This window comes from Pinus tabuliformis, chromosome 6, assembly GCF_031772625.1.
Source record: "Pinus tabuliformis cultivar Carrire ecotype Pingquan chromosome 6, CPIR1, whole genome shotgun sequence".
Classification (NCBI taxonomy): domain Eukaryota; kingdom Viridiplantae; phylum Streptophyta; class Pinopsida; order Pinales; family Pinaceae; genus Pinus; species Pinus tabuliformis.
In genome coordinates, this window is record NC_142292.1 from 1,700,159,963 (window position 1) to 1,700,232,051 (window position 72,089).

Below are 72,089 nucleotides of genomic sequence, written 5' to 3' on the forward strand. Positions count from 1 at the left end.
TTGCTTTTAAATATAATAATTCTTACCAAAATCGAGATTCTTTAATAGAAATATAACCTAGAAAAAACAAAATTACATATGCATATATAAATTTAATTCGTTAATGATTTATATAAATATTTCGATTAAAAACAAAATCATAATTCATTGTTACAAAAATTTTCAAACAAACATTTCATTGTTTGTACCATAGGATGAGAGGTCAATAGGGAGATGTTTCTATAAGAATGTTACCGGTTTAATGAAAAACGCTAGTTGTTCGATGAAAAGCCAAAAAGCTTAAAGCCCATTTAAGCCGTGAGAAGAAAAAAACCTGAAAAGCAAGATGGACCGTTCTGTACGTGGTGGGTGAGTAAGGAGAGAAAAATTTGAGTTTAAATGCACAGCAATATATTGTCGTGTCTCATTTTATCTTTCAGGACGCGGGCAAGTAATTGTGGTGGTTCTGGATGGAGCGCTGCATCTGTCCATTTATACATTCCATGAATTCCATTCCACCGACCGTCTGAATCAATATTTATCTGTGCATATTATTACATTCTGTTGACTTACTTTGTTGTTATGAATTTCTCTTTGCACAGGTTTTCTCTCCATAATGGTCGATGGTTTTTGGCACTGTTTTGTACCTGGCCATGCATATATCTCGGGTTCCTCCTCGATGCGCAATATCAGATGGGATTTATCCTCCCGGCTTCAGGATTCCCCTCCCTTTTCTCTGCATACGGTTCAGCAATTAATTGTCTGGCCTATGCTTATATTCTGTCTATTTCTGCATGCTGTATCGTCTTGTGGATTTCTTTTTGGTCTTAATCGGCTCCTCTGCCTCTTCATGGCCTGTCGATTCCTCTGGAATGTTATTGGACTGACAGCTTTCGCCTGCTATATTGGCTCATATGTATATGCCTTATATTTCCTCAATATATAAATATGCTGATTTTCACTCTGAAAAAAATGAATTTCTCTTTTATCTTAGAGGTTGAAGGAAAATTCATTCGTTCCTAATCGTATGATGAACCTAATTGTTATTCACTAATTTTTTCCTGCCTCAGTTTACAATTTTTTGCAGAGATTAGAACGAAGATGAAATGATCTCGGAGCTGCTCAAGGCATCGACAAATTATTTGCAGAGTATGAGGTTCCAACATATCAATAAGCTATATCTGAATTAATTACAGAAATTGCCTCAATTTCAAGTACAATTTAACTTAATAGAGTTATGGCCAGCGTTTTAAATTAGGGGTTTAGAGAACGTGGGATAATGGCAGAATTTGATTTGCATTCCATACATGCTATAAGCAAGGAAAATTTTGAGGAGTTTGATTTTTCAGTTTGTTGCAGTTCAATCTGGGGCCATTTATTTACCGACATTGTTCCCGAGGTCATTTTTTTTGTGAATTGTTCTGGAGGTCATTTCCATTACGACGTCTATCACTTAAGACACCAGGGTAAGCATGACTTTGTAATTCCGGCCGCTTATTAGAAGGAAATTGTGGGAGCTGTGCTTATGTTTTCTTGACTGAAATTGATAATTCTGTCAAGTGATCTCCGTTTACTGCAGGCTATGCTATCGTTAATTATCGGACTTCTCTGTTTTAATTATCGGACTTCAGTCTCGGTTGGCCATGATGTTAAGTACTTTTAGTCTCAGGCCGATGAGGGTTAAAGATCAATGTGCTGGATTACTAATTGGGTCGTTCAGGACACTTTTGACACATGGAGGTCATGTACATTACGACGTCTATCATTTAAGACACAAGGGTAAGCATGACTCTGTAATTCCGGCCGCTTATTAGAAGGGAATTGTTGGAGCTGTGCTTATGTTTTCTTGACTGAAATTGATAATTCTGGCAATTGATCTCCGTTTACTGCAGCTCACGCTATCGTTAATTATCGGACTTCTCTGCCAATTATCGAACTTTCCGTCTCGGTTGGCCATTATGTTTTAGTCTCAGGCCGATGAGGGTTAAAGATCAATGGGCTGGGTCACTAATTGGGCCATTCTGGACATTTTTGACACATGGACGCCATCTTCAGTAAGCTGCTTCTCTCTATTTTAAATGCTGTGTTTCTGGCCATGGTGGAATCTGTGTGGTGTAGGCAATTATGTGCTAAACGTTACTTTTCACTGGGTATTGCATGAGTTCTTGGTTCGAGTCCTGCTGAGTGTTTTTTCCAAATTAATTCACTAATTTCATCTGGTTTGCCTTGCCGTATGGGTTTGTTTATTTGTGTGGAGTGTTTTTCTTTTCGAAAGAAATTCACTAATTTCACCCCAGTTTGCATCGGCATGTGGGTTTATTGATTATTTTGATTATTAATCCACTATACTCATCCTCAGTTTGCCGGCAGATTATGATGGCTCCTCCTGTGGTTTCTTGATTGTTTAGTGTGCAGATGTCCATGAAGACCATGGAATGGAATGGATGCTACTTTTGAGGGGTGTTGCAATTCGTCGTGCCTTCGAGTAAGATAATTGTTAATTGCATATTGTGCTTCTGCTTGTTAATCTTTTTCGGTGGGCAGGTCTCTGTTCGGTAGTCTGGCGACTGGCTTGCACAATTTTTCGATACTATCTGTTATGGCTATTCTGTAATTGGTGTGGGGTATGGTACTTTGGTTTGCTAGCCTTCACACCATTTATTATCGCCTTGTTTTCGTTCTTCTATGATTATGACCAGCTTGGAAGTTACTATGTCTTTTTAATACAACTTTTAAAACCCACCTCCTTTCTTTTACACAGGAACATAATGAAACAGGAAGCGGACGGCTGCATATGTGCAGATCCTTGCATCCCATGAATTGCCGTTGTAACTAATCAGAACCCTAAGCTCTGGTCAGATCGGGTTCTGATTTAATTTGTTTTTAATTTAATTTACATTTAATATACAAATTCCTTTTTCATACACAAACAGATTCGTCCTCGTTGTGGTCCAACGCGCAAGATGGATTAATTAATGGGATGAACGACGAATTATTTTCCATATCCTTCAGCCTCCACCTCCGAATTGAGGTAGGTAGTTCATATTCTCACATTTGCTCCTCTTCTTTAAACAAGAACAATGACATAAAAGCATTCTGTCGTTTTTGTAGAAGTGTGGACACAAAAGTATGAGATTTCTTGAAACAGTTACTTTGGTCGTTGTTGTTTTGGGAGCTTTATGTCAAAGTCAAAATATACTCTCCATAAAGTAGTTAATGGTCAATCTTACATAGTGACAATTAATGTTACAAAATCGTGAATACTGTATATTGTTAACATAGTGACATGTTACAAAGTCAGAAATACTGCAGATTGTTGGGTCAATCTTTATCCCATTCTCACTCATTTCTTTTTTTGGGAGAAGAGTTAAGAGGTAAAGTATTTAGTTTATTTAAACTAGTTAAATAGTTAATATGGATCACTTCTATTTCAAAATATAAAGTATATTTGGTATTTTTAGATTATTAAGATATTAAGTGTAGAATTGGTTAATATTGTTAATATTGCATTATTGCAAATATATATTTAGGTTTTTTTCTCTAATATTTACTGCCACTTTGTTTTACAGTTTGCTATTTGTTTTTAGGGGAAACAATACCCCAATTTAGATCCCTCATGTCTGAACCTGTTTAGATATATTTTTGGTTTGGATCATTGAAAAGATAAGGAGACGGACTAGTTCCAATGAAGCATATAATACATGTCAAGGGAAACAATACCCTCAATGTAGATCACTATATTTGAACTTGTTCAAGTATATTTGTGGTTTAGATTATAGCAAAGATAAGGAAATGGACTAGTTCCATTGAAGATCAAAAGATGAAATCAATTGATCAGTTTAAGTGAAAATACTTTCCATAAACTCATATATAGTTGCTAGCTAGTGTACATTCTCCCATTTTCTTTCCTTCTTCCAAAAAGAGCTAGGACATTAAAGCTTTCACTTTTTAAAATGAGTTGACATCAAATCTTTTGTTCTTTAAATGAGTCAAACAGTTACTATGGTCATCATCGTTGTTTTGAGAGTTTTATATCCTTTAGTCTACACTCACCATATCATTATAAAAAAACATATATCATCCTTTAGTTTCCATAACTAAGTAATGATTGATGTTACAAAGTCTGATGTTTAGGTCAATCATTTTTCCATTCTCCCTCATTTTCTTTTCCTTTTAGGATAAGGGTTTAGACTTAAAAGCATTTAGTTTCTTTAAACAAGTTAAATAGTTAATACATGTGGTTTTTATGTCAATAAATAAAGGCATTTGTTGTCTCTAAACTAATTACATAGGCAATATACATATGGTTAATGCTTTAAGACATAGCTAATATTGTTAATGATTCTAAGTGTGGGGGTTTTCGCAGTTTGTCATAATGTTTGAGCTTTTTTCTAGAGTTGGATTGTGTTGTGTTTTTGAAACATCCTATATTTCGAGTGGACACTCCATCCACTGTTAGGGACAAAAAGATATAAGAATGATTGTTACATAGTTAATATTGTTAGTGATTCTAAGTGTGAGGATTTTCACATTTTGTCATAATGCGTGAGATTTTTTCTAGAGTTGAACGTGTTGTATTTTTAAATGTCCTACATTTTGAGTGGACACTCCATCCATCATTAGGGACCAAAAATCTATAAGAATGATTTCATCTTTTGATCTTCAATGAAAGTAGTCCATTTCCCTATCTTTTCTATAATATGAACCACAAATATACTTGAATAAGTTGAGATTTTGTGGTCTACAACATTGAGGGTTTTGTTTCCCTTGACATATATTGTACACTTCAATGGAACTATTCCATATCTTTATCTCTGGAATTGTCCAAACCACAAATATAACTAAACAAGTACATATATAAGGGGTCTAAATTGGGGATATTGTTTCCCCTAACACAAATTACAACGGTAACGCATAGTTACAATAGATATTTGAAAAGAAAACCTAAATATATACTTGCAATAACGCAATCTTAACAATATTTTTTTTAACAACAATGATTACATTCCATTAGGCATAATCGGTAACCATTAGTAGAACTATTTCATAAATGCCACACGGGCCAACATGTCTCCAGAGACTTGAACCCAAGCTACTTGGGACACAAATTGTGAACCATACCACTTGAGATAAGTTCCTTTGACAACCTTAACAATATTACCACGTAATATTGTTCTGTTGTATACTAAATATGTAATTGGTTTAAATCAACATTGAAATTTGTAAATATATGTTTTGAAGTGCAACTAGTAAGGTTAATGGATTGTTGTTTAACATAGCTTTTAGAGGAACAATTCATTTGAACATATATTCATAAGCTACTACTATTTTATTTTGGGGTTAATAAAGAGGAAAATTATATTTCTATTTCTATTGCAATTAACTTGAATTTGAGTATCTTTTAATCAAGTTCTTGGATTCCATGTATCTTATAGAAAACTCATAAACAAATTACCATGAAACCCCTAGAACAAAAGGATCAGAATTAAACCTAGCTAAACAAAATTTCCTATGGAGAAAACCTTACTTTATAAATGTAAATATTTACTTTTAAGTTTTGATAGTTCTTGGATTCAAACCACTATTTCCTGTCTAGCTACCTTTCGTTATGTTGGTTGTCATTAAACCTATTGACATATCTGCGAATGCAATTGCTTTTCTCCATATTTCGAGGTTTGCTTTGTTGGGTTGTGACTTGATTGCTAATTGGAAAAGTATGATCATATCAAAAGATGGATTTATATGTATCTTTCTTTTGTTTTGATTGAGTACCATCATTGTTTAAACAAGTGCATTTTGTGTTATGCTTACATCTAGTCCTTGCACCTCCCTTGTCTAATGTTCATCTCTATATCACCATCACCAATTTAGATTATGCTATTTTTAACATGATATGTTCGAATTGTTGAGCCTTCCTCCTAAATTAGGATTGTCTTGATATGCTTCTACTCATGACCTTCATACAACATGAAAATAGGTTGATTAAGGCATTTGTTTCCAAGATGGGGCTCACATCTAGATGAATATGAGAGTATATTAATGAACTTGTTCAATTCCCAATTGAAGGTACAACAGAGTGCTTGTTGGATCCCCGTGCTCTATTGGGCCCAAACCTCTTTCCATGTTATGAATCTTGAGTGGTTCAACTCTTTGCATATCAACCAAACTGTTGAGTAACATACTTGAGCCTACCATTATAAGGTAATGACCCCAACCTTGAGACACCTTAACTATAATATTTTGTAGATATTTCCTCTTCCAGCAAAGCAAAGTCAGTCATGATGAGATAATTTCCTTTTGTCTAGAGGAGTCTCCACTCCAATATTTGTAAGAATATTGACTTCCTTGTTTCCACATCTGGTGAAAGCTTATGAGGTTCAACATTATAAACCCAAAAGATTTTCCTAGATATGTTTTATGATTCACTTTTAAATTTTCCTTTGGGGCATCTTCTAATCATCTCATTGCTTCTTTGGAAATTTCCACTACTTCTCCTCAAATCACCATCAATCCACTCCTTGTATCAGTTAGCTAATGGAAGGTGAGAAAGATTTAAATAATAGATTCTTCCACCCGGTTACTTAACATATATAGATAGGGGTCCTAGAATCTCCTTTTAATAAGATTGTCCTAATTAACAATTCCTCATTAGTATAATAGCCAATGAAAAGCGAGTATTTTTGGCCATGCTTGTAAGTTTTGTATCTTATTCCAAACTGGGTTTTTATTGTTTAGTGCTACTTCATTAAGGATGTTTGTATATGCTTGTATTAAATAGTATTCCCCCCTCTAGTTAATCCCCATATTAGGTGATTCATGCCTACTTTCCAAGGGATAAATCTCATTTGCATTTCATTCCATAGCCTATGTTTGTATTCATCTAAAATGGTTTCCACCCGGGAGCTAAAGGGTGGGTTGGTTATGATGAAATGATCCTCAACATGTTGTTGATTTTTAATGTCGATATCAACATATATAATACCCACCCAACTTCTTTGAACTATTGTCGAATAAACCTAAAATCCTTTCATCTTGTGAGAGTTTCATGTTGATTCCACAATTCTTTCCAAAATAAAATTGCACTACCCATTTTGAGCTTTTGAATTACTAATATTTCGAGCCACTACCTAAAATTTCCTCACACTATTAAAATGTATAACCTTGGTTGTTGAACTCCATAGGCATCAAATTCTATATCTCCACTCTTGTGGTATACTTTACTCTCCAAATTTTTCCCAAAAGCACTTTCATTCTAGTGCCCATCTCCAAATAAGTTTTCCATTGAAAGTTGTGATCATTAACTTTAGGTTGTGCATACCAAGCTTGACCCTTTCTTTGAGTCGACATATCATTTTCCAACATACAAGTATCCATTTATTTTCCATCACAACATAAGAAAATCTTCTTAAGTCCCTCAATGGCATTAATTACCCTTTGTAGAGCCATTGATGTTGAAAAATGGTACACTATAATTGCTTGATGGGAAGATTTAATGAGACTGATTCTTCCCACTAGAGATAGAGCTTGAAAGCCTAGTTTCTAACTTTTACTGGATTTAGTTTAGAACTTTCTCCCAAGATAATTTCTTCCTTGATTTCCCAAATAGTTTGTGGGAAGAGAACTTCTTTGGAAGTTTAGAATCCTACACTCTTGTTGTTAAACATCCATTCCAGTGTTGAAGTTATATATATATATATATATATATATATATATATATATATATAATCTGGTTTGAGTCTAAAATCACAATCACAAACATGCAAATGCCACAACACTTCTACTTTGCATAATAGAAAATACACAACAGTGAATCAACTAGTTCACAAGGCAAGATTTTTATCTAAACACTTGTTATATTACAGAACTATAATACAACAATCTTAGGGATCTTGTACCAGGGATCATGACCCTTACAATTAACCCCGATACAAGACAACAACTAGGGCTTGGTATCAACAACTATGATGACCAATCTACCTTGAAGAAAGTACAATTGACATACTTATGTTGGTGCGCATCCAAAGTCCTCTCAGTCCACGTACCTTGGACACATATAACAAGTCCTTTGCCTTCCGTTCTGTAGCTCAACAATATGCCACTATCAGTGATCACTGCGCCTTTAGGTCACTAAAATTTGGCCTAACATAATCTAGTTTCTCGAGCAAAGCGCGCATTGAATACTAACTGTGCGACCATTATTCTGTACCCTGTCAAATTGATATCGCATGCCATGGGATTAAGTGATCTGCGTCCGCGAGCCAGGTGCAGGGACAGCTGCCTGCGAGGAGTAAATCCTCATAAATGCGCAGCAGTAACACCCGCATCCGGGTGTGTTTCATCCTCCTGATTCATATCATTCTTCACGATGTTATGGAAATCTGAGAGTTGATCCTCTGAGGCTATGTTGGAGATTGAACCTATAAAGAAATCTACCCCACTTTCCACTCCTATATTAGCAAGAAAATCAGCCAGCTTATTTCCTTCCCGCTTAGTGTGTTTGAAAGAAATTGCTTGGTGTTGAGAAAGCCATTTGTCTATTAGCTTGAGCCTTTGAGCCATTCTCCAAATGCTACTGACCTTATGTATGGGGGAACCCTGCATTAGTTTTGTAACCATGTTTATGATGATTTGCGAATCCCCTTCGATGATAAGCGGAAAAAAACTTTTGTCCTGAGCAAGGGTGAGACCTCGCCATAATCCTTCCAGTTCCGCTGAGTTGTTGGAGTCCCAACCTTTTGAGCCAAGAAAGATTAGTAAAGGAATGCCATGATGATCCCTGAAGACTCCCCCATACCCTGCTTTTCCTGGATTACCCTTTGAAGCTCCGTCGAAGTTGAGTTGAAACATGTTGCTGGGCGGCGGAGTCCATTTTGTTGGGCTTTGGTTACTCTTAGTAGGATTGTCTTTAAGAGTAGGCTTTTGATTTAAATGTATTTTCCAGTTGGCCCAGACAGATTGTTCCTGCGGTAGTGATGGAAAATCTTCTTGGGACCAGGCCTTAATAGATAGAGTTTCTTTAATGTTCTGGTGTAATCTAGTCCATATCTGCTCTATAGACATTGATTGATCCTTGAAAACTCTTCGATTTCGCTCCTTCCAGATGTTCCACATCATTAGACCGGGAATAAGCTACCAAAGTGTGTTTAGGAGTTTGCTTTGATATGGATCTTGACTCCAATTATGAATAGTAGCTTTAATATCCCCATGCACTCTGCCTTCCTTTTGGCATCAGAAGGTAACCTTTTCCCACAGCTTCTGTCCTATTTGACAAGTTTGCATTAGATGTAAAGCTGATTCCTCTGCTTGCTTGCAGTTAAGACATATAGATGGGCCAGAGAAGCTCCTTTTTCTGAGGTTATCCCATGTGAGAATTTTATTGTGACAGAGGAGCCACAGAAATGTAGACACCTTCGGCCAGTTAGAGGAATTCCATATTTTATCCCATAAGGTATCTTTGATTATCCTTTCCTTGATAATTACCTTATACGCTTCCCTTGTGGTGAAAGTGCCTTTCTCTTCATATCCCCATCTGAGAATGTCCGTTCCTTCTGAGGAGAGGATTTTCCGCTTTTGTAATTCTGAGGAGAGAGAGAGCTGAGTTTGCTCAGAGCCATGCAACAGAATTTGTTTGGCCTCCATCCATCGTCTGTATCCTTGTGTGGAAGAAGGGTCCCAGAACTTATTAACCTTATCTAGCTGATTCATATCTTGCTCTGGTAGGGGGAGGTTAGAGAGAATGTCCTTGATCTTTGGTAGCTGCTTCCAGGAGTCTTCCCAGAACCTTGCTTTGTTGCCATTCTTAACTTCCCAGAAGCTATGATGTTGTATTAGATCCCTATGTTGAATGGCCGAATTCCAAATTACAGAGTCCGTGCTTACTTTTGACATTCGAATTCTTTCTTCAATAGGGCTATTGTTCGCATATTTTGCTGTCCATAGGGAGGCCCAGGGGGTGTTAGGATTTGAGAGCCATCTCCACCAAATTTTAGCTCCCATTACCTTATTACTGTGCCCTGGATCTCTTAGCCCAATACCACCAGCCTTCTTCGGAAGACAAACATTGTCCCATTTGACTAGAGCCCACTTTCGATTAGGGCCTGAACTGCCCCATAAGAAGTTGCGTTGAAGATTCTTTATATCCTTGAGAACCCATTTAGGAGCTGCTAGAATTGAGAAAAGATACAGGGGCATGGAGTGAAGAACAACTTTAATGAGAACAAGTCTGCTGGCCATGTTAAGAGCTCTGTGAGTCCAGAGGAAGAGCCTCGCTTCTAGCTTTTCTAACAGGTCTTTCCAAGAGGAATGCTTGAGGGCCGAGGCTATTAAGGGAGCTCCCAGGTATTTAGAGGGAAGAGACGCTATGGTAAAACCAAGAATACGGGCTATGGCTCTTTGGGTGGGGGCAGGGGTATTAAAGAAAAAAATTTGAGATTTGACTCGATTAATAAGGGCTCCTGAAGCTTCAGAGAAGTTCGTTAGGAGGGCTTTGAGAAGGCGAGCTTCTTGAACAGAGGGGTGACCAAAAAGCATGTTATCGTCCACGAATTGCTGGTGGGAATAGGTAGGAGAATTGCAAAAAGATAGGCCTTTGAGACGCTGGGAGAGCAGAGCAGATTTAATGCTTCGACCTAGTCCTTTTGCCATAATAACAAAAAGAAAAGGTGAAAGGGGATCTCCCTGCCTGATACCCCTGGAAGGACGGAACGTGGGCAAAGGGATACCATTGATAAGCACAGAAAAGAACGAGGAAGACAAAAGATTTACAATCCATCTAACCCAGGAAGGGGCAAAGCCAAAGGCAGTTAAGATTTTTTGAATGTAAACCCAGCTTAAGCTATCAAAAGCTTTAGACAAATCAATTTTAAGCAACATACCTGGTTTTTTTGATTGCTTCAAAGAGTGGATTATTTCATGAGTTAAAATAATACCATCCGTTATCTGTCGACCTTCTACATAACCAGATTGCTCGAGCGAAATAATGAGAGGGAGCAGAGGTTTCAGTCTGGTAGCTATAACTTTTGAGACAATCTTGTAAATGATGTTGCAGAGAGCAATCGGTCTGTACTTGTCTGGAGTATTGGATTCCTCTGCCTTGGGGATTAAAGCAATGAAGGTTGCATTCAGCCCTGGGTACATCCATCGTAAAGTGTGTGATTCTTCAACAACTTGCCATACTTCCAATTTGATTAGATCCCAAAAGTGATGAAAAAAGTTGGAGGTGAATCCATCCGGACCCGGTGCTTTCCCTACTTTCAACTAATGCACAGCATTTTCGACTTCCTGCAGGCTTGTGGGCTTAAGGAGAAGAAGATTATGCTCTTCTGTAATTAGTTTGGGAATGTTCCTTAGAACTTTGTTAATAGCAGACGTTCTATCTATGCTGGGTTCTTGATGAGCTTGTTTGAAGTATCTGAGAAACTCATCTTCAATGCCTTCGTGCGTCTCAATTTTGTCTCCCTGCTCGTTTTTGATGTGGGAAATGTAATTATTCATTCTGCGCTGCACTGTGGTCTTGTGAAAGAATTTTGTATTCTTTTCCCCATCCTTTAGCCATTTGACCCTCGATTTCTGCCTCCAAAGAGTTTCCTCCTGTTGTGCTCTATCTAGGATTTGGGATTCGAGAGTTTGTTCCTGCTTTACTAGTTCCTCGGAGCGTCCTTCTATAATGATCCTTTGCTGAACATTCTTCATTTCTTGATTGAGGGCTGCCTGTGCTTTGAAAATATTGCCAAAAGTGGTATGATTCCAGTGTTTAATTTCTCCTTTAAGGTGCTTTAGTTTCCGTTGGAATATAGACATCTTAGTACCATTAGAGGGATTAAACTTGAGCCAGGTTGATCTAACAAATTCATTGAAATCCGGATGAGTTAACCAAAAAGCCTCAAACCGGAAGGGACGCCTGATACTGTTGCCTGGACGGTTCCATTGGAGAGCTATTGGCCAGTGATCAGAGCCTGATACTGGAAGGATGGAAGCAATGAATTCCCCACCCAGGTGAGTTGCATTGTCTGATATTAGAAATCTATCGAGACGTGAAGCTATTTGTTGCGGTCCATCTCTTTTGTTGTTCCATGTGAACATGCCATTATTTGAAGGTAGATCTACCAGCCAGTTGTTTTGAATAAAGTCCTTTAGTATGTTCCCATCTCTGTTGCTCCTGCTTCTGCCTCCCTGCTTTTCCTCCATTCTTGCTATCATATTAAAATCACCTCCAGATATCCAAAGCGGGTATAGCCTGTTTGAGTTAAGCTTCGATAAGGTATCCAAGATTTCAGCTTTGTGTATGGTTTCCTGAGGGAAATACACATTAGTCATATGGCCGTGGGTATTGGTGCCAATTATATGAAATATTGCTTGGATGAAGTTCTTGTTTGCATGTATATTGTCAAGTTGAATTACTCGTGCATCCCAGAGAACTGCCAGTCCTCCCGACGCCCCTTGAGCATCAACAACTGTTACTAGCCCTCCTGGCCAGGCTTTCGCTGCTATTTTTTCCAAGACTGTCGAGTTACATTTTGTTTCTTGCAAAAAGAGTATATTTGGTTTTTCCTGCATGAGCATGTTTTTTAGAAGTCTGCCTTTCCTTGGGCTATTGAGCCCCCTAATATTCCATGATATCAGCTTCATTGAGAAGGGTTGGGATTAACATTGAAGTACTTGGTCAGCTTGGCATATCTACCTGACTCAACTAGCACTTCGCCTATCTTGATAGTTCTTTCGAGGGTGGTTTTTCTTCCTCGTTTCTTGTTGTCTTTGGTGATGAACTTTCCATCCCATTGACTGCCGATCTGGACTCCTAGAGAGTACTTCTTTTGTGCGCGATTGAGGACCTCCACCAGGTTGTCCACTTGCCGATCTGGTATTTTGTCAAAGTTTCCTGTCTTGCATGCTTGCTCGAGTCCTAGAATATCCAGTTCACCAATATCAATATTTTCAGGGTCTTCCTCCATGATCTGGGGTTCTTGATAGTCTTCCTCTCTTTCCTTCACTGCCTTTGTACTGGGTTCAGGATTATCGACTTCCATTCCTTGAAAGCTCCAGGCCTGGGTTTTGGTTTGGGAGTGATGGGTTGATTTGTTGAATAAGTTTTCCCCTGGCTGCGGTGAAATCCCATCCGGCTGCTCTTTGCTAGTTTCCTTGTCATTTAGAGGTATGTTATCAGAATCTTGCACATCATCACTGGCCAGAGCAGCAAAGCTGTTGCTCGTTGAAGGTTTTGACAAGTTAGCTTGATTGGTCTTGGTGTTGGCTGTCGATTTCTTATGCCCTCTTCTGCGGTTTACCACTTTGGTAAATTCGTCAGACGCCGGATTGTCTGAGTCCATTTGAGGAGGGGGTTTCCTGTTCAGAGGACAATCTCTGTAGAGGTGTCCTAGGTCATGGCATTTCCTGCATCTAAACGGTACATGCTCATAATCTATCAGCTGTATCCATTCAACATCTTCATGGAAGAGACTTACCGTATCTGGCAGGGCTTGCTTGAGGTCCATGTAGACGCAGATCCGGGCATATGATGTGTATCTGCATAATTTTGTTTCCTCTGCTACCTTGATGAATTCGCCCAGAGCATTTCCAATCTCCTGGAGGGAGTTCTCTTCCCAGTATTCCCAAGGGAGCGAATATAGCCTTATCCAGACAGGAGCATAGCTAAGGTCTTCCTTATCTAGATTGAAGCGTTCAACCCACCCTTTGAGATATAGACCTGCGAAATTGAAGAAGTAAGGACCCCCATCCAGAATCCTGTTGCGATCTTCCAAGCAGTTAAAAACAACCGTAAAAAACCCCTTCGGCCCTAGATGCAGAGTGATGTGGCCCTTTGGATTCCATTTGGCATTTATCCAGCTCCTTAGCGCTTTCTCAGTTGGCCATATTCCAATAAACTTGCCAATCAACGCATGATCCCTCATAAACTGTATTCTGGCATTGATTCGGTGACTGGGAAATTCCACTTTTGGCCTGTGAGTGGCCACTGGTCTACATGTGGATGAACTTGCTTTGGTTTTGTCTTTCTGAGTTTGTTCACTGTCCTGTTGCTTACTGTTGTTCGTATTGTCCTCATTCTGCCTGTCCTCCTTGTCAGTGTCTTCAATCCGCTGCTTTTGGCTATCGTTTTTTGGGGGAGGCGCATCGCCCTCCCCCTGAGGGGGCTGCATGTTCCTTCGCACTATGGCAGGACACCGAGACCTCAGATCCGCCCAGGTTCTGTCAAGGCTGAGCTATGTCAGTGGAGCCTACCGTAGCAGGGGCTGCAGAAACCCTAGGACGAGTTGCAGAAACCCTAGTTGCTCCGTTCCCGTTCTCCTCAATTCCCTTCCATATTATGATTTTAATTATCAAAGAAAAAATATTTATATGGTTTTTCATATTAGATTAAGATGTTTGTTTTATTGGTCTTGGTAATTATTTCAAACAACTACATTTTTTGGAAATAAATATAACAAAAACTAACTTACATATTAATTAACTAACCATTTATTTATATAATTATAATTAGGAAAAATGCCTATTAATAACTAATTGTTTCATACTCTTGATTATTAAATACAAACTTTACCTTTATTTAAACTTTGGTAATAAATATAACAAAATTTTGGTATAAAATAAATAAAAAAATTATTATTTTCCTGTTCCTTTCCCTCAGCCCAATTAGATTGGCCAGTCAAATTTAACCGTTGTTCAGTCAAATTACCCAGTGCAATGTAGCCGTTTCCTAGTCAAATAAGATCTGCTCTCCCTATTTAACATACAACCATGATCTGATTCTTCAACTTGTCCTGACCATGAACCATTCTTACAAAAATATTATAATGTGATCTCCCCGAAAAAATCTTCTCAAAAACTTGATATGGATCGCAAAAACTTAAATTCAACAAATAAATTTAACATCTTAAAAAACCCAAAAAACATTTTATCCATGAGACAATATAAATATTTAATTATTAATGATTTACATAAATATTATAAATAAGTTAATATGAGAACATATAAATATTTAATTCATTAATGATTTGCATAAATATTATAAATAAGTTATGACCTAATAAACTCTAACGGAAAACTTTTCAAATAAAAATTTGACTCATATTACCATAGGGTAAGAGGTCATCGGTGAGATGTTTCCATGAGAGTGGAAGCGGTTCAGCGAAAATCTTCAGCCGTTGGATAAAAAGCCAAAAAGCAATAAGCCTCTGGAAGTCATTCAGTGAAAATCCTCATCCGTTGGATTAAAAAGCCAAAAAGCAATAAGTCACTGCATTAAAAAGCTGAAACCCAATTTAAGCGGTGAGGGGAAAGGCTAAAACACAATATGGACCGTTGGCTGGACGTGGTAGGTAAGTAGTGGAAATTTGAGTTTAAATGCACTGCCATGTAAACTTTATTATCTCATCTTATTTTATTAGTCCCTGCCGGGGACTATAAGCGATCGATAGATCGCTGACTTTGGGTTGACCGCGGCGATATTTGGAAATATTTGGCGTTTTTCCTAAGTCGAATTAAGGTTTACGGTGCGGAAAGGGTTGGGGGTCTTATTACGCGCTTCGCATGGTTCGAGGCGAATGGCACGTGGCGTGTGTGAGGGGCACGTGGTTGCATGCGGTCTGGTGGTGTGATCGGCGGCCAGGTGTCCGTCCTCGAGATGCTGGAACGTTCGGGGTGTGTTTTACTGTCTTCGCGGCATTTGGGTTGGTATTGTTACTTGCTTGTGTAGCTCTGCAGTCTGTGCGATGTTTGGTCTGCGGTAGAGTTCCTGCCTGCCCGGGTATTGTTGCTTGCAGTCTGTGCGATTTTTCGTCTGCAGTGGAGTTCCTGCCTGCTCGGTGTGGCTTTGGTGAGTTCGGCTACTGTGTGGCCTACATGCAAGAGTCGATGGCATTCTGGTTGAATACTGAGGGTTTGTCTTCTGGTTAGATACTGAGGGTTTCTCTTACGTGCATGCAAGAGTCCATGGTTAGTTGAACATTATAAGTTAATGGCATTCTGGTTGAATATTGAGGGTTTGTCTTAGCTGTGGTCGGCATGCGCTATGGTGGTCTGATCGGCGGCCAGCTGTTCCTGCTCGACATGCTGGAAAGTTCGGCTTGGGTTTTACTGTCTTCGCGGCCTTTGGTTTTTACTGTCTTTGTGGCCTTTGGGTTGGTATTGTTACTTGCTTGTTTAGCTCTGCAGTCTGTGCGATTTTTCGTCTGCGGTGAAGTTCCTGCCTGCTTGGGTATTATTAGTTGCTTGTTTAGCTCTGCAGTCTGTGTGATTTTTCGTCTGCGGTGGGGTTCCTGTCTGCTCGGTGTGACTTTGGTAAGTTCGGCTACTGTATGGCATTCTGGTTAAATACTCAGGGTTTCTGTTACCTGCATGCAAGAGTCCATTGCTATTTGGGTTTTACCCTGTTCGCGGCCTTTGGGTTATTATGATTACTTGGTTGTTTAGCTGCGCGGTCTGTGCGATTTTTCCTTTCTATTTGTTCTATTGTCTGCGGTGAAAACACAATGCGGTTCCTGCCTGTTGTGTTAGCTGCATGCAAGAGTCCATGGTTATTTGAGCATTATAAGTTAATGGAATTCTGGTTGAATACTGAGGGTTTGTCTTAGCTGCATGGGTTTTATGCAAATTTGGGTAAATGTCTGCGTGAAGCTATGATTCTTAGTTGTATTGTTTAGAGGTTAAGTTCGGCTACTGCATTATAAGTTAATGGCATTTCGATTATTATTGTGAATACTGAGGATTTGTCTTCTGGTTGAATACTGAGGTTTTGTCTTACGTGCATGCAAGTGTCCATGGTTATTTGAGCATTATAAGTTAATGGCATTCTGGTTGAATACTGAGGGTTTGTCCATGGGTTGATGGACGCGATTTTTGCAAATATTTGGCATATTTCCTAAGTCGAACTAAGGTTTACGGGGCGGAAAGGGTTGGGGGTCTTATTACGCGCTTCGCATGGTTCGAGCCGAATGGCACGTGGTTGCATGCGGTCTGGTGGTCTGATCGGCGGCCAGGTGTCCGTCCTCGAGATGCTGGAATGTCCGGCTTGTGTTTTACTGTCTTCGCAGCAATCAGGTTGGTATTGTTACTTGCTTGTTTAGCTCTGCAGTCTGTGCGATGTTTGGTCTGCGGTAGAGTTCCTGCGGTAAATGTCTGCATGAAGCTATGATTCTTAGTTGTATTGTTTAGAGGTTAAGTTCGGCTACTGCATTATAAGTTAATGGCATTTGGATTATTATTGTGAATACTGAGGGTTTGTCTTCTGGTTGAATACTAAGGTTTTGTCTTACGTGCATGCAAGTGTCCATGGTTATTTGAGCATTATAAGTTAATGGCATTCTGGTTGAATACTGAGGGTTTGTCTTAGCTGTGGTTGGCATGCGCTATGGTGGTCTCGTCGGCGGCCAGCTGTTGCTCCTCGACATGCTGGAAAGTTCGGCTTGGGTTTTAGTGTCTTCGCAACCTTTGGGTTTTATTGTCTTCGCGGCCTTTGGATTGGTATTGTTAGTTGCTTGTTTAGCTTTGCACTTTGTGCGATTTTTCGTCTGCGGTGGAGTTCCTGCCTGCTCGGGTATTGTTCCTTGGTTGTTTAGCTCTGCAGTCTGTGCGATTTTTCGTCTGCGCTGGGGTTCCTGCCTGCTGGGTGTGGCTTTCGTAAGTTCGGCTACTGTATGGCATTCTGGTTAAATACTGAGGATTTCTGTTACGTGCATGCAAGAGTTCATGGTTATTTGGCTTTTACCCTGTTCGCGGCCTTTGGGTTGTTATTGTTACTTGGTTCTTTAGCTCTGCGGTCTGTGCGATTTTTGTTTTCTATTTGTTGTATTGTCTGCGCTGAAAAGACAATGCGGTTCTTGCCTGCTCTGAGGGTTGCTGTTACCTGCATGCAAGAGTCCATGGTTATTTGAGCATTATAAGTTAATGGCATTTTGGTTGAATACTGAGGGCTTGTCTTAGCTGCATGGGTTTTATGGAAATTTCGGTAAATGTCTGCGTGAAGCTGTGATTCTTAGTTGTATTGCTTACAGGTTAAGTTCGGCTACTGCATTATAAGTTAATGGCATTTGGATTATTATTGTTGCTTGGTTGTTTAGCTCTGCAGTCTCTGCGATTTTTCCTTTGTATTTGTTGTATTGTCTGCGGTGAAAACACAATGCGGTTCCTCGTTGCTCGGTTAACTCTATCGCAAACGTTTGGTTGCGGTTGTGTTGTTCCAGGTGCAGCTTCTATCGCTCGACTGTGTGCTGTCGCTTTGGTAAGTTCAGCTACTGCATTATAAGTTAATGGCATTCTGGTTAAATACTGAGGGTTTCTGTTACTTGGATGCAAGAGTCCATGGTTATTTCAGCATTATAAGTTAATGGCATTCTGGTTGAATACTGAGGGTTTGTCTTAGTTGCATGGGTTTTATGGAAATTTGGCTAAATGTCTGCGTGAAGCTGTGATTCTTGGTTGTATTGTTTAGAGGTTAAGTTCGGCTACTGCATTATAAGTTAATGGCATTCTGGTTAAATACTGAGGGTTTCTGTTACCTGCATGCAACAGTCCATGGTTATTTGAGCATTATAAGTTAATGGCATTCTGGTTGAATACTAAGGGTTTTGTGTGCAGACTTCGTTAACCAATTTCGTCATTTGCACATTTTCTCATGGTACTGGCATAGGCTGCGTTGTGCATGCATATGGTCTAGATGAGAAGGAATTCAAACGCTCGGCTTCGTTGCAGGTACGGTGTTATTCTACTCATTGCTTTTTGTCAATTTTTGTATTACTTGCTTTTTGTCAATTTGTTAGTGTTTTAATTTTTGCATTGTGTAGGTTTATGGTCCAGTTACTCTAGGTTTATAGTCCAGTTACTCTGTGATCCCTGCTGGGGACTATATGTGATTGATAGATCGCTGACTTTGGGTTGACCGATGCGGTTGCTGGCTGCCGTGATACTCTGGGTTTCTGTTAGCTGCATAGGTTTTATGGAAAATTCTGTAAATGTGGGTTTCAGCCACGATGTGACTTCGTTATCATTTGAGCCGAGTGGACCTGGGCGAAGCTATGGTTCTTGGTACAGATTGAGTCGCAGTCTTTTGTAGTTTGAACTGTTTTTGCACATGAAGATCTAAATAAATTAGGGATTTTGAACTGTTTGAAATGTTAAAATATTGAAGATTGCAGTCTGTTTTGTAACTGCACGGGTTCCTATCTTAGGCGTGTATTCAACGTTTTTCGCTCGTATAATTTATGTATATGTTTACTTTGGTCCATAATGTTTGTTCAAGTTTGTAATTCTGTTATGGATGTATGAATATTCGACTCTGATATTACTCCTAGAACGGAAGGTTGCTTTGTTAACGACTTTGTTAAGTTCATTTAGTTAGTGTTAAGTTCATTTGCTTTGTTAAGAAGTGCTGAATTGAAGGTTTGCTATATTGGTACTAGATGTTGTTCATTTGTTGTTGCTTATATATTGGATGAAATGTTTCGTTTGCGAAAATTATAAGCTTTTCTGTGATACTGATGGTTTCTCTTACCTGCATGGGTTTTATGGAAATTCCCGTAAATGTCAGCTTCGAGCACCATGTGACTTCCTTGTCATTTGGGCCGAGATGGCCTAGGTGAAGCTGTGGTTCTTGGTACAGGCTCTGTTGTGCATGAATATGGTCTAGACGAGAAGCAATTTGAATAGTCAGCTTTGTTCCAGGTACGCTGTTATTCGACTAATTGCTTTTTGTCAATTTTTCTATTAATTGCTTTTTGTAAATTTGTTAGGCTTTTAATTTTTGCATTGTGTAGGTTTATGGTTCAGTTACTCTAGATTTATAGTCGAGTTACTCTGTGATTGTTTTAAAAAACATAGATATTTAAGCTGTATTCAGTCATTTATATCTTTTCTGTCATTCAATTATATTGGAATTCAAATCTGAAATTGTCATTGTTTATTCTGTGTTTACATTAATATTAATATTAATATTATCAATTGTTATAATCATAACAACAATATTATTTGAGATGATCCCAACAAGTAGAAGTTGAGTAATGCATGCAACTAGCTCCGTATAATGATGAATCAAGACATTTTGTCTATTTAAACCTTAGATTAAAATGTCATGTTAGCTAGTTATAACCAGATTGGTTCTCATATGATGTTCAACTACCTTATTCTGCTCAGACAGAAAAAATTATTTTATTATGAAAACAAAATTACATTTATTATATATGTTCCTGCATTTCACAGATATGCTTAAGCATAGGAAGTGATAAAATTATTGCTGGGAACATAACTTGTTTCATAAACAGTTTCCAAAAATGTCAATATGACAGCCCTATCATAGTCATTCTAACATATATCGGAGCTTTGAAGCGAGTTTTATCTCATAAGAAATTAGCTGCTAGATATGTCCATAAACAGTCCCATAAAAAAATATAGATATAGAGATATGCTTAAGCATAGGAAGTGATAAAAGTATGGCTGAGAAGATATGTTGCTTCATAACCAGTTTTCAAAAATGTCAATATGACAACCCTGTCATGGTCATTCTGACATACATCAGAGATTTGAAACCAGTTTTGTCTCATGAAGAATCAGGTCCTAGATATGTTCATAAATAGTGGCATAAAAAATTATACATAGATATTGGCATTTAAAAGACATTCCATCAGCTCTCCTTCCACTCTCTATTGAATGAGCCAAGCTCATACTACCAAGTGTAATCTTGCTTTTGACAATCCATCAGTTTCCATGTTCCTGTCTTTGTAAACATGTTCAAACATAATGTGTTAAATACTATGTTTAACGAAGTCGAATCTCCTGAAATATAGGTTGAAGTTTATAATTATCCAATCAATTTGTTCCATTCATCGAATTCACCACAATTTGTGAATCATCAAAGATCTGTAATTTTTGGGCATCTTCTTTCACATGCGACAATTGCCAATAGTCTTGGGACAATTTGCTTAGGCAGATTGTTGCTGTGTTTGCCAAACCTGCGCTTTGAATATATTACATGTTCATCATTTATATGGATCATACCTGCAGTGTCCCATAATGATGGATCTTCTTGAGAAGAGTTATGGAATTATGCTTATGCACTACTCGTATCTGGTTCTCAATGCCTTGTTTGGGTTCCTTGATCCTTGAATTCTGTTTAGATCCATATAGTATAACCATATCCAAATGCCATTAACTTATAATGCAGTAGCCTAACTTAACCTCTAAACAATACAACTAAGAATCATAGCTTCACGCAGACATTTACCACAGGAACTCTACCGCAGACCAAACATCGCACAGACTGCAGAGCTAAATAAGCAAGTAACAATACCAACCCAAATGCTGCGAAGACAGTAAAACACAAGCTGAACATTCCAGCATCTCGAGGACGGACACCTGGCCGCCGATCAGACCACCAGACCGCATGCAACCACGTGCCCCTCATGTGCGCCACGTGCCATTCGCCTCGAACCATGCAAAGCGCGTAATAAGACCCCCAACCCTTTCTGCCCCGTAAACCTTAGTTCGACTTAAATGAAGACTTCAAAAATTTCAATTGCATCTCAAGTTGCATTAAGCATGAAGTAATGATATTGATAAAGGAAAATATCATTATCCTTGAACATACCCATTTTGAAGACTGCTTTGTAGAAGCATTGTTTGCAAAAATAAAAGTTGACACATTAGAAATTGCAATACTCAATATATATGCATTGCCACATGCAAACCTAAACAATATCCTCAACGTCATTGCAAAATCCTTATACCAGTTAGATCTAAACAATATCATAGTTATACTAGGGGACTTGAATATTGATATGGTGCATTGCAATAAAAAAACAAAGCAGCTAGAAACCTACATGCAAAACTACAATCTTCATTTCCTAGTTGACAAAACTAATAGCATGCACAAATCATTGATTGACCATGTTTGGGCAAATCTAGGCAATATAAAATATAGAATTTTCGTATTGGATGCATATTGGTCTGACCATGATATAATATCTCTTGTCCTTGACCTATGATATACACATGAAACAGTTTACAAAATTCCAAATTTTGACATTTTTGCAATATCTCATTGCTTTTACCATATCTATTTTACTAAAGCATACTACAATATCTTTTTGTGGTAAACGAAGTGATAACAGCATACATACTATGCATTCTATTCTACATTTACATATATGGCGTTCTATATTGATCAATGCAACTTATGCCAGAGACAGCTTTTTCAATTAATCAATAGAACTATCCTATCATAAATTTGCAGATATGACCCCATCTATTTATGCATGCAGATTCTGCTAGTAAAACCCTTTTCAATTGAACAGAACAACCAAGAAAAAAGAACAACAACATGCAACATAAACAAACACAGTATATTCTTTTTGCCTTTCCTTTTCTATGGATCTTGTCTTCTTGTTCAAGTTTTACTTTCATATGTTCTTTTGACTTGTACTAAATATGTCTTGGTATTATATAACATAGCATAAAACTTGAAAAAGGAAATGAAACAATTGAAGAAATAGAATGCATAAGCCAATTAGAAAGCGCAAACAAACCACTTGTTTTGCAAAGGTATGTCTATGAGAACTACACAAAAATGGTAATTTGTATTTAGAATATTAATGTCTACTATATATGCATTCTATTTTTATTTTTACATATGTATGGTTCTATGGTTTTAATGTTCTTGTTCAGTTTTTACTTCTAGTTTGCACTAAATATATGTTACTATTCTATAACATAGCCTAAATCTTCAAAGACAAAACGAAACAATTGAAGAAATAGAATCCATAACGCAATTAGAAAGGGCAAGCCAACCACTTGTTTTGCAAAGGTATGTCTATGACAACTATAAAAATATGCTGATTTGTATTTAGAATAATAATGTTCAGCAAGGTATGTCTATGACAACTATACAAATATGCCAATTTGTATTTAGAATGTTAATGTTTAGTATATATCCATTCTATCTTTACATATGTATGGTTCTATGGTTTTAATGTTCCTTGTTAACTGTTTACTTCTATATGCTCTTTGAAATTGAACTAAATATATGTTCCTATTCTATAACATAGCATAAATCCTGAAAAAGGAAAACAAACAACTGAAGAAATAGACCACATAACTCAATTAGGAAAGGCAAACCAACCACTTGCTTTGAAAAGATATGTATGGCAACTATACAAATATGCTATTTGCTATTTAAAATATTAATGTTTACTATATATATCTCCTCTTTTTACATATCTATATTTAAATGTATATATGTTAGATCAGGCCACCAAACCCCCCTGAAGCTTCTCAACGCCAAAGTCTTTCCCAAAGAACGATCTCCCTTTTTCAACGAAACTGCGAATGTTTGCATTGGTAGTTTTGTTGAAAAAGGGACATCGTTCTTTGGGAAACACTTTGGCGTTGAGAAGCTTCAGGGGGGTTTGGTGGCCTATCGATGACAGTCATGTTCAGTTTTTGCTAACTTCATTAATATTTTTTGCAAAGCTGTACAAGACAATTGCAAAAGCCAACTCTGGTAAGCAATTGCAAATAATGGAAGAAATAATAGATGTTGACAATTACAAATTCAGATTGCAATTCATTTTGCCTGAGAACATTGATATTGTATTAAAAAGAAATGGTCTTTTTAGACTAAATGCATTTTCATATACTGTAGGAGATTGTCTATTTGACTCGTTCGAAATGCTTCTACATTTTCGTTATACTTCAAATGAATTGCGAAATGCGTTAATAGACCACTTTCTTTTTTGCTTAAAGAACAATGACGTTGAAGCAATACAGTCATATCAATATGAACTAGCACCTGAGTTCCTATACGAGTTACATCGTGTTAATGATATTGGTACATATCTTCATAAAATGCGTTATTCTGCATCTACAAATATAAAGGAGTCTGAATGAGGTTTATGGGGTGATACCTTTTGCATACGTTGGTTAGCTAAATGGCTAGATATATCAATTGCATTAATGTTGGAAACCACTTTTATATCAGTTTGAATCTTCTGCTGCATTGTTGACGTTCTGTTTTACTTGGTGGTGCATCAGAAGAAAAACAGCTTCAATCAGGGTAAAAGGAGGCTCAAGTTAGCGTGAATCTAAAGTTTGATTGCAGATACAATTCTGTAACCAGCAATAGCATTGCATACGATAAAACACCTTTCAGCAACTTGATCTTATATTGAAATTGTGTTCTTCCCTGCTCACATAAGGCAAGTGCAATCTGCAACTATTTGATGCTTCTTTCTGTTTGCAAGTATTTCAGGTTTTTTTGCAAATACCTTATCCAGACATCTTTGTTTTATTTATGGCTCAACATATTATTAGATGCAAAATTGAGTTGAGATGTTTTAGGTTACACTTCCATGTTATTTCAGTCTTGCATAATTTGACTACTGTTTTGACTCAACTAATTTATTTGCATGAGCAAGTGCACTTGATGATACAAAGTGCAACTCGTCACAGAGCATCATGATGATGTTACATGTGTTTATTCTTTCCCAAATATTTCTGTTAGCTTACCTAAGTTGTCAAATTTTTCCATCGCATGGAGCACCGCATCAAATTCTGTTGCATTCAGATATAGATAGAAATGACTTTTTTGCAATTCTTTATCTTCTAAAACAGAACCGCTCAGAGTTCAACGTGAAAGTACGTTTATTTTCTGCTTCACTTGCTTTTACATATATGTCTCTAAAACTTTGCTACGTGTTAGTCTGGATTCTGTGTGCATTCTGTTTTAGTTTAATTGCATTCATTTGACTCGAGAATAAAAAAACAAAGATCATGACACATAGTTATTAGTCCCTGCCGGGGACTATAAGCGATCGATAGATCGCTGACTTTGGGTTGACCGCGGCGATATTTGGAAATATTTGGCGTTTTTCCTAAGTCGAATTAAGGTTTACGGGGCGGAGAATAAGGTTTATTTGGCGTTTTAAAATAAGCATGATAAAGAATGTCCAAGCAGTAAGTTTACCTCAACCCATTTCATTTTTTATATCATTTGAAGTGCACTTCACACACAGTGTTGTGTATGCAGAAGCTACCTTTGGAGTACTTCGGCAAGGGGACTTAAAACTTTTTATGAAACCCGTGCCTAAAATTTCTAGTCGGTTCTTTGCATTTAATTGCCGACATCCTCAGCATTGTGCAATATTTTCAGCCAATGTTTCTATTAGACCTCATTGAAAAGCACATGCTACAGGCCTTGTTCCAAAAGTTTATGGCTTTGTAGCCTCACACTTTTGATCTCTCCTTCTGCATTCTCATGTTTAGCTAGTTAGTGTGAATCTGAAGTTTGATCGCAGATACAGTTCTGTAACCAGTAATAGGATTGCATATGATAAAGTACGTTTCAGCAACTTGATCTTATTTTGAAATTGTGTTGTCTAATTGGCAGGGGTGCTGTACTGACTTCTGGTATGAGGCACACAACAACTGCCAATATTAGAATATTATAAAGAGAACAGCTTCCTCGGTGTGCTTTCGAAAATGATCAATTGGTTGAGGTATGTACAATACTCACTTTCTAATAAATTGTTTTTGCAAATCAAAACAGATCTCGTCAACATTGCAAAGCTGCAACAAGCCATCTTAGGCATGTGTTTTAGTCTTATACAGCTTTAGTCAACAAAGCAACCTTCCGTTCTAGGAGTAATATCAAAGTCGAATATCCATAGATCCATAACAGAATTACAAACTTAAAAAAACATTATGCACCAAAGTAAACATACACATAAATTATACAACCGAAAAACCTTGAATACACTCCATAGCTTGACTCAGGTCGTCTCGTTGCAAATGCCAGTCGAAACCGACATTTACAGAAATTTCCATAAAACCCATGTAGCTAAGACAAGTCCACAGCATCACGGCCGGCAGAAACCGCATTGTGTTTTCACCGCAGACAATACAACAAATACAAACGAAAAATCGCAGAGATTGCAGAGCTAAACAACCAAGTAACAATAATAACCCAAAGGGCGCGAACACGGTCCGATTCATACCAACGTTACACACCGGCTTGGGAGTCACCGGACCACATGCCCTTCACCTCCAACGATGCGAGGCCCCCAATAACACCCCAAAACCTTTCCACCCCCAAAACCAACCTTTCCAACCTCCAAAACCTTGGTTCGACTTAGCTTATATCGCTCATAAAAGCCATGCAGGTAAGAGAAACCCTCAGTATTTAACGAGAATGCCATTAACTTATAATGCTCAAATAGCCATGGACTCTTGAGGGAAACGAAGAGACAATACTGCTGGACCTACGAAGCAGGAAAGACTGCACAGTTAAACAACCAAGTAACAATAATAACCCAAAGGGCGCGAACACGGTAAAACCCAAGTCGAGTAACTTTCCAGGATCTCGACGAGGGACAGTTGTCCGCCCACAAGACCACCACAGACGAAAAATCGCACAGACTGCAGAGCTAAACAAGCAACTAACAATATCCGAGCAACCAGGAACTCCACCACAGACGAAAAATCACACAGACTGCAGAGCTAAACAAGCAAGTAACAATACCAACCCAAAGGCCGCGAAGACAGTAAAACCCAAAGGCCACGAAGACAGTAAAACCCAAGCCGAACTTTCCAGCATCTTGAGGAGGAACAGCTGGCTGCCAATCAGACCACCACAACGCATGCCGACCACAGCTAAGACAAACCCTCAGTATTCAACCACAATGCCATTAACTTATAATGCTCAAATAACCATGGACTCTTGCATGCTCAAATAACAAGCTCAATTGTTGATGCCTTGCTATGAACAAACTTTATTTATTGATCATGTTTTCTTTGTATGGTCAGATTTCTCATGCCAAAGTTAATCTTCTTGAAGTTAGACCAGGAAAATCTGAATCACTGATTGAAATTTCAGGCAATCCACAGCAAACAAGTGCACCAATTTTGTATGCAGTTCTTGATCTCCCTCCGACATTTTCCAACATTTGCCAACAATTCGTCTACTGTCCCTCTGTTGCTACTTTTTGATTTTGATTTCTTAGAACAAAAGCAGATTCCTTGATTCAATTAAATTTCTATTTAAGATAATTAACCATAAATCTGTCTGCAAACACGAACCCCTGCAGTACTAACTATATGCTTTGTTTCAAAATTCAGTCAAATCGCAATATAAACAGTATTGGCAATTTCTTTGAGTTTGAGGACCCAATTCTTTGTCAACAGACTTCTGCCAGATTTGAAAGGTACACAACATTTGCAAAATTTTGTCAATTGCTACTATCATAGTGCTTTTGCTGATCAGTATTTCTGTGCTAATGTCCTTGGCATTGTATATCACCTTTGGCAGCGTGACAGCAGCTGGTCAGCTTATCACAAAAACTACAGTTGAAGTTGTAACATCTGAACGCACAGTTGCAGCCATTCTAGGAAAGTCTGGAAATGATCTTGTTAAAATTCAGCAGTTAAGCTAGTATAAAGAAGCATAAATTTCTGCAAATTCCATGGGATCCCCTTCAACTGAAATTTTTGAAACATGCAGACTTGGAATGAAGTGCTGTCATTGCTGGCAAAATGACATTGTATTGACAGAATGGCAAAATGTTACAGCACAAATCCTATGTTCTTAAATGATCATCTTGTATGTGAACATTCATCTAGTGGAATGTTGCATTAATTATTAGTTAATAAAAATTGGCATTGGCAGTTTTTATTTTGTCTCTATGGCTCTTGATTCATTATGCTAATGTTTAATGCATTAATTATTAGTTAATAAAAATTGCATTGACAGTTTTTATTTTGTCTCTATGGCTCTTGATTCATTATGCTAATGTTTAATTAAATTTCAATATCTTTGGTCCAATATTTTTTCATTATGCCAATGTTTAATGCATTAATTATTAGTTAATAAAAATTGCATTGGCAGTTTTTATTTTGTCTCTATGGCTCTTGATTCATTATGCTAATGTTTAATTAAATTTCAATATCTCTGATCTAATATAAAAATATTGTTATTATTTATTTTTATTTAATTGTAATATCACACTCTATCTTGCATTGTTTAAATAAATAATGCATTTTATGATTTAAATTACCCATATAATATTAAATACTGCTTATCCATTCATATTTAATTATAACTATTAAATTATTTATAGTTTTAACTAAGTATAAATTTCCTATAATATTTTTATTATTCATTATTCATAATGGAAAGACTACACTTCCAATCACAAAGAAATACAATTCCTTGAATAAAAAGATTCGCACATTGAAATGAACTGTTATCTATTTTTTATTTAAAACAATATTAATTGAATATGAATTTCATAATTTATAACATGTAATATCATTTCTCCTGGCAAGGCAAGCCTTTCTTGTCACCAGGTATAAAGTTTAATAACATAATAACTTTTAAAAAATCAAGCTGTCAAAACATTATTTCTAACTAATAAAGAGTAATTTGAAGTGTCAAAACATTATTTCTAACTAATAAATAGTTTCTAACTAATAAATAAAGTAATTTGAAGTGTCAAAACATTATTTCTAACTAATAAATAGAGTAATTTGAATTGCTATAGTCAATCTCCATTCTTTTATTATTTTCAATTATCCCAAATTTCGTCATTCTATATGTCATCGTATCTCCTATGCTTATGTTATGTCAAATAAATGAATTATATTAAACTATACTCCCTAATTAAGATAATCACAAAATAGAAAAACAACTATGTTTAATGGCATCTGTTTATCTGTGATGTAAGTGCCTTCATTATACTTTGAAAAAATTTCAATAAGAAAACTAACTTGCTTAAATGGAACACAGATATTGCAAAAAGCAAGAGTATACAACACCAAAAGATAATGAATTTTTTCTTGCAGGTCATGATCAATTTACATTTCAACTCGTAGAGTTTAAATGTTTTTTTAATTTTAATCTGTTTATTTTAGTTTTTAATTTATAAAATAAACTTATCAAAATTGCTTTGCTATTGTACTTAGATACTATATTTACTAACCCAAAACTATAAAAAAGACCAAAAGTCATGTCCTTTTGCATCACAACAAATTACTAATTAAATGCAACAAATTACTAATTAGAAATTAGATGCAGGGTTTATTTTCTTTGCTAATTAGTAATTGGACAAATTTAAAGTTCACACTAAAGTTATGATAAACAATATTTTTAAATAAATATATCTTTTCTTCTTTTGACCATGGAATAATTCCCCAATCATTGACATTAACCCCAATGGAATCACTTATGTCCAAACATGTTACTAGATATCTAATCTTTCAATTATGGGTTCAAGACTCCATAATTTTTAAATGCTTAAGTTCTTCTTTGACTTTCGACAATCATTTATCTAAATATTGAACACTCTCCACCACGGATTTAATTAACAAATTTATATTCATAATAATGTTTATTTGCTCATTATCATTTTATGAATATTTCCATAATATTCAAATGTAAAAAATTAACAAAATTCTATCTTTTATGCACCATGAATTCATTATTATGCATTTAAATATATTTTATACCCCATGCTTATTAAAATACATTACTTACTTTAACACTCTCTAATTCTTCATACATTATAATGCATTATTATTACCTTTTATAGTTTTTCCCCGTCAAGGTTTCCATGATTCACTCTTAAATTTTATTACATTTTAATTATTAATCTAAACACTTTCTAAATCATGACACATTGGAAAATTACGTCTAAAACTATTCTTACATTTATCACAATTCTTACTTAACAAACGCAAAGTTCATTATATTTCATTCTTTGCATAAAGTCAAAAAGTCCATACAACAATTCGCTATCCAATTCACTAAATCTTAATACAAATAAGCATGCCTACAACACACTAGTAATGCAAACCAGCTCTGATGATAATGCAAATTAAACACCTATTAAATCTCATCATAATAACTCACCAAACCCTTCTATTAACCGGCAGGGACTAGCGCCACAACAGTGGCTCCTTGTTTTTCACCGTGCATGCACCCAATTGTTATGGTTCTGGGATAGATTAAGGAAAAGATATATTTTAATTTTTAATTTTTAAATTAAATGGAATTATCTATATTAATTAGAAATTGAAAATATAATATATATTTCATATAAAATTATATATAAATTATAAAAATAATTTTATATAAAATACTTAATTGTAATTGTAATACATATTAATTTAATTTCTATAATAATATGGAATTGTGTGTTTATGAGAAGTAAATAGATACATTATTAATGTATTTTTTGTGTAATAATTTTTATTTTTTATTGAGAAATTATAGTTTTCATGAAAATTGGTCAGTGTCAAAATTTACTTAATTGCTAATTCTTCGATCAAAAGATTTAATCAAGATGGAAATTAAGATACTGTCAAACTAATCCAAGGCTCACTCAAAACATGATTCCTTTAATAACAAAAAAACATGAAATCATTTAACCATTATAAAATCTAAGTGACTTCCCAAAATTTACATTATCAACCTCTCTTCTAATCTCATCCCCTATACTAAAAACAAAAAGTATCTGATATTTATTATATATTAATATTTAAATAAAAATATTATTACAATTTTAATAAAATTTAAATTTATTATTTTATTCATTTAATAATAATTTTATAAAGATGGAGGCTCGAGCGGGAGGGGTTATCTTTTGCCCGATGAAAAGGTGGGAAAAAAATTTCGCCCAAGGTCTGGGAGAAGCCACAAATAATTAGGCAAAGTAATATAGACTCTAAAAGGACCATGTTGGCAATAACAGGGAAAATATCACAATTATCAGTGTTTGGAGATTCTCTTATCACCATTCAAAAACGTGTAGAATGGCGTCAAAACAAGGATCATGATCCAAGTCCATCCATGCAAAGAATTTATATGATGGTGGACAAATTTGAATCCATTGACTTTTATCATATAAAGAGGGAAAACATTGTGATAACGGACGATCAAGCCAATCATGCCATTAACCTAGAGCAAGGTGAACTCAAGGAGGACAAGGATTATTTTAACTATATGTCACATCCCACGATCACTAATAAATTGAAAATCTCAAAGCGCAAGAAGAATATTGAGAAGGGTGAATTGTCTGACACGATGGTTAATTGCCTTAATTACTCCTTGGCACATTTGTTCTGCGGTGGGAGTCCTGGCGATAAGTTGGATCCTTCACCTTACAGATGGTTAATTGTGAGGAATAAAGACAAGAATAAGGACAACTGGGAGAATTTAATCCGAGATTTAAGGCATAACAACTATGAAGGAGTCACATTCTTTGAGCTCGAGGAGGATTGTCTCAAATTGATCATGTGGGATTACATCTCGGAGTAGGAAGCAATCAAAATTAATTTGGTTGTAGGGAGTGTAATATCGAAGAGCATTAAAAATGAAGGCACTTCCAGTGCCGTCAAACTGGAGCCGATTTTGGCTATGAGAAGATGGTTGTGGAGGGCATATGCAATGTGGCTTGCCTCACACTCTCGTCATGCTGAAGAAATGGCTTCCATGCCAGGTAATGGCGCTGGAGGCGCCTCTGAGAATTTATTCGATGTGTTAAGGCAGAAAGTGGAGGACACGATTTCTTGGATAAGAGGGCAAATTATCTTTGGGGTCTGATCTCATTTTAATCTCTTTTTGGGTCAGCTGGAAGGCTTGAGGAAATACGTGGAAAATTTCTAGGCAGCAGCAGAGGTAATCATGTCAAAGATAGAGAATCTTGACCGAAAGGTGGAGAACTCAGAGGAGAAGGTGGAGACTGTTGTAGTGTCGATATTGAAAGACGTATTTGGCATCGGGGAGCTCTCCCTCCGAAGTTCGTTGTTCATTTGCAAATACAACAAAAGGTTGAGCAGTAGAAAGCAGTGGAAGCATACCATTAGGGAGAAGTAGAAGCGACAGATATGGAAGAAACTTAGCAGCGTTAGTTGGAAGAAACATATTAGTTAGGATTTAGAAGTAGTCCTTTTTATGTTATGTAAGTATGTAAATATTAATGAGGTTTTGTGGCAAAATTACAAGGAAAATGTTATAGAAAATAAGGAGAACTCATAGACTCTAGTCAGAGCACTTTTAGAGGGAATATGGAAGTGAGAAAATGTGGTAGAAAATCAGGAGAACTCATGGGCTCTAATGAGAACACTTTTGAAAGGAATATAGAACTGATATTGCTTATTGCTTTTAAATATAATAATTCTTACCAAAATCCAGATTCTTTAATCAAAATATAACCATTCCTTTAAAAAAACAAAATTACAAAAATATATATATATATATATATATGTATATATGTATAAATTTAATTCGTTAATGATTTATATAAATATTTCAATTAAAAACAACATCATAATTCATTGTTACAAAATTTTTCAAACAAACATTTCACTGTTTGTACCGTAGGATGAGAGGTCAATAGGGAAATGTTTCTATGAGAATGTTATCGGTTTAATGAAAAACGCTAATGGTTCGACGAAAAAGCCAAAAAGCTTAAACCCCATTTAAGCCGTGAGAAGAAAAAAGCTGAAAAGCAAGATGGACCGTTCTGTACGTGGTGGGTGAGTAAGGAGAAAAATTTGAGTTTAAATGCACTACAATATAATGCTATTGTCTCATCTCATTTCATTTTATTTTTCAGGAGGCGCGCAAGTAATTGTGGTGGTTCTGGATGGAGCGCCGCATCTGTCACCAGGGTAAGCATGACTTTGTAATTCCGGCCGCTTATTAGAAGGAAATTGTGGGAGCTGTGCTTATGTTTTCTTGACTGAAATTGATAATTCTGTCAATTGATCTCCGTTTACTGCAGACTATGCTATCGTTAATTATCGGACTTCTCTGCTTTAATTATCGGACTTCTGGTCTCGGTTGGTTATGATATTAAGTATTTTTAGTCTCAGGCCGATGAGGGGATCACTAATTGGGCCGTTCAGGACACTTTTGACACATGGAGGTCATGTACATTACGACGTCTATCATTTAAGACACCAGGGTAAGCATGACTCTCGAATTCCGGCCGCTTATTAGAAGGGAATTGTTGGAGCTGTGCTTAAGTTTTCTTGACTGAAATTGATAATTCTGGCAATTGATCTCCGTTTACTGCAGCTCACGCTATCGTTAATTATCGGACTTCCCGTCTCGGTTGGCCATTATGTTTTAATCTCAGGCCGATGAGGGTTAAAGATCAATGGGCCGGGTCACTAATTGGGCCATTCCGGACATTTTTGACACATGGACGCCATCTTCAGTAAGCTGCTTCTCTCTATTTTAAATGCTGTGTTTCTGGCCATGGTGGAGTCTGTGTGGTTTAGGCAATTATGTGCTAATGGTTACTTTTCACTGGGTATTGCGTGAGTTCTTAGTTCGAGTCCTGCTGAGTGTTTTTTCCAAATTAATTCACTAATTTCATCTGGTTTGCCTTGCCGTATGAGTTTGTTTATTTGTGTGGAGTGTTTTTCTTTTTGAAATAAATTCACTAATTTCACCCCAGTTTGCCTCGGCATGTGGGTTTATTGATTATTTTGATTATTAATCCACTATACTCATCCTCATCCTCAGTTTGCCGGCAGATTATGATGGCTCCTCGTGTGGTTTCTTGATTGTTTAGTGTGCAGATGTCCATGAAGATCATGGAATGGAATGGATGCCACCTTTGATGGGTGTTGCAATTCGTCGTGCTTTCCAGTAAGGTAATTGTTCGTTGCATATTGTGCTTCTGCTTGTTCATCTTTTTCGGTGGGCAGGTCTCTGTTCGGTAGTCTGGCGACTGGCTTGCACAATTTTTCGATACTATCTGTTATGGCTATTCTGTAATTGGTGTGGGGTATGGTAGTTTGGTTTGCTAGCCTTCACACCATTTATTGTCGCCTTGTTTTCGTTCTTCTATGCTTATAACCAGCTTGGAAGTTACTCTGTCTTTTTAATACAACTTTTAAAACCCACCTCCTTTCTTTTACACAGGAACATAATGAAACAGGAAGCGGACGGCTGCATATGTGCAGATCCTTGCATCCCATGAATTGCCGTTGTAACTAATCAGAACCCTAAGCTCTGGTCAGATCGGGTTCTGATTTAATTTGTTTTCTATTTAATTTACATTTGATTGAACAGTACTGGACATTGAACAATTTATATAATTATACAAATTCCTTTTTCATACACAAACAGATTCGTCCTCGTTTTGGTCCAACGCGCAAGATGGATTAATTAATGGGATGAACGACGAATTATTTTCCATATCCTTCAGCCTCCCCCTCTGCATTGAGCTAGGTAGTGCATATTCTCACATTTGCTCCTCTTCTTTCAACAAGAACAATGACATAAAACCATTTTGTAGTTTTTGTAAAAGTGTGGACACAAAAGTATGAGATTTCTTGAAACAGTTACTTTGGTCGTTGTTGTTTTAAGAGTTTTATGTCAAAGTCAAAATTTACTCTGTTATTAGAAAAATATGTATATAACATATTTTGGTCTCCATAAAGTAGTTAATGGTCAATCTTACATAGTGACAATTAATGTTACAAAATCATGAATATTGTATATTGTTAACATAGTGACATGTTACAAAGTCACAAATACTGCAGATTGTTGGGTCAATCTTTATCCCATTCTCACTCATTTCTTTTTTTGGGAGAAGAGTTAGGAGGTAAAGTATTTAGTTTATTTAAACTAGTTAAATAGTTAATATGGATCACTTCTATGTCAAAATATAAAGTATATTTGGTATTTTTAGATTATTAAGATATTTAGTGTAGAATTGGTTAATATTGTTAATGTTGCATTATTGCAAATATATATTTAGGTTTTTTTCTCTAATATTTACTGCCACTTCGTTTTACAGTTTGCTATTTGTTTTTAGGGGAAACAATATCCCAATTTAGATCCCTCATGTCTGAACTTGTTTAGATATATTTGTGGTTTGGATCATTGAAAAGATAAGGAGATGGACTAGTTTCAATGAAGTATATAATACATGTCAAGGGAAACAATACCCTCAATGTAGATCACTATATTTGAACTTGTTCAAGTATATTTGTGGTTTAGATTATAGCAAAGATAAGGAAATGGACTAGTTCCATTGAAGATCAAAAGATGAAATCAATTGATCAGTTTAAGTGAAAATACTTTCCATAAACTCGTATATAGTTGCTAGCTAGTGTACATTCTCCCATTTTCTTTCCTTCTTCCAAAAAGAGCTAGGACATTAAAGCTTTCACTTTTTAAAATGAGTTGACATCAAATCTTTTGTTCTTTAAATGAGTCAAACAGTTACTATGGTCATCATCGTTGTTTTGAGAGTTTTATATCCTTTAGTCTACACTCGCCATATCATCATAAAAAAACATATATCATCCTTTAGTTTCCATAACTAAGTAATGGTTGATGTTACAAAGTCTGATGTTTAGGTCAATCATTTTTCCATTCTCCCTCATTTTCTTTTCCTTTTAGGATAAGGGTTTAGACTTAAAAGCATTTAGTTTCTTTAAACAAGTTAAATAGTTAATACATGTTGTTTTTATGTCAATAAATAAAGGCATTTGTTGTCTCTAAACTAATTACATAGGCAATATACATATGGTTAATGCTTTAAGACATAGCTAATATTGTTAATGATTCTAAGTGTGGGGGTTTTCACAGTTTGTCATAATGTTTGAGCTTTTTTCTAGAGTTGGATTGTGTTGTGTTTTTGAAACATCCTATATTTCGAGTGGACACTCCATCCATTGTTAGGGACAAAAAGATATAAGAAGGATTGTTACATAGTTAATATTGTTAGTGATTCTAAGTGTGAGGGTTTTCACATTTTGTCATAATGCGTGAGATTTTTTCTCGAGTTGAACGTGTTGTATTTTTAAATGTCCTACATTTTGAGTGGACACTCCACCCATCATTAGGGACCAAAAATCTATAAGAATGATTTCATCTTTTGATCTTCAATGAAAGTAGTCCATTTCCCTATCTTTTCTATAATATGAACCACAAATATACTTGAATAAGTTGAGATCTTGTGGTCTACAACATTGAGGGTTTTGTTTCCCTTGACATATATTGTACACTTCAATGGAACTATTCCATATCTTTATCTCTAGAATGGTCCAAACCACAAATATAACTAAACAAGTACATATATAAGGGGTCTAAATTGGGGATATTGTTTCCCCTAACACAAATTACAACGGTAGCGCATAGTTACAATAGATATTTGAAAAGAAAACCTAAATATATACTTGCAATAACGCAATCTTAACAATATTTTTTTTAACAACAATGAGTACATTCCATTAGGCACAATCGGTAACCATTAGTAGAACTATTTCATAAATGCCACACGGGCCAACATGTCTCCAGAGAATTGAACCCAAGCTACTTGGGACACAAATTGTGAACCATACCACTTGAGATAAGTTCCTTTGACAACCTTAACAATATTAACCACGTAACATTGATGTGTTGTATACTAAATATGTAATTGGTTTAAATCAACTTTGAAATTTGTAAATATATGTTTTGAAGTGCAACTAGTAAGGTTAATGGATTGTTGTTTAACATAGATTTTAGAGGAACAATTCATTTGAACATATATTTGTAAGCTACTACTATTTTATTTTGGGGTTAATAAAGAGGAAAATTATATTTCTATTTCTATTGCAATTAACTTGAATTTGAGTATCTTTTAATCAAGTTCTTGGATTCCATGTATCTTATAGAAAACTCATAAACAACCTACCATGAAACCCCTAGAACAAAAGGATTAGAATTAAACCTAGCTAAACAAAATTTCCTATGGAGAAAACCTTACTTTATAAATGTAAATATTTACTTTTAAGTTTTGATAGTTCTTGGAGTCAAACCACTATTTCCTGTCTAGCTACCTTTCGTTATGTTGGTTGTCATTAAACCTATTGACATATCTGCGAATGCAATTGCTTTTCTCCATATTTCGAGGTTTGCTTTGTTGGGTTGTGACTTGATTGTTAATTGGAAAAGTAAGATCATATCAAAAGATGGATTTATATGTATCTTTCTTTTGTTTTGATTGAGTACCATCATTGTTTAAACAAGTGCATTTTGTGTTATGCTTACATCCAGTCCTTGCTCCTCCCTTGTCTAATGTTCATCTCTATATCACCATCACCAATTTAGATTATGCTATTTTTAACATGATATGTTCGAATTGTTGAGCCTTCCTCCTAAATTAGGATTGTCTTGATATGCTTCTACTCATGACCTTCATACAACATGAAAATAGGTTGATTAAGGCATTTGTTTCCAAGATGGGGTTCACATCTAGATGAATATGAGAGTATATTAATGAACTTGTTCAATTCCCAATTGAAGGTACAATAGAGTGCTTGTTGGATCCCCGTGCTCTATTGGGCCCAAACCTCTTTCCATGTTATGAATCTTGAGTGGTTCAACTCTTTGCATATCAACCAAACTGTTGAGTAACATATTTGAGCCTACCATTCTAAGGTAATGACCCCAACCTTGAGACACCTTAACTATAATATTTTGTAGATATTTCCTCTTCCAGCAAAGCAAAGTTAGTCATGATGAGATAATTTCCTTTTGTCTAGAGGAGTCTCCACTCCAATATTTGTAAGAATGTTGACTTCCTTGTTTCCACATCTGGTGAAAGCTTATGAGGTTCAACATTATAAACCCAAAAGATTTTCCTAGATATGTTTTATGATTCACTTTTAAGTTTTCCTTTGGGGCATCTTCTAATCATCTCATTGCTTCTTTGGAAATTTCCACTACTTCTCCTCAAATCACCATCAATCCACTCCTTGTATCAGTTAGCTAATGGAAGGTGAGAAAGATTTAAATAATAGATTCTTCCACCCGGTTACTTAACATACATAGATAGGGCCCTAGAATCTCCTTTTAATAAGATTGTCCTAATTAACAATTCCTCATTAGTATAATAGCCAATGAAAAGCGAGTATTTTTGGCCATGCTTGTAAGTTTTGTATCTTATTCCAAACTGGGTTTTTATTGTTTAGTGCTACTTCATTAAGGATGCTTGTATATGCTTGTTTAAATAGTATTCCCCCCTCTAGTTAATCCCCATATTAGGTGATTCATGCCTACTTTCCAAGGGATAAATCTCATTTGCATTTCATTCCATAGCCTATGTTTGTATTCATCTAAAATGGTTTCCACCCGGGAGCTAAAGGGTGGGTTGGTTATGATGAAATGATCCTCAACATGTTGTTGATTTTTAATGTCGATATCAACATATATAATACCCACCCAACTTCTTTGAACTATTGTCGAATAACCCTAAAATCCTTTCATCTTGTGAGAGGTTCATGTTGATTCCACAATTCTTTCCAAAATAAAATTGCACTACCCATTTTGAGCTTTTGAATTACTAATATTTCGAGCCACTACCTAAAATTTCCTCGCACTATTAAAATGTATAACCTTGGTTGTTGAACTCCATAGGCATCAAATTCTACATCTCCACTCTTGTGGTATACTTTACTCTCCAAATTTTTTCCCAAAAGCACTTTCATTCTAGTGCCCATCTCCAAATAAGTTTTCCATTGAAAGTTGTGATCATTAACTTTAGGTTGTGCATACCAAGCTTGACCCTTTCTTTGAGTCGACATATCATTTTCCAACATACAAGTATCCATTTATTTTCCATCACGACATAAGAAACTCTTCTTAATTCCCTCAATGGCATTAATTACCCTTTGTAGAGCCATTGATGTTGAAAAATGGTACACTATAATTGCTTGATGGGAAGATTTAATGAGACCGATTCTTCCCACTAGAGATAGGGCTTGAAAGTCTAGTTTTTAACTTTTACTGAATTTAGTTTAGAATTTTCTCCCAAGATAATTTCTTCCTTGATTTCCCAAATAGTTTGTGGGAAGAGAACTTCTTTGGAAGTTTAGAATCCTACACTCTTGTTGTTAAACATCCATTCCAGTGTTGAAGTTATATATATATATATATATATCTTGTTTCATTGATTACCCCTCTAGATGCCATTGATTTTTCCACAACTCTCAAGAATCTGGTTTGAGTCTAAAATCACAATCACAAACACGCAAATGCCACAACACTTCTACTTTGCATAACAGAAAATACACAACAGTGAATCAACTAGTTCACAAGGCAAGATTTTTATCTAAACACTTGTTATATTACAGAACTATAATACAACAATCTTAGGGCTCTTGTACCAGGGATCATGACCCTTACAATTAACCCTGATACAAGACAACAACTAGGGCTTGGTATCAACAACTATGATGACCAATCTACCTTGAAGAAAGTACAATTAACATACTTATATTGGTGCACATCCAAAGTCCTCTCAGTCCACGTACCTTGGACACATATAACAAGTCCTTTGCCTTCCGTTCTGTAGCTCAACAATATGCCACTATTAGTGATCACTGCGCCTTTAGGTCACTAAAATTTGGCCTAGCATAATCTTCCCTCTAGTTGCTCTTTACTCCTTCGAAGACACTGGCACTTAGGGACTTTAACGTTGCCCACTCCTTTCCTTCTCTGCTACTCCAAAGATGACAAGTATCAGGGCTTTAGAGGTTCCCCACTTATCACTAATCGAACCCACTGCCAATCACTGAACTAGGGCTTGATAACTGGCCCTCTTGGTTGCCCTTTAGCTCTTCCAAAGATTAACTGTTAGGGCTCCAAACCACCTTCTGACTAACAAAGAAAATATGTCGCTTTGTCCTCTGCATTTAGGGCTTGAAGCAAGCCACTATAGTCCTCCAAACAAGTTGTTCTTAGGTTGCTCCTACACTGACCAATCTGGACCTCATCACCTAGCAAAACATAAATCTTGGAAGGATAAACATCATATCTTTGGACGTCAACTTCCATCCTTAATATTCCATGGCATGTACATCACTTTGATTGATATTTTAGCCTTGATTACAAACCTTTGTGTCTAGGGTTTCCTTAGCGAAATATTGGACCTCAAACCCAGTGTAATTCCCCCTTCTGCCCATTGAATCTTTAGCATTGTCCATTGAGGATATTGGACCTCACTCCAACTACAATCTTGGATTTGCTGTCCTCCAAAATAGGCCTTTCGGTTCTCCTGAACAAATGCTATAGGGGCTCGGCCCTACCTCCAAAAGAAACAATGTACACATAATTACACCAACCAAACAAGCATAGAACTGCCTTCAAACAAAACCAACAAACTGCCCTAACTCAACCCTGTCAAAAACACAAAAAATATGAGAAATTCAACCTTCTCTTCACTTGGAAAAGGCTCCTTTAAAGGTTGTAGCTAACACATATGTCCTTCTCCTTAGATGCTTGCACTTGTGTTGTGTGATCAAATGATTTCATCTCCCTTCTATTTATATGATTCTTTGGGTGCAATTTTGTTAATTTTAGGTATGTTCTATGCTGAGAGCAAATTTACTTCAATTTTCCATATTAGCTCAATATCAATTCCAGATTAGCAATCACATTTAGCATGATGGTAAAATGCAGATACAACATAAACATAAATCGCAGAAAACAAGCCAAGACAAGAGGACACAAGATGTGGTGCTAGCCAAGGACAAACCTCAATGTGGGGAAACCCTTGATCAATTCTTCTTATGTTCTTCAATAGTTCTGTAGAGAGAGATAGTACATATACATCAGAAGTTAACATTTTGACTTATCAAAATAAGAGCAGAGATCTTCTCTAGGAAGATGACACATGAGGTAGCAGATCTGAACATAGGTGATTCTATCACCATGATGTACCCATCACTGTGCTGCACCCATGACTGTGCTACACCCATCACACTGCATCCATCATGCTGCATCTATCACCATGTTGCATCTTGTCATGCTGCATCCATCATGTTGCATCTCATCATGTTGCATCCATCCTCAATGAACTCATGATTATGGCTCTGTCTATCTCGTATTGGAACATCATCATACAACCCTCTAATAGTGTGAGATCTCAGCAATATTACACATAACAACGCCATACATAATGCTAATGATATGAGTACTTCAATTTCCATACAAAATTCACTGTGATGTTATGGCATGTGGCCTAACACACAATCTTCAGGAAACAAATTCATTTTGCTTAACCCTTCACACAGTGACTCAATTAGAATTTCCTTAAATTTCCATACAAAATTGACTGTGATGTTATGGCCTGTGGTCTAACACATAGTCTTCAGGAAAAGAAAATCATTTTTCTTGACCCTTCACAGAGTGACTCAATCAGACTTTATGCAGCAGTCATATTGGATACTTCTGCCTAGCATAACATACACAAACAAATGGCCATGCTGTCACCTACAGCTACGTGGCATAATCTAGTGGCTAGGTGATTGTGTAAGGCTACTTGTGAACATCCTCCTGTAGGTATGGACAATCACCCTTAACTGCGGATGGGGTCACCTTTAGATCTGCGGTTTAGGACAACAGATAGGAGCCACTTCTTAGGCCTCCTTTACTATGGTTAGGATAGAGACTTGTTGATTTGGGGTAGCATCGGATGTGCTCTAGCCATGAAAATTGGTGGAGAGGCTAAAGCACATGAGATCTCCAAGACCCATAAATGGTTTGGACAGATTGTACCCGGTTTGGGAGATATTAAAATAATTAATATTTTTAATGGAGTTCCTAAGTCTAAACTTACGAAAAATAAAATATTAATGGGTATTAATATAAAATTGGGTTAGAAGGTTCCAAAATTCATGGATCAAGCAAAATATAATCTTAGCCGTTGATTGGAGATTTAATCTCGGCCGTTGAAGGACCAACGAAAAAGGTATAAGAAGAGGCTTGAGGGTCAGTTGGAGAAGATACCAGAGTGATCAGTCATTCATTTTGCTAGAGCGGGGTAGCTAAGCAAAAGTGAATCAGTGATCAACAGCGAGGGGCAGTGAGTACGAGGCAGAAAGGCAGAGACAATACTGAGAGACCAACGCAGAAGCAGAGAGAGTGAGAGAAGCAGCCAGTCCAAGCCACACAGAGCCCAACAAAGACAACGCTAAGGCCATAGGGACTGCGTCATCCATGCAGAGGCTGCTAGAGTGACGCAGAGGGTCCTAGGGGCTGCGCAGTGCCTCAGAGGGCTGATGCAGAGGGTCCTGGGGCTGACGCAGAGGCCGGAAGTGCCAACGCTGAGCTTCAGTTGTGCTAGAGGGTTTCGTGGGATATGTTTTTTGAATACCTGTTTCCGGATATAAAGGTATTTATGCCGTGTATTTTTCTCTGTCGGGTGAGTCGGTTAGGCACCCAGTTGTACTAAGAAAGACTACATAATAATATAACCCTCTGAATCGCTGCACCGATTTTCCCGCATTGGGTTTTTCTGGGGACATTTGTCCAAAAATAACTGTGTCATTTGTGTGTTTGTTTTCCTTCAGTTGATGATCTGTAGATGTTGTGACTGTATTGCGTTTATTTTGGTATTTGAATGTCTTAAATAACTTGTTCAGAATTTACAAGTAGAAGAAATAAACCAGCAGAATACAGATTAATTTTCTAACGGATAGACTTAGAAAATTCAACATGGTATCAGAGTGTGGTTGCAGATCACAGGAGAGCTGAAGGCATCAACTGAGCAAAGCATTTGCAGCAGAATCAGCTATCCTGAGTGACAGTAGTTGATCCTTGTAGAAGCGACAGAGGAAGGGTTGACGCAGAGGGACTGCATCATCAGTCTGGGCTAGAGAGAGGCCAACACAGAGGCTAAGGAGGGCAGAGAGAGGCTCACGTAGAGCCACGCAGAGGCCAGGAGGGCTGACGCAGTTGGCTGAGGGAGCTGTTTTGCCAGTGCTGGGATTGCGCAGAGCCAAGAGGCTCAATCCTTCAGTTGTTGGGGCAAAGGAAGCTATGGGTAGTTTGCGGGAGCGAAGTTGGTGGGATATTGTGGTTAGAACAGTACCTAACAGGGCAAGACCAAGGTAGAGGGAGTTGCTGCCGAGGCGGATTTCTAGCCAAGGAATCTGGATCAGTGTTGCAGTTGCACAAACGATCAGAGAGGGGCAACTTGACGGTTGGCAAAAGGATTTCCAGGAGGGAAATCGAGACTCAGAGGGAGTCCAGAAGTGAACTTCCAGACGGGAATTAGAGAGACTCGGAGGAGTCGAACCGAGAAATTCTAGATAGGAAGTAGAGAGACTTAGCAGGAATCGAACCGAGAACTTCCAGGTGGGAAGTAGAGAGACTCAGAGGAGTCAAGCCGAGAACTTCTAGACGGGAAGTAGAGAGACTCATCAGGAGTTGAACTGAGAACTTCTAGGCGGGAAGTAGAGATACTCGGAGGAGTTGACAAAGAAGAGCAGAGAGATGGCTGTGAATGGGCTGAGAGATCATGACAGGCTAGACGGAGCGTCCAACTTTGTGGTCTGGAAGGCCAAGATATTGTCCATTTTAGATAGACATCGTATTAAGGGCTTCGCCTTGAGAGTAATGGATATCCTAGTTGACCCGGTAGCTAATGAAAGGTACGAGGAGGCAATGGCTAAGGCAAAGTGCATCATCCTTGATGGGTCAAGGATCATGTGGTCCAACATATTGCTGAGAAGGAAATGACAAAGGAGATGTGGGACACTTTGAAGACATTGTACCGGCATACTTTCGTGCAGAGGAAGATGCTCCTGGAGAATCATCTAAGGTCATACCAGATGCAGAAGGAGAGCAGATAGATCTCTTCCTCGGTCATTTGAAGGAGATCTGTGACCAACTGACTTCCATAGGGGCCACGCCGGATCAGGAGTTGATAGTGAGGACCGCACTTAATGCAGTCTCCGAGGAGTAGGATACTGGGTAGGGCGAGTCTTCTAGATTGAGAAGAACTGTGGGCGACTATTCGTCAAGGAGAGATTAGACAGCTGACCAAGATGGGAAGTAGCAGCAAAGGGGTCAGGATAAAGAAGGAAGAGGAAGAGGGTGTGGCTTTGGCATCTGCAGGAAAGCAAGTGAAGAGGAAGAAGAAGGACCTCTCCAAGGTCAAGTGCTTCCATTTTGGGGAGTTGGGTCACTATGCGAACCAGTGTCTGAGGAAGAAGAACAAGGGAGAGGCTTTTGAGTCTAAGGCAAAGCTAGCGAAGGCGGAGAAAGAAGTCGAGGAGGATGACGATTGTGCCATGAGTTCTCATGTGCCACTTGAGAAGAAGTGGGGAGAAATTGAGCTATAGTGAGGAGGACTACAGGCGATGAGGGGCAGGATCCTTGAGGTACCCAACCTCTTGGATTATACCTTGTTACGGGAGCCCCGAAGAGGAGTAGCAGGACTGGTGGATGTAGGTAGAGACAGATGCGGATGAAGCGGCAGAGAGTGCTACAGTGCAAGAGTCCCCGGGCAGCGCGAGGCTAGTAGGCTGCAACAGTGCGAGAGGCACAAGAGTGTTGCACCAGTGCAGGATGGCACAAAGAGGTGTGCAACGATGCGAGATGCAGGGAGTTGTTGCAGCAGCGCAGAGGTCAGTAGAGGGAGAACTTGTGAGCGGCAGAGGGAGCTTCAACATTGAGAGTGTTTCTAGCCTGACAGGGATGTCAGAAGTTGGGAGGATTAGTTACTTCTCAGTGATTGAGTTGCAGTGCAGTAGCAGTATGTAGTAGCACGATGCAACATGATGAGAGGGGATGCAGTGTAGATGCAGTGTTGGGAGGATGGACCAACAGCAACACGGATGTAGAGGGAGTTGCCGTACGGATGTAGTAGTGGCAGTGGCAGGGCCATGGGCAACAGTACATGATGCAACAGTGCAGAGGATGTTGTGAAAACTCTATCACTGCAGTAACTGATTCACTTTTCCTACTTATTCCACCATAAGTTATTCATGAAATCACTTCAATAAACATTAAAATAAATACTACTGCAAATATCACATCGTAATACAGAAACAAACATATGCACACGAATCAACACATTGACACAAATATTTTGGACTAATGTCCCCTGAAAAACCCAATGTGGGAAAATCAGTGCAACAAGGGAGGATTTTATTATTCAACAATTTTCTAGTACAACAGGGTGCCCAACTGGCTTACCCATAGATAGACAAATTCTCTAGCACTTCTTCTGAACCCAGCGTCAGCCCTGTTGACCTCTGCGTGCCCTGAAATCGTCTACGTCAGCCTGTTGAGACTTTGCGCAGCCTCTTTGGCCTTCTGCGTCACTCCTACAGCCTCTGCGTGGATGATGCAGGCCTTGCTGGCTCTGTGCAGTCTCTGCTGCCTCTGCGTGGCTCCCTCTGGCCCTGCTTCTGCTTTTTTTGCCTCTGCACTGATCTCCCGTCTCTTTGTTTAGTACTTGCTGCCACCTGAATGCTCACCAGACCACTGGTTCAATTTCTTAGCTAACCTCGCTCCAGAAATTGAACTGATTGGTCTCCCTCAGTGTGTTCTCCAAGTGACCCTCAAGCCTCCTCTTATACTTTTCTTGTTGACAAATCAATGACCGAGATTAAGTCCCTAATCAACGGCTAAGATTAGATCTAGATTGATCCATGACTTTTGGACCATTCTAACACAGTTTCATATTAATTCACATTAATAGTTTATTTCACGAAGTTTAGACTTAGGGATTACATTAAAAATATTAATTATTTTAATATTTCCCAAACTGTTTACAATCTGCCCAAATCCTTTCTGGGTATTGGAGATCTCATGTGCCTTAGCCTCTCGACCAAGTTTCGTGGCTAGAGCACATCCGATGCTACCCCAAATCATCACTCCCTCTTAGTGAGGAATGTGCTTTGGCAATACTCCTCATTGAGCATCACCCTGATCATCCGGCATCGGTTCTTGTGCTGATGTTAAGCTTTCCTACCCAACATCCTTTGCATTGCTGTATCCTGTACCACTGCCCATGGCTCGCCACTGTTACTGTCACTGTTGCATCTGTACGACAACTTCCTCTATATCTGTGCTGCTGCTGGTACTTTCTCACAACACTACATCTGCACTGCAACTCTCTTTTCATTCGTGCTGCTAACACACTCATTTCTACTTCTGAAAGGGGTTCTTTACCACCCCCATCTTTTCCCTGAAGTAGTCAAATTTTTACTTTCCAAGAGCCTTGGTGAGGATATTTGCCACCTGTTCTTCTGTAGGAGTGTAGCTCAACTGTACAGCTCCTCGTTGGACACAGTCTCTGACAAAGTGACATCAGATATCAATATGCTTCGACCTATCATGAAACATTGGATTCTCAGATAGTTTGATGCAACTCTAATTATCGCACATGATCCTAGTCGCCTCCATATTTCTTATGAATAGGTTCACCAGCAGTTTTCTAAGCCATATGGCCTCATACGAAGCTGTGCTTGCTGCCATATATTCTGCCTCAGATGAGCTCAGAGCTATGGACTTCTGTTTCCTACTGCACCAGGAGGTCATTCCTGATCCGATGTTGAAACAGTACCCAGAGGTACTTTTCCGATCCACTGAACTTCCTGCCCAATCTGCATCAATAAATCCACTCAACCTGATATCCTTCCCCTTGGTGTATACAAGCCCATAATCAACTGTTCCCTGTAAATACCTGAGAATGTGTTTGGCTGCTGCCCAGTGTGCCCTCTTTGGTTCCACCATGAACTGGGTTCCACCATGAACTAACTGAGGGTGTTGATAGCGTAGCAAATATCTAGCTTGGTATTGACCAGATACATCAGGGACCCTATGAGTTGCCAATATAGGGTGGGATCGACATCCTTGTCTTCTGATGCATCAATCTTCTTCCAGTTGGTGATCATTGGCGTAGCCATAGGTCTATAGTCTCCCATCCCGAATCTTTTCAGGATTTCTATAGCATACCTCCCTTGCCCAAGGAAGATTTCTCCTTTCTGCTGCCAAACTTCCAACCCTAGGAAGTAGTGCATTCGTCCTAGATCATTCATATCGAACTCTGTGGCTAGATTCTTCTTGCAGTCCTCAATGAGTCTGGATGATCTTGTCAGAAAGAGATCATCCACATATAATACTAAGATAAGCAGCTCGTTCTCTATGACCATATAGTAGAGATTTGGATCTGCGTCACTCTTGACAAACCCCATCTTCTGCAAGTAGCCATCTATTCGACCATACCATGCTCTCGGTGCCTGCTTCAGCCCATACAAGCCTTTCTTCAGCCTGCGTATATGAGACTTCTTCTCATGAGTTTCAAAGCCCTTTGGTTGTTCAATTTATAACTCTTCTTCTATTACCCTGTTCAGAAATGTCGTCTTGACATCCATCTGATGAATCTTCCATCCCATCTGGGCTGCAAGAGATATCACGGTCCTAGTAGATTTATACTTGGCTACCGGGGCAAAGGTTTCCTCATAGTCAATCCCTTCCTTTTGAGCATATCTCTTAGCCACAAACCTGGCCTTGTATTTCTCAACACTGTCGTCAGCAGCATATTTGATCTTGTAGATCCATCTCGAACCTACCACAGATCTGCCTTGAGGTCTTGATACCACCTCCCAGACATCGTTCATCATTATGGAGTTATACTCCTACACCATCACATCTAGCCAGACCTGATGTTGAGCTACCTCCTTGAAGTTGGCAGGCTCTCCATCTTGAGATACTAACGCCTGATATCTGTCTGGCTGTTTTTGCTCCCTCTTACTATTCCTTGGCTCACCAATGAAGTTCTTTGCATTACGCAGAATCTGACAAAGTTCCCTACTAGTTCTTCCTCTGCCAGCAGGTGCTTCTGTTCACTCCTCCTCCTCATCCTGAGAATCTTCCCGACCTGAGGAAGAATTCTTCACGTTTGTTGGTTGAAGAGGCATGACCAACAGATCCTTTTTCGACTGCTCCTCGGAAGGCATTTCGCGAGATCTTCTGAAAGCTCTGTCCTCCATGAACTTTACATCTCGTCGTACTACTACCTTCCTACTCCCTGGAATATAGATTCTGTATGCCTTAGCGTTCTCTCTATATCGCACCATATATCCCTTTTCCGCAGTCTGATCCAGCTTCTTCCTCTTTTCTTCGGGTATGCGGCAATATGCTAAACTCCCAAATATCCTGAAATGATTGACTTCAGGTGTCTTCCCAGTGAAGACTTTCTTTGGAGTAATCTTGCCCAATGCCTGATGAAGAGTCCTGTTCTTAACATAGACAACTGTGTTGCATGCTTCCGCCCATAGGAATTTTGGCATATCTTGATCATACATCATGGCCCTAACTGCTTCTAAAATAGTCCTATTTTTTCTTTCTGCTACCCCATTCTGGGCCAGATTGTAGGGAGCTTTCCACTCTCTTTTGATGCCCTACTTAGCGCAATAATGAGTGAAGTCTTTATCGACATACTCTCCACCATTATTTGAGCGCAAAACTTTTATTTTCTTCCCAGTCAGATTCTCCACCAGAGCCTTGAACTGCTTGAATCGACAGAAAACCTCATTCTTGGTTTTCAGAAAATAAATCCAAGTTTTCCTCGAGTGGTCATCAATGAAGGTAAGGAAATACTCAGCACCACTGAGAGCTTTGACGGACATAGTGCTGCAGATATCTGAGTGTATCAATCCTAGTACACTCTTGGCCCTGTGTTTGCTCCTAGGAAATGCCACCTTGGCATACTTTCCTAGAGCACATCCTCTGCATACATCATCTCGTTCCATACTTAGATCTGGAACTCTTAATACAGTGCTCCTGAGAATTCTCAGAGCTCCATGGTGCAAGTGACCCATCCTTCTGTGCCATAGTTCATTCGTCCTTGTCCCCATCACTGCTTATTAGTGCCATTGGTGATTCTAGTTGTTATCTATACAACCGATTACTTTTGATCCCTATTTGCACTTTCTTTTTCCAGCTCGGGTGTTTGACATATACCTCTTCCTTGATGAAGTAGACGTCATAGCCCTTGCTTTGTAGTTGTGACATGAAAAGTAAGTTCATCCCCAATCCTGGCACATGCAACACATTTGTGGCACGAAACTGCTCTCCCGATTCTGTCTGAAAAACTATGGTACCCTTCCCTACTGGAGTACACTTTGCCTTGTTCCTCATGGTGATCTAAAAGTTCATCTTCTCTTCTCGATATTCTGAGAAACACTCCCTGATTCCCGTCATATGCCACGAGGCTCCACTGTTTATATACCATACTTCTGATGCGGTAGCACTAGTCATGCACGCTACTTCTTCTTCCAGCCTGGAAGCCAACATAGAGAAATCGAAATCTCTTTCTCTCGTGCAATCTTCTGAAAATCTGCGTGAGTCCCCTGAGGTGGATGCCTCTGCATCATGGTCTTGACCCATAATTGATTTTCCCTTTCTGTCTCTGATTACTTGCTCTGATACCATGTGAAAATTCTATCACTGCAGTAATTGATTTACTTTTCGTACCTAAGTAACCAGATTCATCCTATAGGCCCCACGAATCCCGAATCCATTGTGTCTGATGCAATTCTCTCCAGATTTGTGTCCAAAACCCATGACACGTCGTGTCCTTTTTTGACACGTCGAGTCCGACGGCGTGTCACGATTTTCTCAGCGTGTCATGATTTTGGGAATCGTGTCCTATTTTCCAGGACTCACTAGGCTCAAAAAGTGACTTGCGCGGGTATGAAAAGGCCGCATTTGGTCATTACAGCCACGCATATTTTCATTTGGCAAGCGTTTTGGCAGCTTCATGATCAAGTCTAGGCCTTAGTATTGATATGCTATTCATGGTAATTTTAAATTCTTAAAGTAAAAGTGACATTCTCCATAATCTTCATTTTCATTCATCCTTTTACTTAAATTTTTAACATTACCATGAAATGACTCAGGATGTTTGAGAGTGGTTCCGGCCTCATTGGATTTCATATGGAGAAAGTAGAATTTTAGATTTCATTCAAAATCCAGCAGACTTATCAGTTTTTCAGGATTTTAGGATTGGGGGATTGCAATGTTTCCATTGAATTTTGTCATGTATTAGGGTATGGAACTCGTATTTAATCAAGAGCACCAAACCAGGAGCTTCTGAAAATGTCGCTCTCGCTCCCCGCTTTCGCTCCCGCTCCCAAGTAACATTGTTCCTGATGATATGGGTCTGGACACCAGTGTTGAGTTGGCATTGGCCAACATGGATCTCAATTATCCAGTGCTAGAGCCTGTTAGATTTGATGACTTAGAGAGGTCATCCTCCACACCAGCAGATGCAGAGGCGACTATGGATACATGGGAGTAGGAGGATGCAGAGGAGAGTAGTGGGGACCATGATGATGAGGACATTGATGCTGATTCTGATGCTGATTGATGCCTTGAGGCTTGTATACCTGTAGTTGTTTTATATTTTCTATTTCTATTTGTCATTGGCATTGCACTAGCACTACCTATGTAACACATTTTGATTTGATGACTTAATGAGAAAACTACAGTTGTCAGTGTGTTTATCTTACTATCTTGTAGTTGTAAGTTGTCTTTCAGTTATGAATTATGAATCATGATTTATGTGACCAGTACCACTGACATGTATTTGAATTTTGTATGTACTATGCATGCTAATAGCTATAGATGAAGATCTATGTTTGAAATCAATAAATTTGTATCATTAATTAAAATTTGTGTAAGAAATATCTAATTTTCAATATATATATATATATATATATATAATTTTTTAATAAAATAATATATAACAAATCCTATGTGTCCTGTTCCGGGGGGTCAACGTGTCCGAATTCGACACCACGAATCCCGAATCCTACAAATCCCGAATCCCCGTGTCAGGTGACTTAGTTTCCTACTTATTCCACCATAAGTTATTCATGAAATCACTTCAATAAACATTAAAATAAATATTATTATAGATATCACACGGTAATACAGAAAAAAACATATGCACAAGAATCAACAATTGACAAAAATATTTTGGACTAATGTCCTCGGAAAAACCCAATGTGGGAAAACCGGTGCAGCAAGGGAGGATTTTATTATTCAACAATTTTCTAGTACAACAGGGTGCCAAACTGGCTTACCCACAAATAGACAAATTCTCCAGCACTTCTTTTGAACATAGCGTCAGCCCTGCTGACCTCCTCGTGGCCTGAAACCCTCCGCGTTAGCGTGTTGAGACTTTGCACAGTCTCTCTGGCCTTCTTCATCACTCCTACAGCCTCTGCGTGGATGATGCAGGCCCTGTTGGCTCTGCGCAGTCTTTGCTCTCTCTGCGTGGCTCCCCCTGGCCCTGCGTCTGCATTTTCTGCCTCTGCACTGATCTCCTGTCTCTCTGTTTCGTACTTGCTGCCTCCCGATTGCTCACCAGACCATTGGTTCAATTTCTCAGCTAAGCTCGCTCCAGAAATTGAATTGACTGGTCTCTTTCATTGTGTTCTCCAAGTGACCCTCAAGCCTCCTCTTATATTTTTCTTGTTGACAAATCAACGGCCGAGATTAAGTCCCTAATCAGCGGCTAAGATTAGATCTGGCTTGATCCAAGACTTTTGGACCATTCTAACACAGTTTCATATTAATTCACATTAAAAATATTAATTATTTTAATATCTCCCAAGTTGTTTAGAATTTTCCCAAACCCTTTCAAAGTATTGGAGATCTCATGTGCCTTAGCCTCTCCACCAAGTTTCGTGGCTAGAGCACATCCGATGCTACCCCAAATCAACAGATGTTGGGTTGGGAGGCCTAGCATCAGCATAGGGACTGATGCCGGATAATCAAGGTAATGCTCAGTGTGGAGTATTACTAGAGCATAGTCCTCGCTAAGAGGGAGTGTTGATTTTGGGTAGCATCGAATGCGCTCTAGCCATGAAAATTGGCGGAGAGGCTAAAGCACATGAGATCTCCAAGATCCAGAAATGGTTTGGATAGACTGTACTCGGTTTGGGAGATGTTAAAATAATTAATATTTTTAATGGAGTTCCTAAGTCTAAACTTACGAAAAATAAAATATTAATGGATATTAATATAAAACTGGGTTAGAAGGTTCCAAAAGTCATGGATCAAGCTAAATCTAATCTTAGTCGTTGATTGGAGATTTAATATCGGTCGTTGAAGGACCAACGAGAAAAGTATAAGAAGAGGCTTGAGGGTCAGTTGGAGAAGACACCAGAGTGATCAGTGATTCATTTTGCTAGAGCGGGGTTGCTAAGCAAAAGTGAATCAGTGATCAACAGCAAGGGGCAGTGAGTACGAGGCAGAGAGGCAAAGACTGTACTGAGAGACTGGCGCAGAAGCAGAGAGAGCGAGAGCAGCAGCCAGTCCAGGCCACGCAGAGCCCAGTAGAGACAACGTAGAGGCCAGAGGGACTGCGTCATCCATGTAGAGGCTGCTGGAGTGACGCAGAGGGTCCCAGAGGATGCGCAGTGCCTTAGAGGGTTGATGCAGGTCAGTAGGAGGCTGACACAGAGGCCAGAAGGGCCAGCGCTGAGCTTCAGTTGTGTCGGAGAGGATTTCGTGGGACATGCTTTTTGAATACCTGTTTTCGGATATAGAGGTATTGCCGCTATGTATTTTTCTCTGGCAGGTGAGCCGGTTAGGCACCCAGTTGTACTCAAAAAGACTGCATAATAATATAAACCTCTAAATAGTTGCACTGGTTTTCCCACATTGTGTTTTCCCAGGGACATCTGTCCAAAAATAACGGTGTCACTTGTGTGTTTCTTTTCCTTCAGTTGATGATTTGTAGATGTTGTGACTGTACTTGTGTTTATTTTCAGTATTTATATGGTTAAATAACTTGTTAAGTAATTAAACAATTAGATGAAAGAAACCAGATAGTGTAGGAAGAATTTTTAAAGGGTTAGAATTAGAAATTTCAACAGTGACCCAATCAGACTCTATGCAGCAGCCCTATTGGATACTTATACCTAGCATAACATACCCAAACAAATGGCCATGCTGTCACCTACAACTACGTGGCATAATCTCAGTGGCTAGGTGACTATGTAAGGCCGCCTGTGACCATCCTCCTGTAGTTATGGAAAGTCACCCTTAACTGCGGATGGGGTCACCTCTAGATCTGCAGTTTAGGACAACATATAGGAGCCACTTCTTAGGCCTCCTTTACTATGGTTAGGACAAAGACTAGAGCTCCCTTTAGCTGCAGATTGAAGTCTTATTGACTACGTCCTAGTGCACATTTAAATGTTGTTGTTTGGAGCCTCCTTGAGTTTCCGATAGCACCCTCCTTGATTGCGGCTTACATCCCTCCATGAACTGTGTATACATCTCTTCCTTGGCTGCGTCTAGGGAACCAGCTTGTGACACTTGATAAGAATGCAGTTAGGGCTTTTCAGGGCCTCTTCTTTACAGCAAATACATGCCTCCTTTTGTTGTCATGTGTTTCCTTATATAGCATGAAAGGATCTACATTTACTGCGGATTAGATCTCCCTTTGAGGACTGTGGCTAGGGCAGCATAGAAACCCTCATTAACTGCGGATTAGATGTCTTCTTCCTCTGCAGTTTATATGACTCCTTCATAACTGTGTTAAGGTTTTCCCTCCATGGCAGCGTTAAGGTGACAACGTTACAATCTCTTAATGACAGCAATAGGATGTAGCCTTCATGACTACGTTATGGTCAAGGGCATGCTCTATTGACTGTGCCTCGATCTCAATTAGAACAACAGTTAGGGCATCCCTCATTTAGGACAGCGTGTGGGCTTCTACTTAACTGTAAGTAGGGCTTCCTCATCTCAGCATTTAGGGCTATTGTAACCAACATATAATTCATCGTTTACTGCATTCTAGTCTCTCGTTTGACTGCGTCCTAGCCCCTTTCAGAATTGCAGTTTAGGGCATGGTAGACCTCTTCTTAGGACAACGTATCCTCTTGGGGACTTCCCCTTCCACTAAAACCCAAAACAGTGGAAAGGAAGAGATCACTAGGTGTGTCTAAAATGACTTGAAGGCCACCCCTCTTTATACTAAAACGTGGAGGACAAGTGGGGGTAATTTGGTTGTTGGCCGACCTTGACGAATTGTCACATAACACAAATAAATTCATATCTCCATGAATACATGTCGGAATCGGATGATATTTAGATTGATCCTACACCTCTTAACGAGAGGAATCCAAGAAAAATATCAACTGCCATAAATAAGAAGACCCACATGGAGTTTGGCCCTAGTTTCCAATTTTAACACTTTCTCTCAACTAGGGAGAACTCCATAAGCTAATCCATCTGCTAGACTGTACTATCTCTGCCATCAACGCAATGCCCTGCACTGCGTTGCTCTATTGAACTAAGAAGAAGAAGAAGTGATCAAGAATGTATCATACCATACTCTACTGACCTGAAGTTAGTCCCATATAAAAGAGAGTGTCTTATACCACTCTTACTGATCCGAAATCAGTTCCAAATAAAGAGAGTGTGTCATACCACTCTTACTGATCCGAAATCAGTTCCAATAAAGAGAGTGAGTTATATCACTCTTACTGTCCCGAAGTCAGTTCCAATTGATCCTAGATCAATATCATCCTAGCATAGGGAGTACATTAGTTACACGATGCATCCATCGGTACTACTATGGTCCCTATTCTCATTTCCCTACTCATTGGCCAGATGAGAGGTACTTCCCACGAGTCCTAGACTGCATGGGTAGGACATCTCAGCAGGATAAGGATGAACCACTTATCTTGCCTACATGTCGCTATGGGGTATCCAAGGGGAAGGCTGAACCACTCACCTTGTACACAACAAATCACTAGGGGAAGGCTGAACCACTCACCCTGTACACAACAAATCACTAGGGGAAGGCTGAACCACTCATCCTATGATTGTGTCTCAGTAGGAGAAGGATGAACCACTCATCCTGCCTACATAGCAGACCACTAGGGGAAGGCTGAACCACTCACCCTATGGTTGCTCATCACTCCAAGAAGTATCCCCAAGCCCCCCAGAGCTCAATGTCCATGTTATACAGGACCTTTAGGAGAGAACTTCTCCACGACTCCTAGTCGTTCTCGGAAAGTCAAGAATTTGACCTTTTCCAGGGGTTTCATCTGGATATCGGCGACCTGTACATCAGTCTCAATATGAAGGAGCCTTCTTGATCCTTGTTGTACCATATCCTAGATAAAGTGGTACCTGATGTGACATGTCTATATGCTTGGATCGATCATAGAACATGGGATTCCTCAACAATCGAATCCCCTAGAAGATCACGATGGTATCCAGCATGTGTCCAAACAGCTCAATGAAGAGCTTCCACAACCAGACAACTTCATAGGAGGTCATACTCTCAGTTATATATTCGGCCTCAACGATGCTAAAAAACAATCATCTTCTGCTTCTTGCTCATCCAAGATATTGAAGTAGAACCCAAAGAGAACCAGCACCTAGAAGTGCTCTTGCAGTCCTTGACATTGCTTGCCCAGTCAACATCAGAATAATCATCCAACTTCACTTTTTCGGCAGTGTATCTCAATCCATGAGAGATTGTGCCCTGACGATATCTTAAAAGATTGTTGGAACCAATCCAGTGAGACTCATCCATTTATGAGCTGAACATGCTAACTGCAAAACATATATCTAGATGGGAGTTCACCAAGAACATCAATGCTAGTACGAGTTTATGGAACTCAGAGGCATTTCCCAAATCAGCGCTGGCATCACTACCACATAACTTCTGAAAGTTAAGCTCCATCGAGGTAGTCAGCAGTTCACCATTCCAAATCCGGAATCCAACTCCCTCTTACTTTTGCAAATGAGAGGGTCTGCACCTGTTAGAAAGAGTTCGTCCTCATAAGGTGCCAGTATCAGAGGTCTAACATTCACAACCTTCAAGCACTAGTTTGAATTGGCTTCACTCCTAGTGAATCTCAGCTTCATCAGCTAGCTATCAATCCTCTCATATCAAGCCCAGGGTGTTTTCTCTAAATCATAGAGAGCTTTCTTGAACCTGCATACATGAGATTCCTGATCATGAATCTCAAATCCCTCGGGTTGTTTCATATATGTGGTCTTGCTTTTACATGAGGGGAATGGTTCCCTTGTAAGCCTTCCTTCGGTATATCTTGGACATGTACCTTCATTCTCTTCTTGAATTCAGGCATCCCTATCACCATCTGTCTCACATCAGGTAGGGCCCCTTGATGAAGATGCGCAGACCTCCGACTTTATAGAAGAGGTGTCAACCGACATGGTCCCCAATGGACTTCTTGCAACGTCCCCAATGGACTTCTTGCAACTTGATACAAATTGCCAACCCTGAACCCAAGAGTAAAAGCATCTTGAAAAATTCCTTTTTCAAACATGTACCTTTCCATCGATGAATGCCACCTTGAAACTTTCTACTTCCATTCTCGAAATGGACACCAGGTTCTTATTGAGATCAGGTACATAAAGAATTTCTCGTAAATGTATCATGCTACCCTCATTCAATTGAGGGGCAACATTCCTTCCACCCTTTTCGGGATAAGTGGCATCGTCTCTAGGAATAATCTCCACGATTGTTTCCTTCTCTATCAATTTAGATAACGCTTCCTTGCATGTGATGAAGTGCCTTGAAGCACTATTATCAATATAAGCCAGATTGCCAAAGAGACAACATTTGATTCTTCATACCTGGAGTTCCTTGCTTTCTTGGAGAGTTGGCCATTTTCACCTGTCATTCTTTTGATCATTGAAGATGCCCCTGGAATGATTGTGATCATCATTATGTGATGTGTCCCTTCTATTTGGACACTGCCTCGCATAATGGCCAAACTTATTGCAAGCATGGAATCTGCCTTTTCTTCCATTCTTAGATCTTGACTTCCCATTGAAGTGACCTGTAGGTAGGCCACCAGATGCTTCCGCTGTGCCACTTTGATAATCTTCTTTGCTTCGACTTCACCCTTGGTGAATTTGAAGTGGGATGAGGAATCCATTGAGCCTTTTTTCCTTAGCAACTGTCTTCAGTGATTTCTCTTTCACTCTTGCTTGGGCTTTGTCTTCACCTCACCTCTGATACCATGTCAATTTTAGGTATGCTCTATGCTGAGAGAAAATTTACTTCAATTTTCCATATTAGCTCAATATCAATTCCAGATTAGCAATCACATTTAGCATGATGGTAAAATGCAGATAGAACATAAACATAAATTGCAGAAAACAAGCCAAGATAAGAGGACGCAAGATGTGGCACTTGCCAGGGACAAACCCCAATGTGGGGAAACCCTTGATCAATTCTTCTTATGTTCTTCAATAGTTCAGCAGAGAGAGAGATAGTCCATATACATCAGAAGTCAACATTTTGACTTATCAAAATAAGAGCAGAGATCTCTAGGAAGATGACACGAGGTAGCAGATCTGAACATAGGTGATTCCATCACCATGTTGTACCCATCATTGTGCTGCACCCATCACACTGCATCCATCATGCTGCATCTATCACCATGATGCATCTCGTCATGCTGCATCTCATCATGTTGCATCCATCCTCAATGAACTCATCATTATGGCTCTGTCTATCTCGTATTGGAACATCATCATACAAGCCTCTAATAGTTTGAGATCTCAACAGTATTACACACAACAACTCCATACATAATGCTAATGATATGAGTCCTATATGAGTCCTTAAATTTCCGTACGAAATTGACTATGATGTTATGGCTTGCGGCGTAACACACAGTCTTCAGGCAATAAATTCATTTTGCTTGACCCTTCACATAGTGACCCAATCAGACTTTATGCAACAACCCTATTACATACTTCTGCCTAGCATAACATACCCAAACAAATGGTCATGTTGTCACCTACAGCTACGTGGCATAATCTCAGTGGCTAGGTGACCGTGTAAGGTTGCCTGTGACCATCCTCCTGTAGCTATGGACAGTCACCCTTAATTGCGGATGGGGTCACCTCTAGATCTGCGGTTTAGGACAACAGATAGGAGCCACTTCTTAGGCCTCCTTTACTATGGTTAAGACAGAGACTAGAGCTCCCTTTAGTTGTGATTGAAGTCTTATTAACTGCGTCCTAGTGCACATTTAAATGTTATTGTTTGGAGCCTCCTTGAGCTGCCTATAGCACCCTCCTTGACTGTGGCTTAGATCCCTCCATGGATTGCATATACATCTCTTCCTTGGCTGCGTCTAGGGCACCAGCTTGTGACACTTGATAATACTGTGGCTAGGGCTTGTCAAGGCCTCTTCTTTATAGCGAATACATGCCTCCTTTTGATGTCGTGTGTTTCCTTATATAGCGTGAAAGGATCTACCTTTACTGCGGATTAGATCTCCCTTTGAGGACTGCGGCTAGGGCAACATAGAAACCCTCATTAACTGCGGACTAGATGCCTTCTTCCTCTGCGGTTTATATGACTCCTTCATAACAATGTTAAGGTCTGTCCTTCATGACAACGTTAAGGTGACAGTGTTAGGATCTCTCCATGACAAAAATAGGATCGAGCCTTCATGACTGCGTTATGGTAAAGGGCATGCTTTATTGACTGTGCCTCGATCTCAATTAGAACAACAGTTAGGGCATCCCTCATTTAGGACAACGTTTGGGCTTCTACTTAACTGTAAGTAGGGCTTCCTCATCTCAGCGTTTAGGGCTATTGCAACCAGCATATAAGTCCTTGTTTTACTGCGTTCTAGTCCCTTGTTTGACTGCGTCCTAGTCCCTTTCAGAATTGCGGTTTAGGGCATGGCAGATCTCTTCTTAGGACAACGTATCCTCTTGGGTACTTCCCCTTCCACTAAAACCCAAAACAATGGAAAGGAAGAGATCACCAGGTGTGTCTAAAATGACTTGAAGGCCACGTCTATTTATACTAAAACATGGGGGACAAGTGGGGGTATTTTGGTTGTTGGCCGACCTTGACGAATTGTCACATAACACAAATAAATTCATATCTTCATGAATAAATGTCGGAATCGGATGATCTTTAGATTGATCCTACACCTCTTGATGAGAGGAATCCACGAAAAATATCAGCTGCCATAAATAAGAAGACCCGCATGGAGTTTGGCCCTAGTTGCCAATTTTTACAAATGTCTAGCCCTCCAAAGGGCACCTTCAAGCCTAGCTGACTTGAAAATCTTGTCATTAGCCCACCTCATACAAATAAAAATGATTTTCTCTCATTTGATAAATGCCTCCATGGTTGCCTTAGTTGCCCCTTGCTCCATTAAGGGTGCTACACATGCAACAATGGTCAAACCATCAAAACCATGTTTGGCTTCACACCCACATCTTTGGGTGCAAAATCCACTGCTTGGATACTTCACCCAAAAATCCCTTTTGTGGTGCCAACTCACACAAACCCAATACCCAGGGTTGCGGACTACCCTCCAAGCTATATAAATCAACACTCCCTCTTAGCAAGGGAGGTACTTGTTAGTTTCTGTAGCATTGGATGTGTTCTAGCCACGAAATTTGGTGGAGAGGCTAGAATACATGAGATCTCCAAAACTCGGAATTCATTTATGGAAATTCCACCTAGAGATGAATCAATTAGATTATTAACCATTTTTTTAATGTTTCCTAAGTCTAAGCTTAGGAAAATTGATTAATTAATCAAAATTAATTAAGTCAAGGTGCAAATTATCTAGAAACTCACACGGATCGATCCATAAATGATCTGAGCCATCGATTAAGATTTAATCTTGTTCGTTGGAGTCCTAACAAGATGATATAAGAAGGGATCAATGTGGTGATGGAGAATACACCAGAGTCACTTGGAGAATTAGATTTTCTAGAGTAGCAGTAGTTAGTTGCCAGAGAGTTCGAGATTTAGTGAGGAAGCAAAGACAGTGAGGGGTAAAGACAGTGATTTGGAGGAAGTTTTCTAGATCTGGAGAGGCAACAAGAAGGAGGCTGAGTTATTCCTAGTGAGGCAGCGCAGAGGACTACGCAATTTCTTTAGAAGAGTAACTTGATTTAGCTGGAGGAAAAAATCATTTTCTGTTCCAGAGGCCTGATAGAGGTTCCAGAGTGTGGGAGAAGCGATTTCCTCAGTAGAGATAGGCAAACCGAATTCATTAGAGGCAGTTCCAGGTTTAGACGTCAAAGGGTTTGCGCAAACACAAGGTAGAGGTTGACGTTGAGGGTCCAAGAGGACGAATTTTTTGAAGGGAAGTTGTGCCGGGGTTTCTTTTGGAAGAATGGAAATTCCCTTAAATAATTTTGGCCAGTTTTTCTTGCTGTTTGGATTTCCAGTTGGGCATCCATAGATTGTACTCAAAATTTCACTGCTGCATAATAATAAAACCCTCATATGTTGCATCGATTTTCCCAAGTTGGGTTTTTTGGGGAACTTTTGTCCAAAAATGATAGTGTCATTTTTATCTGTGTGTGCTAGTATTTTCTTAGATTCTAGTGCTATCTATTTTCCGTAGAATTTTATTTGTGAACGTTGCAGTGTGATTTATTTGATATTTGTTGTAGTAGATAAATTGTTAAAATAATTAACAATTAGAAAAATAAATTCCAGTTGCTGCAATAGGATTTCAATTTTGGAATTTTCACATGCTATCGAAGCGTGAATGATCAACTGGGAAGCTCAAAAGCGGAGGTGAGAATTTCGCTGTTCAGAGGAAGCAACAAGTCGGAATTCTCAAATGCTGCGCAGTACCGAGACAGGTAGGCCGTATTGCTTGGGCAAGGGTTCAATTTTCAGTTGCAGGTTGGCAGAAAAGTCGAGTTGCCGGGGATAGTGATTCCAGTAGTGAGAGGGAGCAGCAAAAACTCAGATTTTCACTAAGCAGATTTCTAGTTGGACAGAGAGGGTTTTGTAGCAGTTTGTAGTTGCAAAATCAGTGTCGGGTGGAAGAGAAAAACACACACAATAGAGGGAAGACTTCTCTTAGGGAACTTCGAGTTTTAGAGGTTCAATTTTTTCCAGGTAGATTGGCAGTAGTTGAGTGCAAATTTCCTCACTCCAAAAGGGAGTGCGAATAACAGTTCCAACAGCCGAGAAGAGGGAAATAGGGAGATTTTTGAGGTTTATTTCTCCAGTTTTGAGTTTCTAGATTTTGTATCTCTGCAAGGATGGTCGTATGACATTTCTAAAGGAGTTCGTGCGAGTTAACCAGAATGCAGATCTGGACAACAGATCGACTTCTAGTTGCCGAAGATAGGTGCTAGAGGAGGTGCGAGTTGTCTAGTGTTAACTGCAAAGCGAAGAAGGGTCCCAGCCAGGGACAAGGCTCGAAAGGAGATAATGGGGCACCAGATCCAAGTGGAGGAGTATGAGACTCCAATGTGCCAGATGGGAAGGGTCCAACACAGTTGCAACAAGGAGATCCGTTAGATCAATTCCAGATTGTTGTAGCGAGATCATCACCTTTGCTACAAGAGCCCACAATATCATAGTAGTAGGTTCAATGTCAGCAAATGCAATTTTTCATTAGATAGTTGTAAGGCTAGTTGCAGTCAGTACCTGGGAGACAGTTGCAGAACTAGTTGTAGTGTCACAAGCAATGTGAATATCCTAGTTGCAGTATGCAGGTGCAGTTCCAGCTAGAAGATTCCCAGTGTAGTGCTACGCAGTCTAGTTTCCAGTACAGAAGGATAGTGCAAGTTTCTAAGAGGAAGCAGAGAGATTTCCCAAAGGGAGATCGAGACTCAGAGGGACTCTAGCTTCAGAGGGAGCAACCCTATGGAAGCTAGTGCTTCAGGATCTGAGAGATTAGATTCATTATTGTATTAGTTGCAGCAACAGTGCAGAGGTAGCAACAACAATATGAGTAGATCAGAGTTCGAAAGCTGCAGAGATTAGGCAAGGTCCTTGAGGAGTCCACCTTATGGATCATTACCTTTCTATAGGGGCCCATAGTATTCAATAGCAGGATGGATCAATGGCAGTTGATGCAGTTAGTACCAGAGTGACAATTGCAAACAAGTAGCAGTTAGATGCTGAGGAGCGCAGTGCAATGTTAGCAGCAGAGCAGGTGGCTTAGTAGCAAAGTCAACAACAATGCAGATTCTTCAGTGACAGTGCAGATGCTAGTAACAGTTAGAGACTCGAGAGACAGATGCATCATACTGAACACAGTTGATTCAATATTTTGGATGCTTCTCAGTTGCAATTGCAACAACGACAGATGAGAGGGAGTTGCAATGCAGATGAAATGTTGGTAGCAATATGGCAGTGTCAGCAGCAACATAGATGCAACATCATAGTTGCACAGTAGTTGGTGGGCAGCAGCAGCCAAACATCAGTAGCGTGACAGGAGGTGATACAGAGATAGGGTGTTGTGGCAGGATGTGCAACACTAGAGAGAACACAGTCCTCGCTAAGAGGGAGTTTTAGTTTCTGTAGAATCAAATCTATTATAGCCACAAAATTTGGTGGAGAGGCTATAATACATGAGATATCTGAAACCAAGAAATCGTTTATGGAAATTCCACCTAAAGATGACTTAATTAGATTATTAACCAATTTTTTAATGCTTCCTAAATCTAAACTTAGGAAAATTGGTTAATTAATCAGAATTAATTAAGTCAAGGTGCAAATTATCTAGAAACTCACACAGATCGATCCAGAAATGATCTGAGCCGTCGATTAAGATTTAACCTTGGTCATTGGAGTCCCAACATGGAGATATAAGAAGGCATCGATGTGGTGATGGAGAATACACTAGAGTCACTGTTGGACAGTTGGCACTGTCTGGATGGCTAGTGGCCTAGTGAAGGCATCTGCAATTATGTTGGCATTGATGTCAACAATCATACTGGGGAGATATGTTGGGTAGTTGGTATTGCGTAACTGTTGGTAGGAGTGTTGGCATTGATGTCAACCAGCCTAGCTTGGATGCTTGTTGCAGCAGATGTTGGCAGTGATGGCCTGGAGGAACCTCATTGTAGCTGCAGGCTTCATATAGAGAATCATCACAGTATAATGCTTATTGGAGAAGCCATAAACTGATGATTACAGTGATGGACCAGGTGGAAGTCCATGATAGATGCAGGGTTCATTCAAACGATCACCTTGGTGGTTGTGAGTTCAGTTGTTTGGAGAGTCAATGAGCAGAAGAGTGGCAGAGAGTTTAGAGCCATCTTAGAGGTAGCATATGGGCTCTGTTGTTGCACAGATTGACACGACAACGCTCAGACCGGGGGCTGTCACTCTGATCCCCGATCTCTCCGTTTAAGCCTGTCTCCCGCGGCTAAGGGGGGTAGACCCTATGAAATGACGAATACCAACTGTCGACCAGTTGGTTTGGGAGACACGAAAGGAAACCAACACTAAATAGATTTTACTGAATTAATAGACCAGTGCCTTGTGGAGTTAATGTTTAAACGATTAATTATCAGATGCTGCAGAAATATGAACTCATTAAGAGCAATCATCAAAGCCTGAGCGAAAATTAACTTTTATCAAATGCGGGAAAATGCTTAAAGGCTTAATGATACTCCAACAATTTAAAATTTTGAAAGTGCTTTGAACAATCACCTAAAATACTAACCAGAGACCACATTCATGTAGTTAATCCTCAGTTGAAAATTGAATCATATCAAATACTAATTCCCACGTTAAAATTTTCAGCCTCAGCATAAAAGATGAAACCTAGGAAATTCCCGAGCCAAGATTGAAATTGCAAAATTTATTTTTTTATTTTTTATTTAAAAAAAAAAAATTAAAGACTAAGGGAAACTTTAATTAAATCTAAACCACAAGAAAAGAAAATCTTTTTTTTTTGATTTTGATTTTTTATGATTTCTAATTTTTATATTTTCATATATTTTTTTTTGTTGGAATAAAACCAAATTTGAAACAAAAATTGATTTTGGTATTTTTATAAAGATTGAAAAATAAAAATAAACAAAATTAAATCTAAGTTTACACTAAAAAATGAAAGTGAAACCTAAAAGAAATTAAAGCTTAAGTCTAAACAAAAATAACGAGACTATGCGAAACTAAAACCTAACATGTAACGTATGACATTAAATTTAAAGCAATGAAAATAAAACTAATCGAAACGCAGACACTAATATCTGAGCTAACAAAGGAAAAAATCGTGACCCTAGATGGATATTCAAGCTTCATTCACGCTGAGAAGATAAAACGATACGCAGACATTGCAAAGGAATTACCTGGCCCGATAGTGAAAATGGCGGACAACTTACGATTTCAGATATTACCTGGTCAACCCGAAGCTTCCACGCAAAATGCCCACCGCTGGTTCACTTGAAAGCTTTTCACGCTGGATGGAGTAAACACGTTTTTCTTTGTCCAGACAACGCACCGATGCATGAAAAGATCGCCCAGGATAACTCAGCGTATGTGTTACAGCCTCTAACACGTGATGGCTTTCAGAACGCAGAGAATCGCTGAGGAGTAATTGCTTGAAGGGATCGATCTATACGCCGATAATCCAGCCACCACATGCCCTAAATTCCAATTTCGTCTTCTATCTCGTCTTGTACTATGTGTTCTGAGATCAAAACGATTTCACAGTTCTTCCAAGTTGTATCAAATGGCTAGTAAAATAAAAGAATCGTGATCTTATGGCCTTTGCAGATGACGGCGGGAGAACACCGATAACTAATCCGGTTGCGAATAAAAAATGCGTGAAGCGAATAAGGAGCAGACAGATGCAGGCAGAAGGGGGACGTGGGTAGCTTAGGAAGTTGCAGATGAGGTAAAGGGAAACTGCAAATCTGAATATGGTTGCGTGAGGAGAAATGGCCAGTGTAAGGAGGGAAAAATACGCTGGTATAAAAAAAAACTGACTGAGGACAGGGATGAAATCTTGGATGGAAAATGCTTTGTGACTGCGGATCTGAAATTGCCTGATATCTGAAACTGAGACAGAGATCCTAAAATCACAAAAATTCACAGCTCTAGAACAGCCAGATTTATCAATAATCACAGTAATATTATTAGAATTTAATTTTAATATAAAACGCTTCAGAAAACCCTGCATGCATTCATAAAAAATATTTCGAATGATAAGCCCGGGATCAAGAACTAGCTGGGCTCTTTCAGAAAACACAACCCGGGAGTTGGCTGGTTCAGCGGAGAACTTCCCCTAACGCCCGGTAATCTGAAAAAATGATTTCCTGCACAACTTAAAATCAACCATCAACATAGAAGGAGAAAACAATAGTGAAACCCCGATCAAATGGAGATACCTGCCAATATATTTCAGAATCTGAACTATCATTCAAACCTCAAAGATCAGACAAGATACTTGTGCCTAGATCAATCTTCATTAAGCTATCATTAATGGCTGAAAATAAAATTATGCAGAAGAAATAGAACAATCTTACAGCATTTTCAGAAGAGTAACACCAGCGAGATTTTTAACCCCAAAGTCTTCTTTATTGCACAAAAAAAAATGAACTACAAGAGAGCTTCTTCGACACAAGACTCATAGATCTTATGATCTCAAATGACCCCTAGCACCCTATTTAAAGGAAATGATCCCAACGGCTAGTTCGAGTGATCCATGTCGAAATGATCTCGACCGTCGATGAGGATCAAGACATCTCTTAATCTCATCCGTCGAATTTGTTAATTCATTAAAAAATGAAATTTTGCATGTATTTACTCAAAATATTATTATTTTATTATTTTTTAGGGTTTTTGCTTTATTTTATAATTTTTTATTATTATTATTTTTTATTTTTTTTATTTTATTTTTCAGTTATTTATTTATTTATTTTTAATTTTTTTAATTTTTTAATTCATTTTTAAATGGATCCTCGAACTTAGCCTTTGGAAAAATCACCTAGGACCTAGGACTTAGGACTCATGAGGGGATTTAAAACATTTTCCAACCCTCAAGACACTTTACATCATGACTTTTACAATTTTACATCTTAAGGGGAAAAAACCCATTTAACATAGACCCTCATAAACCACCCAGTTCTGCGACACAACTATAATCTAGCAGATTAACACACTAGGATTCTCCTAAGATTCTAGTGACAAAATCCATCCCGGCTTTGGGGTTAGGCTGAAGGAAAACTCTGCCGATCATGGATCGGTGAGACGAAAAACCTTCCGGGACGTAGATTATCACTTAGAAAATTAGGTCCACCTAGGCAATTTACAGACATAACTCATATCTGTTATGATTATTTACAATTTATACATGCAGACTGGGTTTACAACATAAATTGATCAAGCTGTCGATCACTGAAGAATGGCACGGACATGTCGATCAAGCGCTACCCTTTTTGCAAAGAAAAAGGGGGTGTACTGCTATGGGCGGTTGACCGGTAGTGGTCAACATCTGGCTCTACTTAGGGACACGTTGCTGCACTGTAGGAATGTGAGAATCCAGAATCTGCATCCATGCAACACACAACAAAATATAAGTAGCGTCTGTTCAAAAAATCATCATATAACATTAAGCACATGAAAGATATAAGCTCTTCATTTATTAACTATCTAATCCTAAAACAGAAATGAAAATGCTGAAAAAAAAAAAAACAAGGAGTAGGGTTAGAAATACACCGGATGCCCCTGGCATCAGATGTGTTCAATATAGTGTATACTGAGCATTTGCCTGCTTTCAGGCAAATCTGTCGGCTGCTTGTCGGATGTGCCATGTCCAATTCTGCATATGGTAGGACTTTTTGCTATCCGAAAATCAAGCTGCTTGCGGCCGTCTGATGCATCAAATCTTCTTCTCATTCTCTTTCTCTTGCGCTTTTTCTTTGTGGCAGGCTGTATTACTGATGACATGGAACTTTCTGTTTCAAAGCTATCAGATGAAGTATGTAAGATATGCGTGACATGTCTTCCTTTATCTTGCATCTGATCTTTTATCATTTTTAAGTCTATTTGGATCACCTTCAATTAACCACCTTTCAATCGAACCAATGACCTCCTCATAATAAGATGGAACTTGTTGCAACAAATGAGAAGGCTCCTGATCTATTGATGTCTCCTGGTTTCTCTCATCCTCTGACCATTGTTGAAACTTTTGAACCTGTATTTTAATGGAATTTATCTGACTAGAGTGTTCAACCTTTATAGCACTGATTTGCCTGGCATGGTCGTCTTCCATATCTTTTATTACTTTATCGTTCTTTTCCTTTATATTCATCAAACAATACTACATGGAGTTTATTTCTTCTTTATGATTTTCTTGCATGGTAGCCAACTGATTATTATGATCAAACGTCATGATAGTCATTTCTTCATCCATAGTTAATAACTTGTTTTGCATAGAATTAATTTCCCTATCATGATCAACTTTCATGGTCGTCATATTTTGCTCTAAGCCTGACATCTTGCTTTGCATGAATCTAATTTTTGTGTCATGATTAATCTTCATGGCTTCAATTTCCTTACTATGTTGATTTTGCATGATCTACATCTTCCTATTACGCTTTTCCAGGTGAGTGCATAAAGTTCTCACATCATTGGCGTAATTAGTTTGATTTATCTCCATATTTCTTACTAGTAGCGATAGATCTTGTATAATTTTCTTATGATCTTCCTTTTCATTGTCAACACTACTATGATCTGCAATGGTACAAGTGGATAGCACATTTTGATATGAAGAATTTTCTTGGACAGCTGGACCTTTTACAAGATTACTTTTATTTTGTTGCACAATTTTAGGGGCACAAGGCGAGCTATCTGGATCACCATATCTATCTTTAAAAGAAGTGACAATGTCTTGCAAAGAAATGAAGGAATCTTCAGGAAAACTATTAAAGCAGTTCAAAGCATCACCCTTTACAGAATGGACAAATAGACGCATCTTGAAATCTTCATGATTATATTGAGGAAGTCTACAATATATGATCATTACACAAGTAAACCTGTTTAAATGCTGTTTAACAGCGACCGAATCACCACCTTAGAACTTAAATAATTTAGAAATGGCCTCTTTCGGAAAATCATGGAGACTATCAGTAAAATGACATGGTTTAAATGAATAATCCATGATGAATAATAAGGGATCAAATGGATGATAGAAAGAGATTTCTGCTCAAGAAAATTAAGAGATGAAAGAAGTGGAGTCGCCACTTGAACAATGAATCTAATTCTAAGATCCAAAAAGCAACCAACAAGTAGATATGAGGGAGGCTTCTTGTCTGGGAAAAATAAGAAATTGGAGTTTCCACCCAAACAAGAAACAAATCGAAGAGAAGTCGCTGATATGACGAAATATAAGGTGATGAAAGAGATCCAAATGATGCCAAAAAAAATGTTGAATCTGCCAGCTCAAACGAATGATAGAAAGATGAACGATGAATGATGAAAAGTCGTTGAAACACCGAGAATAAAGTATCCCCGGCAACGGCGCCAAAAAATGTTGTCGCACAGATTGACACGACAACGCTCAGACCGGTGGCTGTCACTCTGATCCCCGATCTCTCCGTTTAAGCCTGTCTCCCGCGGCTAAGGGGGGTAGACCCTATGAAATGACGAAGACCAACTGTCGACCAATTGGTTTGGGAGACACGAAAGGAAACCAACACTAAATAGATTTTACTGAATTAATAGACTAGTGCCTTGTGGAGTCAATGTTTAAACGATTAATTATCAGATGCTGCAGAAATATGAACTCATTAAGAGCAATCATCAAAGCCTGAGCGAAAATTAACTTTTATCAAATGCGGGAAAATGCTTAACGGCTTAATGATACTCCAGCAATTTAAAATTTCGAAAGTGCTTTGAACAATCACCTAAAATACTAACCAGAGACCACATTCATGTAGTTAATCCTCAGTTGAAAATTGAATCATATCAAATACTAATTCCCACGTTAAAATTTTCAGCCTCAGCATAAAAGATGAAACCTAGGAAATTCCCGAGCCAAGATTGAAATTGCAAAATTTATTTTTTTATTTAAAAAAAAAAAATTAAAGACTAAAGGAAACTTTAATTAAATCTAAACCACAAGAAAAGAAAATCTTCTTTTTTTTTTTTTTTTTTTTTTTTTTTTTGATTTTGATTTTTTTATGATTTCTAATTTTTATATTTTCATATATTTTTTTTTGTTGGAATAAAACCAAATTTGAAACAAAAATTGATTTTGGTATTTTTATAAAGATTGAAAAAAAAAAAAAATTAAATCTAAGTTTACACTAAAAAATGAAAGTGAAACCTAAAAGAAATTAAAGCTTAAGTCTAAACAAAAATAACGAGACTATGCGAAACTAAAACCTAACATGTAACGTATGACATTAAATTTAAAGCAATGAAAATAAAACTAATCGAAACGCAGACACTAATATCTGAGCTAACAAAGGAAAAAATCGTGACCCTAGATGGATATTCAAGCTTCATTCACGCTGAGAAGATAAAACGATACGCAGACATTGCAAAGGAATTACCTGGCCCGATAGTGAAAATGGCGGACAGCTTACGATTTCAGATATTACCTGGTCAACCCGAAGCTTCCACGCAAAATGCCCACCGCTGGTTCACTTGAAAGCTTTTCACGCTGGATGGAGTAAACACGTTTTTCTTTGTCCAGACAACACACCGATGCATGAAAAGATCGCCTAGGATAACTCAGCGTATGTGTTACAGCCTCTAAGGGGACCACGTGATGGCTTTCAGAACGCAGAGAATCGCTGAGGAGTAATTGCTTGAAGGGATCGGTCTGTACGCCGATAATCCAGCCACCACACGCCCTAAATTCCAATTTCGTCTTCTATCTCGTCTTGTACTATGTTTTCTGAGATCAAAACGATTGCACAGTTCTTCCAAGTTGTATCAAATGGCTAGTAAAATAAAAGAATCGTGATCTTATGGCCTTTGCAGATGATGGCGATAGAACACCGATAACTAATCCGGTTGCGAATAAAAAATGTGTGAAGCGAATAAGGAGCAGACAAATGCAGGCAGAAGGGGGACGTGGGTAGCTTAGGAAGTTGCAGATGAGGTAAAGGGAAACTGCAAATCCGAATATGGCTGCGTGAGGAGAAATGGCCAGTGTAAGGAGGGAAAAATACGCTGGTATAAAAAAAAAACTGATTGAGGACAGGGATGAAATCTTGGATGGAAAATGCTTCGTGACTGCGGATCTGAAAATGCCTGATATCTGAAACTGAGACAGAGATCCTAAAATCACAAAAATTCACAGCGCTAGAACAGCCAGATTTATCAATAATCACAGTAATATTATCAGAATTTAATTTTAATACAAAATGCTTCAGAAAACCCTGCATGCATTCATAAAAAATATTTCGAATGATAAGCCTGGGATCAAGAACTAGCTGGGATCTTTCAGAAAACACAACCCGGGAGTTAGCTGGTTTAGCCGAGAACTTCCCCTAACGCCCGGTAATCTGAAAAAATGATTTCCTGCACAGCTTAAAATCAACCATCAACTTAGAAGGAGAAAACAATAGTGAAACCCCGATCAAATGGAAGTACCTGCCAATATATTTCAGAATCTGAACTATCATTCAAACCTCAAAGATCAGACAAGATACTTGTGCCTTGATCAATCTTCATTAAGCTATATTAATGGCTGAAAATAAAATTATGCAGAAGAAATAGAACAATCTTACTACATTTTTAGAAGAGTAACACCAGCAAGATTTTTAACCCCAAAGTCTTCTTTATTGCACAAAAAAAAATGAACTACAAGAGAGCTTCTTCAGCACAAGACTCAGAGATCTTATGATCTCAAATAACCCCTAGCACCCTATTTAAAGGAAATGATCCCAACGGCTAGTTCGAGCATCCATGTCGAAATGATCTCGACCGTCGATGAGGATCAAGACATCTCTTAATCTCATCCGTCGAATTTGTTAATTCATTAAAAAATGAAACTTTGCATGTATTACTCAAAATATTATTATTTTTTAGGGTTTTTGCTTTATTTTATAATTTTTTTATTATTTATTATTTTATTTTTCAGTTATTTATTTATTTATTTTTAATTTTTTTAAATTTTTAATTCATTTTTAAATGTCCTCGAACTTAACCTTTGGAAAAATCACCTAAGACCTAGGACTTAGGACTCATGAAGGGATTTAAAACATTTTCCAACCCTCAAGACACTTACATCATGACTTTTACAATTTTACATCTTAAGGGGAAAAAACCCATTTAACATAGACCCTCATAAACCACCCAGTTCTGTGACATAACTATAATCTAGCATATTAACACACTAGGATTCTTCTAAGATTCTAGTGACAAAATCCATCCCGGCTTTGGGGTTAGGCTGAAGGAAAACTCTGCCGATCATGGATCGGTGAGACGGAAAACCTTCCGGGACGTAGATTATCACTTAGAAAATTAGGTCCACCTAGGCAATTTACAGACATGACTCATATCTGCTATGATTATTTACAATTTATACATGCAGACTGGGTTTACAACATAAATTGATCAAGCTGTCGATGACTGAAGAATGGCACGGACATGTTGATCAAGCGCTACCCTTTTTGCAAAGAAAAAGGGGGTGTACTGCTATGGGCGGTTGACCGGTAGTGGTCAACATCTGGCTCTACTTGGGGACACGTTGCTGCACTGTAGGAATGTGAGAATCCAGAATTTGCATCCATGCAACACACAACAAAATATAAGTAGCGTCCGTCCAAAAAATCATCATATAACATTAAGCACATGAAAGATATAAGCTCTTCATTTATTAACTATCTAATCCTAAAACAGAAATGAAAATGCTGAAAAAAAAAAAAAAAAAAAAAAAAAAAAAGAGTAGGGTTAGAAATACAACGGATGCCCCTGGCATCAAATGTGTTCAATATAGTGTATACTGAGCGTCTGCCTGCTTTCAGGCAAATCTGTCGGCTGCTTGTCGGATGTGCCATGTCCAATTCTGCATATGGTAGGACTTTTTGCTATCCGAAAATCAAGCTGCTCGCGGCCGTCTGATGCATCAAATCTTCTTCTCATTCTCTTTCTCTTGCGCTTTTTCTTTGTGGCAGGCTGTATTACTGATGACATGGAACTTTCTGTTTCAAAGCTATCAGATGAAGTATGTAAGATATGCGTGACATGTCTTTCTTTATCCTGCATCTGATCTTTATCATTTTTAAGTCTATCTGGATCACCTTCAATTAACCACCTTTCAATCGAACCAATGACCTCCTCATAATAAGATGGAACTTGTTGCAACAAATGAGAAGGCTCCTGATCTATTGATGTCTCCTGGTTTCTCTCATCCTTTGACCATTGTTGAAACTTTTGAACCTGTATTTTAATGGCATTTATCTGACTAGAGTGTTCAACCTTTATAGCACTGATTTGCCTGGCATGGTCGTCTTCCATATCTTTTATTACTTTATCGTTCTTTTCCTTTATATTCATCAAGCAATACTGCATGGAGTTTATTTCTTCTTTATGATTTGCTTG

The 72,089-nt window shown here is 38.5% G+C and overlaps 1 protein-coding gene and 1 long non-coding RNA gene across 2 annotated transcripts; one reads left to right on the top strand and one right to left on the bottom strand.

Moving 5' to 3' along the window:
* Positions 1 to 11,235: 11,235 nt before the first annotated feature.
* On the bottom strand, positions 11,236 to 12,540 carry LOC149265533 (uncharacterized). The gene has a single exon (XM_089404590.1). The coding sequence runs from the start codon at positions 12,538 to 12,540 to the stop codon at positions 11,236 to 11,238; it is 1,305 nt and encodes a 434-aa protein (XP_089260716.1).
* A 20,012-nt stretch (positions 12,541 to 32,552) lies between these two features.
* LOC149265534 (uncharacterized) lies at positions 32,553 to 34,159 on the top strand. Its single transcript, XR_016251726.1, has 6 exons — positions 32,553 to 32,640; positions 32,845 to 32,936; positions 33,050 to 33,191; positions 33,552 to 33,633; positions 33,905 to 33,997; positions 34,112 to 34,159. It is a non-coding gene; the product is annotated as an uncharacterized LOC149265534 (long non-coding RNA).
* Positions 34,160 to 72,089: the final 37,930 nt, after the last annotated feature.

Coding starts and splice junctions, on each gene's coding strand:
- LOC149265533 (XM_089404590.1), bottom strand. CDS start 12,540: ATGCTCATGCAGGAAAAACCAAATATACTCTTTTTGCAAGAAACAAAA.